The 72,089-nt window shown below is 34.8% G+C and overlaps 1 protein-coding gene across 2 annotated transcripts; it reads left to right on the top strand.

Moving 5' to 3' along the window:
- Window positions 1-26,615: 26,615 nt before the first annotated feature.
- On the top strand, window positions 26,616-56,636 carry LOC309660972 (transcriptional enhancer factor TEF-1-like). Of its 2 annotated transcripts, none has more exons than XM_082462194.1 (2): window positions 26,616-51,006; window positions 51,133-56,636. In XM_082462194.1, the coding sequence occupies exons 1-2, from the start codon at window positions 50,785-50,787 to the stop codon at window positions 52,081-52,083; spliced, it is 1,173 nt and encodes a 390-aa protein (XP_082318320.1). In that variant the 5' UTR covers window positions 26,616-50,784; the 3' UTR covers window positions 52,084-56,636. The 2 variants fall into 2 exon arrangements, with proteins under 2 accessions (XP_082318320.1, XP_082318319.1); XM_082462193.1 differs by having other exon boundaries at window positions 51,070-56,636.
- Window positions 56,637-72,089: the final 15,453 nt, after the last annotated feature.

Genomic DNA, 72,089 nt, shown 5'->3' with positions numbered 1-72,089 from the left:
GATAATGCTGGCCTCATAGAATGGGTTGGGAAATATTCCCTCTCTTTCTATCTTTTGAAAGAGATTGTAGAGAATTGGTATAAATTCATCCTTATATGTTTGGAAGATTAACTAGCAAACCCATCTGGGCCTGGTACTTTCTGTTTTGAAAGATTATTAGTTACTGACTCAATTTTTTAATAGAAATAGGCTTATTCAACCTATTTCTTCTAGTGTGACTTTTGCCCAATTGTGTTCTTTCAAGGAATTGGTCCCTTTACCTAGGTTAACGAATTTGTGGGGATAACAAATTTATCTGCTTTAATAATAATTTGAAGAATATATCTGTTTCTTTAATAAGAATTGTGACTTTGTCTAAATCTTATATTTCTGTTAATTTTTGCTTCATGTATTTTAATCTGTATTATTAGCCCATACAAGTTTAGAATTGTCTTAAGTTTATTTTGATTGGTCTTTTTAATATATAATAATCCTCCTTATTTATAGTAATTATGTCATCAAAGTTTGTCTCATGTTAATGTCTTAGCATGCTATGGTTGATATTTGCGCTCTCTCTCTCCGTACATATATACACATGCACACATATATATAAATGTATGTATTTTACTCTCACACTTTTAGCATCTTCCATTTATATAGGTGTTCCTTAATATTATGTAACCATTTTTGTTTGTTTTGATTTTATACATTGAAAATTTTCGGTTTTGAGTTATAACATTCCATATACATTTATCATAGTGACATAAATTTGGATTTAAACATACAGTGCTATTCTGTCATTCCTATTTGCCCCATTTATCTTTTATATTAATTTTTTATCCTCTTCTGTTTCTTTATCAATTTGTGGTTCTGGAAATTTTAGCATGAAGACTTGTGTTTTCATTCATAGTTAATATATGTGCCCTCTTTGAACACAAAGATCTCAGAGTATTTTAACACAAACTAAGATCTTTTTAAAGTTACATGATATTGTTTTCAAATATTTAAATTCTGACTTCTTTTACTACACTCCATGAAACACTTTTTATTGTTTTATAAAATCAGTGTTGGAGGGATTTAGCTATATACTTGTTACTTTTAGTCTTATTGTGGACTGAATGTCTGTGCCCCCCAAATTCATATGTTGAAATCCTAACCCTCAGTGTGATGGTATTAGCAGGGGAGGTCTTTGGGAAGTGATTAAATGATTAGAAAATAAATGATAAGAGTGGAAAGAAATCCAATATACAGAAGAAACTAAGTACCTTCTGGAAGACAAACTAATGTCATTGTGCACCTGATCTTCTTCTGGGACCCCTATAATAATGATAGTGAAAACTAGGGAAACTAAGAGATATACAATGAGATTTCTCAGAAAGGCTTTCTTTTCTCTTCCATGAAGTATTCCCATGTGTTGTCTGCTTCATGACTGGAGGTTCCCCATTACACCTACATATACCCTGAACTTGGTCTTGTTTTGCCCTGGGCACATAAGGACACATACTTTGATATTTAGGTCCATTTGAGAGCCAGAAGTAGGATATTCTTGTTTCAAAATATTTTAAAGTATGTATATGTTGCTCTAATGAAAATTTGTTTATATTCTAATATTAAATTTAAATCAAGTTATAATACAGAAACTCTTTTACCAAATTTTTTTCAGCTGACTAAAAAAAAAAGAAAATTTATCTGTTTTGAAAACCTATTTCTGTTTCCATGCACTTTTGCATTCATGACAATGGAGTGTAACCTGATGTGAAGATTATACTTTACGCTTAGAGCCCTCCGGTTAGTGATATGATTAAATTGTCACATTGGAAAAATCAAGCTGGCTGCAGTGTGACATTTATTGAAATAATACAGTAATAAGGGTAGTAGTTAAATACCTCTGTCTGAATAGTTATGGTAGACCAAAGGTTCTTAAACTTAAGAGTGTGACAGAATCACCTGAAGCCTTGGTAAATTCTTGGTTGCTGGGCCCCATCCTCAGAATCGTGATACAGTAGGTCCAAAATTAGAGTCTTGAAGTTTCATTTTTAACAAGTTCCCAAGTGCTGATGCTCATTGTGGTAGAATATAGTAATGTGTGTGAAATTAATCTTAACCTAACTGATGAATGTTTAAAAAAGTGACAGATCGTATGTACTATCAAGTAAATGCACTGTCAGGAGCAACCACAGGATGTTCTGATAAAGAATTACATAAAGCAGAATATCAAAGTAAACTTAATGTATCTACTGATGCAAATTGAGTAACTCCTGTTTGCTGAAAGTTTAACAGTAGCTTTAATTCCAGATAAATTGTACAGAAAATCCATTATGACTTTATAGTCACTTGTGGGCTACCTTTATACAAGCACCGTGATTTCTTTTATCAACAATAAGCCTAGCTAATTCTATACTTAGAATTAGCATGTTCCTTTGGGTCTTGATTTCTTGTTTCCCCAGTAAACTCCATAGAACATTGCATCAAAAGAGAGATTTTCTCACCTCCTCTCTTGCTATGTTCTCCCCTGCCCGTGTCTCTCCTGTCAGTTTCTGTTTATTTTCTCTGAATACCCTTTTCTTCTCTGCCTCAATACTAGAGATGGATGCAACACCTCTTGCATGCAACACTTCTAGTTACTTCTTGGAGATGTAGGAACAGTGCCCCAGTGTGCTGGCTTCAAAGAAATGAGGTGAGAAAAACCATAAGGCTTCACTAATCTGTCTCCAGGGAGGATATCAATCCATTCCTTAATTCTCCAAAGTGCAGGTTACATAGTTATCATGGACTTGGTGCTAAAGGCAGGAAGAGTACTACAAAGAGAAACTCTAATGAAAACCTGTAAGGTAAAGATATAAACCCTGAGTTCAGGGGCAAAATCTTCTGCAGAAATCCTTACTTCTAGTTCCCAGTTCAATTCTAGGCTAATGCACTACCTCAAGTTTTGTCTTCTTTATCCATTCTTTCCAGAAGAATGTCTCCAGTTTTCTGCCCATAGGTTCACCAGTCTGAATTTTCCATTTTAGATCTATGTGAGTCCTCTTTGACAGAAAAGTCTTGGGGACTGCATGGCAGTTGAGGAAAGAAAGGAAAAAATTAAAGTTGACTGTGGTATGTATGTAAGTGATGTATTTACTGTGAAAGTAGTGAAGTTTAAGCCTTTGGGTACCTTCTTTCATGTTCCACGGTTTGGGGAAGAATCCTAGCAATATGTCCATAAGTTTCTGTAACAAGTGCAAAAAATGTTTTAACCCTAATTGACTAAATCCACCACCACTCTCCACTCTATTTTTTTTTTTCTCTATCAGACTTCTTCTTAGGTATGGTGGTGTTGAAATAACAGGCCTTTTTTGGGTGGGCTAGCTTGGGGGAAATTGAGTAGAAGATATATTTAATTTAGATTCAGCTTAGTGCTACTTACACATATATTTATCACTGGCTGTATTCATGTGGAAAAACTTCTAGGAATTTCCCAATTCCCACTGTGCCAAGTCACCTAGCATTGTGCCAAGGGGTGCACAAGAGGTATGAACTTATGAAAGAGAAACAAGTTTGAGATAAACAGAGTCAGAAGATAGCCAGTGAAAAAGTCTTCCAATCATCAGAAAAATATGAATATGTATACAGTTCTCGCTAACGAATAACCAAATCTGAAGTTTTCACTTGTCAGGAATATACTTGGTATTGTAATGAATGAATTTAAAAATCAACATACATTGTTTTTGTCTTGTTTTGTTTTAAATAGAACCATGTGAAATTGAATTTGCTGTTTAGAATTTCTGTGTTTTTAGGGAACAAAATGGTAGCAGTACTATAGAAATAAAGACCACTCAAATGAGAGCAAGCATGGGCTGTTTATTCACATATTACAATAACAGGGCATCAGCCACCATTCTTGAGTTTGGCAGAGACTCAAAGGTAGTAGGAAAGCTTTATAGTGGAAAGACTTCGGGTATCTCCTTATTGTAGGCTACTGACATGGAGAAACCATAATCAGGCTAAATAAACGCAGGGCGTTCTATGTGATTGGTTAGGGGGTACACAGTTGGCTTTTTCCAGTTGGTCCCAATCTGGAAAAGGGATCAAAAATTAGGAGCTGTCAGTTATAAATCAGGAACCAGTTGTCTGGGGTCAAATAATATAGGGGTTATCATTTATCTTCCTGGACTGGTTGCTAGGGAGAGTAGTCTGACTTCCTGGTCTGGTTACGGTAAATAGTAAATTGGCTTCCTGGTCTGGTTACTGCAGATTATGGGTCAAAATTTTATTTATATAGATAGTCTATTGTCCTTTTGTATATTCAATCTCTCAGTACTATAAAGAATGTTTATGTCTGAGTCCAAAGTCCTGTTTTGCACATCCAAAAATGTTTGAATACATCTATATCTGATGCTTCTTGCCCTGATGACATCTACATTTCGGGATGGTGTTTACGGTATTCATCAACTTCTTTAAATTTATAAATTGTTGTGATTACTTTCTCTTTGCAAAAAATACTGTCTTTTATATCTAAATTTTATATTCATAATTTTGTATAATATTATTTCCTAAGAAGACAAACACCCAAATATAAAAGCCCCAACTCCAAATTTTTTGGGTCTATTTCTGTTCAAAGATTCTGGCTTGTACAATTGGGCCATTAGTGCTATTTATCTTTATGTGAATGACTGGGAGAGAAAGAATTTGGGGATCTGCATTCACAATTTTGATTTGAACACATTCATACCTTGATACTAATTAGGCTCTGAAATGGAGATGTCAGGTACTTTTTATTTTTTACCATAACAATCTGGATATCTATTATAACACATGGTCCTGAATTGGATCATATTAGAAAATAATGCAGGTAAAGGAGAGCCTTAGGATCAAGATTTGTCAACATTTAGAAGTTTGGTTGAGGAAAAGATTCATATAAAGAGAGAGAAATCATATCAAGTATCTTTTCTGACCACAACACTGTGAGACTAGATGTCAATTACAGGAAAAACACTAAAAAATACAAGCACATGGAGGCTAAACAATATGCTACTAAATAACCAAGAGATCACTGAAGAAATCAAAGAAGAAATCGAGAAATACCTAGAAACAAATGACAATGAAAACATGGTGACCCAAAACCTATGGGATGCAGCAAAACAGTTCTAAGAGAGAAGTATATAGCAATACAATCCTACCTCAAGAAACAGGAAATATCTCAAATAAATAACCTAGCCTTACACCTAAAGCAATTAGAGAAAAAAGAAGAAAAAAAACCCCAAAGTTAGCAGAAGGAAATCATAAAGATCAGATCAGAAATAAATGAAACAGAAATGAAATAAACAATAACAAAGATCAATAAAACTAAAAGCTGGTTCTTTGAAAAGATAAGCAAAATTGATAAACCATTAGCCAGACTCATCGAGAAAATAAGGGAGAAGACTCAAATCAACAGAATTAGAAATGAAAAAGGAGGCATAACAACTAACACTGCAGAAATACAAAGGATCATGAGAGCTTACTACAAGCAACTATATGCCAAAAAAATAGACAACCTGGAAGAAATGGACAAATTCTTAGAAAGGCACAACCTTCTGAGACTGAACCAGGAGGAAATAGAAAATATAAACAGATCAATCATAAGCACTGAAATTCAAACTGTGATTAAAAATCTTCCAACAAACAAAAACCCAGGACCAGATGGCTTCACAGGTGAATACTATCAAACATTTAGAGAAGAGCTAATACCTATTCTTCTCAAACTCTTCCAAAATATAGCAGAGGGAGGAACACTACTGAACTCATTCTACGAGGCCACCACCACCCTGATATCAAAACCAGACAAAGATGTCACAAAGAAAGAAAACTACAGGCCAATATTGCTGATGATTACAGATGCAAAAATCCTCAACAAAATACTAGCAAACGGAGTCCAACAGCACATTAACAGGGTCATACACTATGATCAAGTGGGGTTTAACCCAGGAATGCAAGGATTATTCAATATACACAAATCAATCAATGTGATACACTGTATTAACAAAATGAAGGATAAAAACCACGTGATAACCTCAATAGATGCAGAAAAAGTGTTCAAAAAAATTCAACAGCCATTTATGATAAAAACTCTCCAGAATGTGGGCATAGAGTGAACTTACCCCAACATAGTAAAGGCCATATATGACAAACCCACAGCCAGCACTGTTTTTAATGGTGATAAACTGAAACCATTCCCTCTAAGATCAGGAACAAGACAAGGTTGCCCACTGTCACCACTATTTTCAACATAGTTTTGGAAGTTTTAGGCATGGCAATCAGAGAAGAAAAATAAATAAAAGGAATCCAAATTAGAAAAGAAGAAGTAAAACTGTCACTGTTTGCAGATGACATGATACTATACATAGAGAATTCTAAAGATGCTACCAGAAAACTACTAGAGGTAATCAATGAATTTGGTAAAGTAGCAGGATGCGAAATTAATGCACAGAAATCTCTTGCATTCCTATACACTAACAACGAAAAATCCGAAAGAGAAATTAAGGAAACACTCTCATTTACTACTGCAACAAAAAGAATAAGATACCTAGGAATAAACTTACCTAAGGAGACAAAAGACCTGTATGCAGAAAACTATAAGACACTGATGAAAGAAATTAAAGACGATACAAACAGATGGAGAGATATACCATATTCTTGGATTGGAAGAATCAACGTTGGGAAAATGACTATACTACCCAAAGCAATCTACGGATTCAATGCAATCCCTATTAAATTACCAATGGCATTTTTTACAGAATTAGAACAAAAAAATCTTAAAATTTGTATGGAGACACAAAAGACCCCAAATAGTCAAAGCAGTCTTGAGGAAAAAAAACGGAACTGGAGGAATCAGACTCCCTGACTTTAGGCTATACTACAAAGCTACAGTAATCAAGACAATATGGTACTGATACAAGAACAGAAATATAGATCAATGGAACAGGATAGAAAGCCCAGAGATAAATCCACGCACATATGGTCACCTTTTCTTTGATAAAGGAGGCTAGAATATACAATGGAGAAAAGACAGCCTCTTCAATAAGTGGTGCTGGGAAAACCATACAGCTACATGTAGAAGAAGGAAATTAGAACACTCCCTAACACCATACACAAAAATAAACTCACAATGGATTAAAGACCTAAATGTAAGGCCAGAGACTATAAAATTCTTAGAGGAAAACATAGGCAGAACACTCTATGACATAAATCACAGCAAGATCCTTTTTGATCCACCTCCTAGAGTAATGGCAATAAAAACAAAGATAAACAAATGGGACCTAATGAAACTTAAAAACTTTTGCACAGCAAAGGAAAACATAAACAAGATTAAAAGACAACCCTCAGAATGGGAGATAATATTTGCAAATGAAGCAACTGACAAAGGATTAATCTCCAAAATTTACAAGCAGCTCATGCAGCTCAATATCAAAACAACAAACAACCCAATCTAAAAATGGGCAGAAGACATAAATAGACATTTCTCCAAAGAAGATATACAGATTGCCAACAAACACATGAAAGGATGCTCAGCATCATTAATCATTAGAGAAATGCAAATCAAAACTACAATGAGGTATCACCTCACACCAGTCAGAATGGCCATCATCAAAAAATCTACAAACAATAAATGCTGGAGAGGGTGTGGAGAAAAGAGAACCCTCTTGCACTGTTGGTGGGAATGTAAATTGATACAGCCACTATGGAGAACAGTATGGAGGTTCCTTAAAAAACTACAAATAGAACTATCATACGACCCAGCAATCCCACTACTGGGCATATACCCTGAGAAAACCATAATTGAAAAAGAGTCATGTACCACAATGTTCACTGCAGCACTATTTACAATAGCCAGGTCATGGAAGCAATCTAAGTGTCCATCGACAGATGAATGGATAACGAAGACGTGGCACATATATACAATGGAATATTACTCAGCCATAAAAAGAAATGAAATTGAGTTATTTGTAGTGAGGTGGATGGACCTAGAGTCTGTCATACAGAGTGAAGTAAGTCAGAAAGAGAAAAACAAATACCGTATGGTAACACATATATATGGAATCTAAGAAAAAAAAAAGTTTCTGATGAACCTATGGGCAGGACAGGAATAAAGACGCAGATGCATAGAATGGACTTGAGGACACAGAGAGGGGGAAGGGTAAGCTGGGACAAAGTGAGAGAGTGGCATGGACATATATACACTACCACATGTAAAATAGATAGCTAGTGGGAAGCAGCTGCATAGCACAGGGAGATCAGCTCTGTGCTTTGTGATCACTTAGAGGGGTGGGATAGGAAGGGCGGGAGGGAGACGCAAGAGGGAGGGGATATGGGGATATATGTATACATATAGCTGATTCACTTTGTTATACAGAAGAAATTAACACAACATTGTAAAACAATTATAACCCAATAAAGATGTTATAAAAAAAAATGATTAGGAGGAGAGACATCAGTGGCCCAAATTAGATGATAAGCTTCAAAAGCATGATGGTATTTTACCTAAGAGTAGAGGAAGGTTTGGAAGTGGCATTAAGTAACAAAGGTAATGCTGATTTCTTCCTCGCCTCAACACACTCCTGACCTGGTTACTATGATGGTGTGGGTGAATAAATACTCCCTGTTAAAGAGGGCCTTATAATGTAAGTAGCAGTTTTAGGGGATTTCTACGATTCAATTAGGAAATAACATGGAAACATTTTCATGCTACAAGCTTTTTTTAGTAATTTATTTGTAATAAAAAGGAAGTTTGAAAAGACTAATGGGGTGGCGCTTGGATGAAGGTGTAAGTGGAATAATTTAAGCTGTGAAAGGAAGCACAGATGGGACACTGTATTTTTGTTCAGTGCCTAAGGAGAAGAAACATGGATGGAATTAGCTGATGCTAGGTTTCCAAATAATAATGGTAGAAAGAAAGTAAACAAGTTATAAACTTCGCAAAACTTATACAAAGTTCTTGACTATGGTTTCTGACTCTTCTGAGGATATCAAACTGCAGACTCCCAGTATTAACCTCTTCTATTATTCTTAGAGTGAAGATAACTCAAACTTCCCCTTTTTGTAAGCCCACTAAAGACCTAGTGACCTCATGTGTCTTACTGAACTCATCTACCAGGGAATCATTTTCTATCCAGAGGCACCAAAATTCAATCCAGATTTCATGACAGTTCAAGGGTAACCTCCATCAGGAGGCTTTCCCTGACTTTGCCAGCCTAAGAACCATGACCCTCTATGCTTCGACAGCTATATGGGCCTACGTAATTTGTCCTCTGCTTCTACTTGTGCTGCTGTTCAGTCTGCTTTCAATACTGCAGCCACTTTAAAACAAAAGTCAGAAAGCCACAACTCTACTCAAAACTCCACGATGGCTCCCATTTCAATCCAAGCACATGCCAAAGGCCTTACAGTTGCCCTCAAGTTACACAATCTCATCTCCTATTTTCTTTTCCTTCCCCTTGTTCATTTTGCTACAGTTATCCTGACCTCCTTAGTTTTCAGTGTATTCTCCAGGTAGGATCATGCCTTAGGGACTTTGCACTGGCTTTTTCCTTGCCCTGGAATACTCTCTTCTGAGATATCTATGTAGCTAAGTACATCATATTCTTCAAGTCTTTGCTAAAACCACCCTTATCAAATGAATCTTCGAAACATAAATTAAACTGCCACCTTTGACACTCTTACTCTGCCCTGTTTTTTCCTATTGCCCTTATCCACTTCTCACATACAATATACTTATCTCTTTTATTATGTTAATGTTTTATTATGTTTTCCTTGCTCTAGTATGAGCCCCGCAAAGGCAGTTATTGATATATTTTTTGCCTTTTCTGTTCACTGATGTTTCTTAGAAGCCTTAAGTGTGGTAGTAGGCACTTAATAGTTGCTTGTGGGATGAATTACATCATTTTACTATCTGTTTACTTTTCTGTCTTCCCAAACAGACTTGGTCTAGGAGTAAGATTTCAGCCTTATTTACCTTACTCTTCAGCTAAGGGGCCAAAGATCAGGACACAAATGATGCCAAGAAGACTTGAAATTATGTGTAAAATATGTGACATACTTGCCATTCTGCATATTTGCAGGAGAGATTTTTGTACTGTGAAATATATTTAAAGTAATGCACTAATTTCAATCTTTCAGTAAAATTGAAATCTAGGACATTTTTAAAAACCTGAAAGTGCAATTTATCTCTTATTTAAGATAGAGATGTTACACAAGAAACAACACAATCGAATTGCCCAATTTACCTTCAATTATATGTGCAAGACAGCTTGTATTTGTCAAATTACCTGTACAAGTTTGTAATCCTACTTTACTTGTTTTCATTATTTTGTGTACATGCTCAAGAGTATAAAATAATGTGCATTAGAATCATTTTCAGAAAATCCTAATGCAGACACTTAATCACATACTTTCCAAGTAAACACTGGTCTTCTTTTCTTTTCTTCTTCTCTCTCCCTCCCATCCTTCCTTCCTTCCTTCCCTCCCTTTTTTCCTTCCTTCCTTCCTCCCCCTTCCCTCCCTCCCTCCCTTCCTCTCTTTCTTTCAATCCACACAAATATGGCTAACTGATTTTTGACAAAAAAGCAACAGAAATGTAAATTAAAAAGGATAGTCTTTTAAACAATCCTAGAACATCTAGACTTTCATTGGAAAAAAAAAAAATGGAACTCAACCTATATCTCAAACTTATACCTCAAACTTTATACAAAATTAATTCAACTAAGATTATAAATCTAAATGCAGAATACACAATTATAAAACTTTTAGCAGAAAACACACCAGAAAATCTTTGTGACATTTGGTTATACAAAGTGTTTTTAGATAGAACAGCTAAAGGATGTTATATGCAAAATAAAAATTGAGAAATTGCTCTGTGAAAAAATCTGAGAGAATTGAAATATTAAAACACATATTAGGAAGAAACATTTGCTAATCACATATCTTATAAATGACTTGTATCTAGAATATATAAAGAACTCACAAAACTCAACAATAAGAAGACAAAATAACCAAATAATTGTCAGACTTGCCAAAAACTTCATGAGAGAAGATACACAGATGGAAAATAAGTATATGAAAAGATGCTCAGAATCATTAGTTGTTAGGGAAATAAGTTACAATAAGTTACATGCTAAAATTCCACTTAACACCCATTTAGAATGAGGGTGAAAAACTGACTATACCAAGTGCTATGGGCTAGAAAAGAATTCAAAACGGGAAATCTCACATATAACTGGCCAACATACAAAATAATACAGCCACTGGGAAAAAACTATGGTAGTTTCTTATAAGGTTACATATGCACTTACTATGCATTTCAGTCACCTCACTCCTAGATATTTATCCAAGGGAAATAAAAATCTATGTTCACAGATACTTGTATCTATATAACAGTTTTAATTAAATCACCAAAAGCTGAAACCAACCCAAATGCTTCTCACCTGGGGAATGGATAAACAAATGGTGGGATGTCCGTAATGAAATGCTACTCAGCAATAGAAAGAACAAGCTATTGATACACAAAAATTATCCAGTCACATATTGCAGGTGTTCTTAAGAAAAGATAAGAATGATTTTCAAATATCTTCATGGGATCAAGGATATCATCTAAGAAAATACTGATCTGGAGATGGAATTGTATAACTTCAATTAATGAATATAAAGGGTTATAATATACTCAATACTATATAACTCTCTGGCAAGGTAATAATTCTTCTAATCCCTGATTTAAAAAAAAAAAAGAAACAGATAATACAATTTTCATAGTTCTCTAGAACACAGAGTACCATTTTCTATAAAATGGACCACAGGTGCTTAGTGGGAGATAACCAGTAAATTCATATTAATTTGGTAATCTATATAGATCTATGCTATTTCTCAACTTTAAAGCATTCATTAGAACTTCACTTTAAATCAGTCTCATATGTTTGGGTAGTTAAGTGGGTACCCCACTTAACAAATTTAATTCTGTCTATAACATTAAACAATAGCATAGCTAAACATGAAAACTAAGCACCCCATCCATGTCACATGTCAGAAGTGGCTGATACCCATGGCTAGTATCTGCAATTACCATTAAGAATATAATCAACAACCATAGTAGTAATGATATCCACCCTTAAAAGCCCTTAAACCACTTCCCTCTTAGACACAGACTTACTTGTATCCTCATCAATAGAAGGAAACATCCAGTATTTACTAGGTACAAGGTCCCATGCAAAAGGCATTGACATCATCCAATGTAATCTATATATCATCTTTGTGCAGTAAGTTTATTTTGTTTTTAAAATGTGGAAAATCAGGTTCAGAGAGTTTATCTTAATCAAATCCACATAGCTAGTAAGTGCTGGAACTTAAAATCTCCATGGCATTTTTGTTCATCTCTCAGAAACCAGCCCCCTCCAACTTGAATACCCTCACCAATATCTGCACAATGACTCAGCAGATTGATTTTTGTCAATTTCATGTAACCCAGCGGAGAAGGGCAGCAGAGAGTGGTGGGAGAAACTTCTGACAATCTAGGTATGACTTATAATGAGAAAATCATTTTAGCACTTTTTAGCCAAATTACACTGGTAAAATTTAGACACAGCCTATCTAATCTACGGAAAAAAAAAAAAAATATATATATATATATAAAAATACATACACACAATAAATATAATTTTTAAGATAGAACACTTAAACACTGTATTTTCAAGCCAACAATTCTTCAATTCATTGGATGAATTTCAATGAAAAGTTTGAGTAATTATGAGTAATTAACACTAAATCTTATTTAATTTTAGAGAGTGTTCTATTTTTTAAATCTTGTTTCACCACATATTGCTGATGTCTGTCTCTTTTTCATAGTGAGAGACTGAACTGGCTGCCAAGACAAAGGAGAGAGATTACAGAAAGAAAAGGAGTCTTTACAGTCTTATAAACAGCATTTATAAGCCTGAATTTTAACATTACAATGGAGTAATTACCTATTGGGAATGGAAAGGAGTATTAAAATATGTCAAGTGATAACTCTAAGTTATTACATCTCCTTTTAAGAGTTTATGTACTCTAGTTTAGCTAGTTTAATTTTTTATGTAACTATTCATGATTAAAGGTTAAATCAGCCTCTACTTGCAGACTTCATTTAAAGACCATTAAGGGCTTCCCTGGTGGCACAGTGGTTGAGAGTCTGCCTGCCAATGCAGGGGACATGGGTTTGAGCCCTGGTCTTGGAGGATCCCACATGCCGCGGAGCAACTGGGCCCGTGAGCCACAACTACTGAGCCTGCACGTCTGGAGCCTGTGCTCCGCAACAGGAGAGGCCGCGATAGTGAGAGGCCCGCGCACCGTGATGAGGAGTGGCCCCCGCTTGCCACAACTGGAGAAAGCCCTCGCACAGAAACGAAGAGTTAACACAGCCATAAATAAATAAATAAACAAATTTTTAAAAAGACCATTTAAGAAGGCTGTTTGGAATTGAGGCACAGTGAGACACCTAATATTGCTAGGTCCACCACATAATTGAGATATTTTCATTTACCAAGCTTACATTTAGCTCTTTTGTTAAGCAACACAAGTGACGGGAGATTCCAACATGGAAACTCTCCAGGGAATGTGAATAGATATTATTTGCTCCATGGGGGCAAGAGGAAGAATGTTCCAGCTCAAGGCTTGATTAGCAAGTGCAAGGTAATGATGAAATACTAAAGATATCTGAGCATTGAGATTTTCCTTTCAGGTGAACTGCAGAATTTCAACAGTTAACATGAAGATCTGAAGGCCTTCTTCGTGAAAAACTCTTTTGCAGTTACCAAGGAATTCCATTTGCAACACAGTCAAATGTTGCTAGTTTTACTTGAATTTGAAAATTCAACCAATAGTGCAGTTAGAACAGGCCATATAGTTTGCACATCGAGATTGCCATTACTTATTCTGAAATAAAATTCATATTTTATGGCAAGACAAGAAAAATTTAAACATAAAATTTTTTTCTCTGCCCTTTGGCCTCTTCTCTTCCCTCTACTGTGCACTGTGCATCAGCAATATGCATCAACCAAACCTCCCCATCTACGGAAACACCTGCTCAACCATAAAGAGCAACATTCTCCTAGCACCAACAAGACAACTCCTTAAAAGATAACATTCCTTCTTAATCTTATAAGGGCCCAGGATGGCCCATAACCCACTACTTGCCAGACTGTGTAAACTGTCAGTAATATGTCATCTAATGTACACTCCTCTGTCTCAAAAAACTTATATAACTGTGTTTTGACTTCTAATAGGTGGAACAGTTCTCAGAGCTTTCCAAGGTGCTATTCCTGGGGTTATAATCCTCAGTTTGGCTAGAGTAAAACTGTCTATTTCTCTCTTAGATCAACTGATTAATTTTTTGTCGACATTATCAACTGGCTGTCTTCATGAAAAACGCTTTTGCTGTCAATTGATTTATCTGAGGATATTCCTTTTACAATTACTGCTACCATTAATGGAACCTGTTCCCAATGTACTCTCGGAGGTTTGACCTTTGTAAAATGTAGGTTAGAAGGGATGTTCACAGCGACTTGATGCTACCTTTTTCCAAGAGAATCCATTTTCAGACAACTACTGCTTCTGCTATGGCTGTGGCAGCTTGACAGAGCACACAGTCCACTTTATTCGGTTCTGTTTTTGTTTTTAAATGTAGTGACTGATCCTGGCACCATAAAAAGGTTAGTTCCTCTTAGAAGACACCTCAGGCAGGTGGTAGTTAATCACCAATCACAATTTTCACAAACGTTCCTCACCTGTCTTCAACTATTACTTCCAAAACGTAAAGAACCCAAAATATGCTTGCCAACTTCAAATGGTAATTCTGATTTCCTAAATGAAACTAATGAAAACTACATGCTCTGCATGCTGGCACTGTTCATTGTCAACCACGGAAGGTGGTGCCATCAAAACCCTGGCCACATTCTCCAGCTGAGCCATCACTTCCGGGGGCCCCAGTGTATGCAGACAGGGTAGGGGGTGATTGGAGGAAAAGAACCAGATTCCGCTTTTTGACACACGAGAAGCCATTTTAGGCCTAAGCCATTTTGTGATCTAAGCCTGGCCACAATGCTTGCCCTTGCACAGGTCCCAGTAATAATCATCTTAAGAGAACAAACAACAACAACACAAAAACAATTTTATCAGGCCAGAGAAGTAACAACAGTAAAGACACTGTCAGTTGTAAAGGCTCCCAGTTCTGCTTTAACGGTAAAGATTAGCCTGAAACACTTTCTTGAGCTGTTTTGCAGAATTTAAACCCCCTCGAGCGCTCAACCACCGGATCAACCAGAACCTAAGGGATGATGGTGTAGGCTTTTTCTGACCCTCCTGACTTGAATCAACTAAAGCTTGGACTCTGTCAACTTTTCCCCAATTCTATGCTGAATTCTCTCTCAGCTCAAGCCCCTTCACGAACACGCATGTACCCTTACCTTAAAACCTCTCCAATTTTGCTGTTCGGGGAGACGCTGCTTCAGGAAAGATCCTGGGTGTTCTTACTTACTGCAAGTAATAAAGCTTTCCTTGTCCCGCTCTTTGCCTTGGTTGTGTCTTTTGGCTCCGACACGCTCTGACAGGTGAACCCAGTTCTGAGGTAATGCCGGATGCTCAGCTCGAGTCTCTCCCTCCCAAGCTGCACATGCGCGCCGCGCTGCATTGTGGGAGCTCACGCCGCAGCTCGCCAATCACTACAGGGAGCCCGGAGCCACAGGTGCGCTCCTTGAGGCCGGCACAGCTGCAGTGGAAGCTGCCGCGGCCACACGGCGCTGGCTTGGCCTGGCTGGGCCACCAGGTTCGGGGCTGCAGGGAAGGAGATAGCATGGACTGGCCGCCTCACTGGGCCGGGGGCGCCTTCTGTTCTGCGAGCGCCAGGTGAGGCCCGTCAGCCGGCCCAGACCATTGGCCCAGACCGCGACAGGTGTGTGCTATTTTAATCAATTTATTTCTAAGTAAATCAAATATTAGATAGATGAAATCTTTTGCTCTGGGGAATATGTGTTCATACTTGTATTCAAATTTGAGATATGCTTGATTCTAGCACCTCGGTTTCTTAATTCTACCGTAAGTCCCCTAATACGCACCTTCAATTTGCAAACTTTCAAAGATGCAAACGTGCGTTGGCATGTCCAATCATGTAAGTTAGTTCACGTGTCTGGCGTACATTGTCACATGCGTGCATCCTCTACAAGTGGCTATGCTTTTGTGTACTTTACAGTACTGGGTAGAGTACAGTAGTACAGTATCTTTTTTAAAAAAAATTAATTAATTTATTTTTGGCTGTGTTGGGTCTTCATTTTCTGTGCTAGGGCTTTCTCTAGTGGCGGCAAGCGGGGGCCACTCTTCATCGCAGTGCGCGGGATTTACTGTATTCTTCAAGTATAATCCAGCTCACCTGCAGACACTTTTTTAAAGAGTTTGAACATTTTCTTCAAATGCTTCTTTTACCTTTAGCCATGTTTTCCAAATGTGTAAGTTTCTGATTTCACAGAGAAGGTATTCTGAAGATTAGCTATGACTCCACACATAATTGTTAATTGGATGAATGAATCTCTTCCAGTCCCATCATTTTACTGATGAGGCAACTTGTGGCTATAAAAGAAATTCAAATTATATTCCACATTCACACAGTACATTATGGAAGCCAAATTTAGAATCTGAATTTCTTGCCTCAACTGGCTCTATTCCAGTTAACGTTATTAATGAACAACAACAAAAATACCACAAATATAAATATAATAAAGCATACTACTTAATTTATTTTAAAAAATAATGATTGTTTAAAGTAAGTGGAAACAGGCAAGTGGGTGACATATCTCTACTTTGACTCAGAAAAGTGCTTCACAGCTTAAGAGACTAGGAGAGACATAGAAAACAACATTACTAGGCTCAATGAGGTAACCTGACCAGGCTCTATTTGACCACCCCGAGCGCTGGGAGGGCCAGTGTCTCATCACACCTAGAACCAGGATGATACAGATTCAGCATGCTTTTTATACAGGCACACCCTTTATTAAAATATTAAAATTTTCCTACTTCCCTTGGTAAATAGCCAGTTCTCCAAATGCCCTGAGTGCCCTTCCTACCAAACAGGTGTCTCCAGTACAAAAGCTCTAGATTTCCCTTTCATACAGCAACAAAAGGTAAATCCTAGGCAACAGGTTGCCTGCAGGACTCCATTTGCTTGCTGGTCCTCTGCCTGTGGCCCAGCATTGTGTCCAGACACACTAATTAGACATTGCAGTCTCAGAAATTTTACTTTATTTTTTTTCTGGAAAGTTTTGATTAATTTCTTATTTGCTTTGAATTTCTATTAGACATTCCAGGATAATTAAATACTCCTTGAAGTTACTAGCTAACCATTGAGGATCTCTTAATAATATGGTAATACCATTATAAAATATGATGCATAAGATTTTTTAGTCAAGCGTTACAATAGAATTACTACATGTGCAAGCGCTGGTGGGAAGTACAATATGTTTTTTCAAACCACAGGCTATAGAACTAGACAGATACAGGTTTGAATATTACTTCTATACCTAGCTAACTCTATGGAGGATGAAAATCCTCCAAAATTCCATTGCTTTACTTATGAAACGGAGATTATAATCTTAACTACCCCTTTCCTCATCCCCACACCATGTCACCTAATGGATCCTATACCAGAGAATTACTATGTAACACCTAACATTTTAAATCTGAATAGAATCTTACCATGCATTTTTAAAATTCCTGATTAAGAATTTTTTTAACATTTAAAATTCCTCTCATTAGAAGTATAATATTACACTTATCTCTCTGGGAAAAATTTAGCTGATAGTGTTCTTTATGGAACATTTCAGAAGAAACTTCATCATCTTAAAAAAAAAATAAAAAACAAAAACCCAGAGCCCTCAGAATATGAGCTTGATATATTTAGAAGACAAAGTATGTCATTCTCCTTTAAATCAAAATTTAACTATAAAGACAATTTAAACTGTAACTGTAGTGAAATATGGTCAGTTATCTCATGTATATTTTTTCAATATTTGAAAGATTGTGCTACTAAAATGACATTTAGGAAGTGTATATATTTTTAAAAAGAATGTTATGTATTAAGGAACATCACCTAAACTTCAATGACATGCAAATGTTTCACTTATTTCCTTTTAAATATTAGCATATGTGGGAGTTCTGTTTGTTTATACACAGTTGTGATCATCCTACATAAAAGATTATATATCTTGTTTCCTTTAACAAACATTTCTCTTTACATCAGCAACAATTGTTTTACTAATTTATATTTCTTCCAAATGTCATTGTAGAATTCTTCATACTAATATTGGCATGTTAGAATTCTTTTATGGTTAGCACACAAAACTTAAACTTTTTTAAGCCAATATAAAGAAACTCATTAGCTTATGATCTTCATAATTAGGCATAAGTGGTATTTTCATTATCCTTTGTGGTGTTAGCCTCATTCACAGGTTCTCCCATTGATCCACCAACTTTTCACAGTTGGCATGTGACTAAAATGGCTGCCTGAGTACATACTATGAAAACATAACTCCAACTGCATGAACTTAAATATAAAACTAGAAAACATTTAGAGGAAAAATGAAACAAACCTAGGAATCTAGGGGTAGGTAAAGAGTTCTTAGACTTGATTTCAAAAGCATGATTCATAAAGGAATAATTGTGATAAACTGTGCTTCATCAAAATTAAAAGGTCTGCTCTGTGGAAAACTGTTAAAATTGTGAAAACACAAGCTAGACACTGGGAGAAAATATTTGCAAACCACTATCCAACAAAGGATTAGTATCTAGAAAATATAAAACTCTCAACTCAACAGTAAACAGAATGAAAGAAAGAAAAAAAAGGAAGGGAAGGAAAAAAGGAAGCAAGAAAAAAGGAAGGAGGAATCCAAATAGAAAATAGGCAGAAGACGTTTCACTGAAAAGAATATAGATGGCAAATAACCACAAGAAAAGATGTTCAAGATCATTAGCTAACAGGGAGACATAAAGTAAAATCAAAATGAGATAATACCAGGTACCTTTCAGAAAGGCTAATATATAAGATAGTGACAATATTAAATCCTGGCAAGATGCAGAGTAACTTGATTATTCACACATTGCTGGTGAAAATGTAAAATGGTACAGCCACTCTGAAAAACAGTTTGGCAGTTTCTTATAAAACTAAATATGCAACTACCATAATACGAACCAGCAATTGTAATTTTGGGCATTAATGCCAGAGAAATAAAAAATGCTGTTCACCCAGAAACTTTGCATATGAATATATACAGTAGCTTTAGTTTTAATGGCCATAAACTATAACCTCAGATGTTCTTCAATAGGTGAACGCTTACACAAACTATGGTACATGTATAACATGGAGTACTACTCAGCAATAGAAATGAATGGACTACTGATACACTCAACAACTTGGATGAATCTTCACAGAATTCTGCCAAGTGGGAAAGCCAATATCAAAAGGTTATAAACTTTATGATTCAATATATATAGCACTCTTAGGTTGACAAAATTATAGAAGTGGAGAACATATTAGTTAATGGTTGCCAGGGGTTAGGGTTAGTGTCATATGGCTAGGGTAAGAGGGAAGTTGGCATGATTATAAAAGGACAACATCAAAAAACTTTGTAATGGAACCGATCAGTAATTTAACTCTGTCAATGTGAATTTCATAGTTATGATATGCTGTGATCTTTTTTTAAAAATTAATTAATTTATTTTTGGGTGCATTGGATCTTTGTTTCTGCACACAGGCTTTCTCTAGTTGCTGCGAGCAGGGGCTACTCTTCATTGCGGTGCGTGGGCTTCTCATTACGGTGGCTTCTCATGTTGTAAAGCATGGGCTCTAGGCACACGGGCTTCAGTACATGTGGCACGCAGGCTCAGTAGTTGTGGCACATGAGCTTAGTTGCTCTGCGGCATGTGAGATCTTCCTGGACCAGGGCTCGAAACTGTGTCCCCTGCATTGGCAGGCAGATTCTTAAGATGTCTTCCTTCTGAAAGATGAGCCATTGGGGGAACTTAGGTAAAAGTGGTGTAGTGTTATGGACTGAATGTCTGTGCCCACCCCCTCAGGTTCATATGTTGAAACCCTAACCCCCATGTGATGGTGTTCGGAGGTGAGGCTTTGGGGAGGTAATTACGATTAGATGAGGTCATGAGGGTGGAGCCCTCATGAATGGGATTAGTGCCTTTATAGGAGTCACAAGAGAGCTTGCTTCCTCTCTCTGCTCTCTGCCATGTGAGGATAAAACCAGAAGGTGGCAGTCTGCAACCTGGCAGAGGATTCTCACCAGAACTCCACTGTGCTGGCACCCTCATCTTGGACCTCAGCTTCTAGAACTGTGAGAAATAAATTTCTTTTGTTTATAAGCACCCAGTATATGATATTTTGTTATCGCTAAGACACATAGGATCTCGATTATTTCTTATAAATTCATGAGTCCACAATTATCTCATTAAAAAGTTTAATTAAAAATGCCTGTGTATCAGACCTCATATCCTTAAACTATAATAACATTCAGTACTTTCTAGTGGAAAAGGAAAATGACTTTTCCTTCTTTTGAATCTCTAGTGATTATCTTTCAGAGCTACATTGTCTCTAGATGTCTTCTTAGTTAATTTTTGAGCCAATTACTGGTTCAAGACTAATGCAATATGCTGATTAGTTTAAGCCAATCAAGGTCCACTCCTTGAGAGAGAGTGGGGCCATTTCCTCATAAACCGTACGGATAAAAAGGGAGAGATGTTTTGAGGAGAATGAATTTTGAAAGTAAACACAAATAGCAAGTGACTGCTGCTGCCCTAATGCATTTATCTAGCATCCTATATTTAAACTTGTAGATGTTTTCTATTATTTCCCTATTATAAATAGTGTTAGTATAAATACTATCATGTAGCTTTTTTTCTACTCTCAGGATTATATATTTTGGAAAGGGTCCTAGGATTGATAATACTATGCCAGATATTCCACATTAAATGAATTTTGATTGGTTGACTATTTCAATCCTCAAATATAATTGTACTGCAGATACCAAAACGAGCAAACCCTCAAGGAAAAAAGAAGAGCCATTTGCCCGCAGTGCAAGATTGTAATAGGTTAATTATAGGTTTCTAAGGGAACTAGTTGTAATGATGGAGTGATTGGTATCAAAACTGAGCCCATGTCTAGGATGCTTAGAGGTTAGACAGACTAAAGGAAGCATGTTTTGCAAAGAGAATATCTGGGCCAAGGTGAAGAGGTAAGTGAGAACATGGGGAAATGGAAGGTTGAGCTGCCTGGACTTCGATTTGGGAGTTATAGAATGAGAGATGGGGTTGAAGGATGGGGAAAAGGGAAACTGAAGTTGGATAAGTAATTGAACAGCAACATAAAAGTAAATGAAGTGTCCTGAAAACATATTAATCAGTTTGACTTTAAGTAAGGGTAAAGAGATGCTATTACAATAGTTTTAAACAGAGGAGTGACATGATCAAAATTGATCTGTGGCTGAATGAGGAGAATGTACCGAGGGGAATAAGACTGGAGGCTGAAGGACAAAATAGAAGGTAATTGTGGGAATTCAGGTAGCTATGATGTTAAACTAAGCTAGAGTGACAGCTGTGGGCAGTGGAGCAGAGTAGAGATTAGAGAGAAAGGCAGCATGAATTGCACTTAACTACTGTCTAGAAAAGGAGGCCTAGGGAAAAGGAATAAAAAAGGATGATTCTTAAATTTTTAAAATCTTCTCCAAAGCAATGTTGTCTTTTCATTATCATTATTTGAGACTTTTATTGTAAAAAGCATTTAAAAATCACAATCTCACTGTTGGCTTAATTTGCATTTCCTTGTTCTGCCACTGATAGAACATCAGAGAACATAGAGATAGAACATTTTCCAGTATGTAGAGACAGAACATTTTCCAGTATGTCTCTCAGTTGTTTTTTATAACACAAAATCCATTTCCTGCTTATCAGTGAATGTCTGAAAGGGGAAAGGATTATGTAATCATGTATCCTTAAAGATATTTTCTCTTAAATTGCCTATGACTCTTTTCTCAATACTATTATTTGCCTTAAAAATTTATATTTTCCTTTTGATCTAATTTTCCTTAGATAATCAAATTAATCTTTTATTTCAGGTATTTTTTTTTATCATATCTCACTAAAGAAAGTCCTACAAGGTTTAATTTGTATTAACTCCTTCATTTACACAATCAGAAAATATTTACTGAGTACCCATTATGTGCCTAGAACTGTGCTAGGCCTTTAGAAAGACTTTCTTTACTCCTAAATAAGAATTCTTATGCACAAAGTACTCCATCATTCCTCTGTCATAACAATATTAATAATCCTTTCATCTTGACATTTAGTCTGCTTAATTAAAATAATCACTTTATTTTTCTAACCACTACTCCAGGTAAATGAAAAGCTAGTAGTAAAATAGCTTTTACTCACTCATTAACTGTTGTAGAATTGAAGTTTGTATCTGAAACCCTGTGTGTTTATTTCAGTCTTTTAAATTGTTTTCAGTGTTGATGACCGAAATTTCTCCAACATAATGACTGCCATCAGTGATATCAAATTTTGATTTATCTTCCAGTGAAACAGAAAATAATTTTCAGTGAGACTTGTGTACCTGACATTTTTTTTGCCTTCATAAATATTTGAAAAACTAATTCTTGGTAAAATTCTTGGTTGAAAAATGTTAAACTCAAATTTCTGTGGAATTGCTCTAATTTGGTAGCACTTATGTTCTTTGGTTGCAGTATTAACAACCACCAAAAAAAGACTCAGATTCAGCTAAGTTAAATAAATAAACAAACAAAGGATTTATATAAAGGAGAGTGAAGTAGTTAAAGCTAAACATTCCACTCTGAGGAAACACAGATCAAGGCAACACTGAGATTGGCAGCAGGAATTCAGGGCATTCTAACCAGCCTTAAAATAATATAATTTAATGAACCCTAGCCTCTTCATTATAGATTAATATTCACAAGAATGAACATTATCTGAGTGTTAGGGGCTTGAGATATTTTGATTTAAGTTAGTCTCCGTCACCTACTACCTCTCCCTGTTGCCATAGAGATCGGGATATGTTCCCAGGCGAAGGGGTAATAGGCAAGCAAAAACAGTAGAAATGATCATACTTACCTTACTTGTCCAAAGTCATAGGCAAGTACTAACCTACTCCTTTTTCTATATATACAGTTCCTAAAATGTTCCTGTTTTACATAATGTGTCTGCTTCACATACAACTGAAAATTATCTTATTCCATTTACAGTAGGAGAAAACCAGAAGTGATTTTTGGCTGTTGCTTCTAAAGATGATAACTGTGTTCTCTGGGTTATGTCTGTGTCTTCTGTTGTTCTGTCATCATAGCATCTCAGTGTTCTGCGCTTTATGGACTAAATTAACCAATGCACTCTATATTTGAGAGTGGACGGAAGCAAGAAAAAGAAAGGAAATATATATAATAGAGTAAGCAGTTCTGCAATTGATCATGAGAAATAAATTTATCCCTGATATTTTTTTCTAATATCTATTTCATATAATTTTATCTTTGGCCAGAATTGTCTCAGCTCATATTTCTTTATTTTTTATCTTGTGAGTTGAACTACACTATCTGTTCCTTGATATTTGAGCCTCCAGGGGTCCTGTTATTCTATCATATTGTCTTATTTAATATTTATTACGAAGCATGTTAGTATGTGAAAACAATCCAGGCTATTCCTTGGATTTCACCCATGTTTCTGTAGCAATATCTCCCCTTCTCCTTGATTACCACGTCAGTCATTCTAACAAAATATGTAACCCTGCTCCATCACTAGGAGCATCAAGAAGGTAGGCTTGTAGAAATATTGCCTCGTTGGATTAAAAACAAACCTGGTACACTATAAGCAATCATTCTATAGTGCAGAAAACTAGATTTTGAGATGTAATATTAGGTGTAAGAATGAGAAGTACCAAAACCTTCTTCTGCCCTTTATTTTCTGGATTCATCTGTTCATAGATTTAGCACTGTGGCTAAAGAAAGGAGAGCAACATGTATTTGTCATGGGTTTAGATTATAAACACCGTCATTGTGCAGAAAAGCCAACTTCGTCGGGTGTTGTCTCTTTCCTGGAGCTAGAGTTGAATCTGCATTAAATTTTTAATAAAGCCAGTTGCTTCTGTCATTGGGGCAGCAAAATTAATGGTTATCAATGCATTGTTTGTTTTACTTCAAGAAAATTTCTTAATTGGATACAGTGCATGTGGAATAGTATGTTAATTTTTGAGGCATTTAGGTAGTCCAAGGTTGGTGGTCCCTGACCAAGCACAATTAGTCTGAAAAGAAAATCCACATCTAAATAAATTTTTGTCTATTGAAGAAAAATCTTCACCACAGCTCTCACCCAGGGAAAAGTGCTAATGTAAATATCTTGAAGCCACCATGTAGCTGGCTCTTCACCTAAAGTATGGAGCTGTACTGAGGAATAATATTTAATTATTTTTGCTAGTAATTGCACTTTTATGAGTGTGGCTAGGTCACCGTGAGAAGAGGAAAACTAACTTTTTAAAGTTTCTTCCGACCACCATGCACATTTTAATTGTGAGCTCATTATGCAAGTTCTGGGCTACCTGGGAAAGAATTTAGCTGACATCTAAAAAGTCTATTATATTGTAAACCTGATTATTAGGATATTTTTTCTACAGTAGGGACAAATATATTCTCATGTTCTGGGCCCATTCCCAGAGTACCAACTACAGGCTTCTTGCAAAAAAATTTCTTGTGATAAATTATTTACTTATTTAAATTATTTGACTTCTTATTTAGTAATAACATACATTTATAAAACTACACAAACCATCTGGGCACAGCTCAATGCATTTTCACAAAGCTGGACACATCTGCATCAGCAGCACTGAGATCAAGAAATAAAATATTACGCCTACTTCAGAACCCCCCAGCACGCTTTCTACTATTCTGTATAAACACAAGAGTAATAACTCTCTGATTCCTATTACCATAGATTTGTTTTGCATGGTTTTGAACTTTATATAAATAGAATCAAATAGTGGTTTCCCTTTTGTGCCTGACTTGTTTAGCTCAACATTATGTTTGTGAGATTCATCCATATTGTGTTCAGTGACCAATTATTTAATCATTTTCTCTTCAAGTTTTTTAGATCCTTTCTAAAATTCCTGCTGTGTTCATCTACTCTTTTCCCTAATTCAGTTATCATTTTTATTACTAATGCTTTGAACTCATTATATGGTAAATTATTTTTTCTATTTCATTAGTCATTTTTTCAGGTTTTTTCCTTATTCTTTCAATTGAAACAAATTCCTCTGCCTTCCTATTTGGCTTAATTTTCTCTGTCTCTATGAAATCAGTTGAAACTGTTACCTATTCCAGTCTTGAAGTGGTGTCCTTGTGTGAGAGCATCCCTGTTTAATCTATGTTTGCTCAAAGACTGATGGGAGAGCTGGATCTGACAGTATCAGGAGTCACATCTTTCCCCAGGGTGTGCTGGCAGCTATCACCTAGGTAGGAGGTGGGACTGGAGGTGGAGGGGCTAAAGCCAGAGCCAGGTGTGAGCAAGGGCTTTTCCTCTGCTCATTGACCAACACTATTGGGAGTATATCCCAAGTTGCTGGAGCAGAAGATTTGAGGGTTAGGTCTAAGCTGGCTCTGTTCCCTGTAAATGTGTGCTCTCCCCCCTCCCAGTATTAACACCCTCACACCCAGAGTAGAAGAGTCCTGGAGCAAGAGGGGCTGCATTGGGCACTCAGTGTGTATCATGGTGTAGGCTGTGGCAGTCCCAGCCCTAGTCAGACACCACCCCATTCAGATACTGTTTCGGGTCTGAGCTGGCTCTGTCCCTAACAACTGAGCCTTCCCATTGGCTGTGGCAGCCTTTACCCTAGGGTGGAGCTGTGTTACAGAGCAAGTGGAGCCAGAGAGGGCACTCAGCTTAGGCAGGAGCACATGCCAGGGAGATCACGGTAAACTAGCCAGAGTCCCGTGCAGTTTCAATCTGCTTCTGCCTTGTTTCAGGGGTAGGCGAGTGTGTGCACACTCTTCATGAGAGGAATCTAATTTTCTTATAGCCCTCATGTTAGTTCCACTGGTTTATTCTCTTAAGATAGTTTTCCATTTATACCAAGGAAAGGAATTGAGACTTGTAAAATTTGTTCAATCTGTTTGAATAGTGTAGTAAATGCTCTACAGACTTATGTAAAAATCACTTATGTAAAACCACTGGTTTAACTTCTAGGAACAGATAGTATCATTCTTTCCCCCAAGTACAAGTAGAAAAACATTGACAAATATACCAAACAGCATGTGTTTTAAGCATGAAAAAAGAAAGCAAGTCAGGACTTGAGGAACCAGGGTCCCAAAGAGTAAGGAAATAGACTGAGATGAGCCCAACAACCTGTGGCAATTTCCCTCAAGGTATTTGCAAATTAAATGTGCCATCGACTGAGTGACTAAAAAGTTGAGCAGAAAGTAGCATACAAGGGACTGAGAAACTTAGTTGAGCTTTCAGCAGCTTCATAGGGCTGAGGCAAATTTAGTGTTCATAACTACTGAGGTAGCTAGCACTTCAGAGGCCATGATTCTTGAAAGAAAGAAAGTGCACTGAAGTGATTCCAACCTTTTGTACTACCTTTAACTTCAAAACATTATCCAATTCATAAGCATCCAAGAAGGTAAGAATCAGAAAGGAAAGAACACCAAGATGGCACATGGGCCTGGTTAGATGAAAATCAGAGGTCAACCCAAGGAAGAAAAGTCATATTAAAAATCCCAAGTAGAGCCTCAGAGAAACATAGTAGGAACAATCACAAATTAGAAATAGAACAAGTTTCAAAACAACTTTATTTTAGACTGAAATAGGAGCTATGTCCCTATTCTAATTGCTTACCATGAGAAATAGTAAATACCCTCTGAAAGATGACAATTCATCTGAGCCTCAAATTAACTACACAGTTTTTCATACACAGTATTCACCATACAATAAAAACATTTTCAGGAGTGGTAGGAGATGTGACCAAATTCACAAAATATAAGAGAAAAAATAGACTTGCAAGTAATCTAGGTATGGGAATTATCAGACACTTATTTTAAAATTATTGTGGTTAACATATAAAGAAAATAGAGTCAACATGTAATGTTTCTTGACAGAACTTAAAAGAAGAATCAAATGGTGCATTTAATTCTAGGAAAGAGTATTACCTGCAATTAAAAGTTGAAGAAAAGGCTTAAGAGCAGATTAGAAGCAGCAGAAAAGAGGATTATAGTATTAGAATATATAATGATGGAAATTTTTCAGGTGGAGATATGGATAGAAAATAAGAAACAGAAGTTGAATATGAAAAACAGATAGTATTAATATTTATTTGGAAACCCAGAAGGACAGAAGCCAGAATGTGGGACAGTGGCAATGTGAGTAGAGAAACTAGCCCAAATTGAAAATGATGAAAGACGTTAAGCCACAGATTCAGAAAGATCAATAAACCCCCAGTTAGAAGAAATACAAAGAAAAATGTCTAGACACATTGTTTTAAAACTGCAAAAAACCCAAAGACAGGGAAACTATCTTAAAAACAGCCAGATTACAAAAAAGACATTATCTTTAACAGAGCAACAATAAGAGTAAAAGGTATGAGTTCAGCAGAAATGATGGAAGAAAAAAAACAAAACAAAATAGATACCTTTAAAGAGATAGTGTTAGGGTGCTAATGAATTTACGTTACCTGCGAAGTAATAGCTATACTAATTTATGTTAGACTCCTCTAATTCAAAGCTTTTTGTTAAATTTTCTGGAACAACCACTAAAAGAATAACACTAACAAGCTAAAAGAGAATACAGATTGATAAAATACTTTAATAAAACAAAAGATGTCAATAAAAGAGAGAAAAGGGACATAGAATGAGTGGTGCAAATAGCAAAACAATAGTAAGGTGGTAAATTCAAATCCATACTTAAATGTATCATTATTTACATTAAATGTAAAACTAGTGCTCAGTTGTGATATAGTAGGAATAAAAACTCCAATTAAATAACTTTCAAAATGTATTTCACAAAAAAGTCTAACTATATGCTGCTTACAAAGTAATATAAAATATGAATACAAAAAGACTAAAATTAAAAGGATAGAAAAAATATTCCATACAAACATTAACCAAAAGGAAGGTGGTTTAGCTATAGTAATACCAGATCAGTACCACATAAGGCAAAAAGCATTAAAGATAAGCAGAAACATTTTCTAATGGTAAAGGATCAACAACAAGAAGTCTACATTTTTATGTATATTTAATATAGCCTTAAAATGAGGCAAAATCTGACAAAGCAAAAATAGACAAATCAAAACCATAATAAAAGTTTTAAATCAGCTTGTGTAGTAACTTACAAAAGAGAAAAAAATAGATAAGGATAAATAAATTAATGGTTGACAGATTACAAACTATGAGTCAAATCTGGACAGCCATCTGTGTTTATATGATCCACAAATTCAGAATGGTATTTGTATTTTTAAAGGATTAAAAACAATTAAAAGGGTAATAGTATTTTGTGAAAAATAAAAATCATGAAAATCAAATAGCAGTGTCCATAAATAAGGTTTTATTAGAACAGTCAGCTTATTTATTTACATACTATCTATGCCTGCTTTCACACTACAATGCCAGACTTGAATTGTTACGGCAAAGACCATATGTGGTACTCTCATCACTTCAAACATCCGTGTGGAGCATTTCAATTGCAGTGATAGAGTTGTAATTAATTTTTTCTTCTTGGCACTCAAAGCCTTATTGAGGGAACACTAACCTCAAATGCATATTTTCTCTATTTTCCCCAAATCTATAAAGTAAATTGCAGTAATTTTTATATTGAAATCTTACAGAATATGCCCTTTGATTATTGTGGAATTGAACTAGAAAATAAATGCAAAATGACAATTTTTAAAAGTTTATCAATTCAGCTATGCATTTCTAAATAACTCTTAGATCAGAGAAGTAACCTATCAATTAGTAAATGTGGCTAAACTATGCCTTAAAGGAAATGTATACCCTTAAATACATATAAGAAGAAAGTGTAAAAACCCACATATCTGAGCATCTAGCTGAATAAGTTAAAGTACAAATGATAAATGAAACTGAAAAATCAGAAGAAAAAATAATAAATATATAACCAGAAACGTATAAAATAGAAGATAAGTATACAACAGAAATAATAAATATAGTAGTCTCCCCTTATCCATGGTTTCACTTTCTGGAGTTGCAGTTACCTGTGGTCAACCTCAGTCTGGAAATATTAAGTAGAAAATTCCAGAAATAAATCACTTGTAAGTTTTAAATTGTGTGCCATTTTGAATAGTGTGATGCAATTGCGCTAAGGCCCGCTCCATCCCAGTTGGGATGTGAGTCATCCCTTTGTCCAGCATATCCTGCCCATTAGCCACCATGTAGCCTTCTTGGTTAAAACATTGACTGTCACAGTATGCAGTGCTTGTGTTCAAGTAATGTTTATTTTACTTAATAATGGCCCCCAAATGCACAAATAGTGATGCTGGCAATTTGGATATGACAAAGAGAAACTATAGAGTGCTTTCCTTTGAGTGAAAACGTGAAAGTTCTTGACTTAACAAAGGAAAAAAAACATATGCTGAGATTGCTAAGATCTTTGGTAAGAAAGAATCTTCTATTTGAAATTGTGAAGAAGGAAAAAGAAATTTGTGCTAGTTTTGCTGTTGATCTTCAAACTGCAAAATTTATAGCAACAATGTGTGTGGTAAGTGCTTAGTTAAGATGGAAAATGTATTTGTACTACAAGATATTTTGAAAGAAGGAGAGGGACCACGTTCATATAATTTTTATTGTGACATATTATAATTGTTCTATTTTATTTTTAGTTGTTAATCTCTTACTGTGCCTAATTTATAAATTAAACTTTATCATAGGTATGTATGTATAGGAAAAAATATATATAAGGTTTGGTACTATCTGAGGTTTCAGGCATTTCCTGGGGGTCTTAGAACATTTTCCCCATGGATAATGGGGGACCATTGTACTACTAAAATTTGTTCTTTTAAAAGACTGAAAAAATTGATAAGCTGCTGAAAAGAGTGATTAAATACTATGAAAGAAAGAGAAGCATTGCTATAACTACTACAATCATTAAAAATTATGAGCAGATATTTTATATAACTTTATACCAATAAATTTGAAAATTTAGATAAAACTGACCATTCCTAGAAAAACAGGACTAACAAAGAAAAAAATAATATGGTTGATCCAATAACTATTCAAGAAATTGAAGCTGTTAAAAAAAAATCTCATAAAGAAAACTCAAGACCCATATAGTTTTACTCATGATTTCAAGCAAACATTTAAGAAACAATAACATCAATCACATAAACCCTTCCATAGAAGAGAAAAAAAAAAGGAAATACTTTCAATGCATTTTATCAAACCCACACAATCTAGAGAGCAAACCTGATATTAAAATAAATGATATTTATGTACAGAGGTACACAAATAATTTAAAAGGTAGAAAGACAAATTTATCAATATATAAAAGATAATATACCATGCCAAAGTTGAGTTTTATCCAGAAATATAAGTTTAATTATATACAGCATTGTAATTCATTACATGATTAAAAAATAATGTTCTTTTTAATGGATGCTTTAAAAGGATTTGATAAAATATTAAATCCACCTGTAATTTAAAATAACATAGAGAAGAAATATTAAAATGTGATGAGGGCTTCCCTGGTGGCGCAGTGGTTGAGAATCTGCCTGCCAATGCAGGGGACACGGGTTCGAGCCCTGGTCTGGGAGGATCCCATATGCTGCGGAGCAACTAGGCCAGTGAGCCACAATTACTGAGCCTGCGCGTCTGGAGCCTGTGCTCCGCAACAAGAGAGGCCGCGGTAATGAGAGGCCCGCGCACCGCGATGAAGAGTGGCCCCCACTTGCCGCAGCTAGAGAAAGCCCTCGCACAGAAACGAAGACCCAACACAGCCATAAATAATAAATAAATAAATAAAATAAAATTTAAAAAAAAGACAAAACTGTAGTTCCCAGAGGCTCTCATTAAAAAAAAAAAAAAAAAGTGATAAATGTTATACAAATCTACAACAAATAACTAATTTGATCATGAAATATCCAAAAATTTTCATGTGAGAACAAGATAAAAATGACAATACTTATTTCTATTCAAAAATCTACTGAAGGTATGTGACATTGTGATTTATAATAAGAAATATATGTTTGATCTTCATCCCAGTTCTTGGCACAGAGCTCCTAAAACCTTTGGAATCTAATCTCCTAAGTAAGGAGATCAATAAAGCTGTCTTTTGTTATGTTAACGAGGTGACTCTTGGACCCCACCTAAATATGGAGGCTGTGTCAGGAGATTAGAGGATTGGTACTTTCAGTCCCAGCCCCCCACCTCCAGGGAAGGGAGAGGGACTGAAGTTTGAATCAGTCACCAATGGCCAGTGTTTCAATCAATCATGCCTATGTAATGAAGTCTTAAAAAACCAAAAGGATGGAGGTTCAGACAGCATCCCAGTTGGTGAACACCTGGAGATTTGGGGACTCACTCAGAGAGGGCATGGAAGTTCCATGCCTTTTCCCCAACTCTTCACCAATGCATCTCTTGCATCTGGCTATTCCTGAGTTATATCCTTTTATATAGCTAGCATATTAGTTGAACTCAAAGAGAGGGTCCTCGGAACCTCAGATCCATAGCCTGATCTACAGTGGGTCAGAAGCACAGGTGATAACCTGGGTTTGCTACTGGCTTTTGAAGTAGGGAGCCGGAGGGAGAGCAGATAACCTTTGGAATCTGAGGCTATCTTCAGGGAGGTAATATCAACTGAATTGAACTGTAGGACACCCAGCTGGTATCTATGAATTGCTTGGTGGTGTGGGGAAATCACCCCCTACACACACTGGAATTGGTGGTCGGAACCTTTAAGCTACAAGACAATAAAGAGAAAAAAAAAAAGACACAATGTTCAGAAAGGAAAGAATAGCATTTTTAGTATTTACTTTGATAGTTGTACACAAAGAAAACCAAAAAGATTCTACAGGTGAAATATCAGAATTAGTAAACATTTTTTGTAAGGTAACTAGATATAAAATCAATATAAAATTAATTATATGTCTGTATACTAACAACATATGATTAAAAGTTGCAGTGGAAATTGATGGTATTTACAATATCATATTTAAAGCCTGAAATATCTGTGAATAGGAAAAACAAAAGATGTGCAAGTCTGTGATCCATCCCCCTCCCCCCAAAAAAAGAAACCATAAAGCATTTCTGGGAGAAATTGAAGACTTAAATAAATGAAGGTTAATACCATATTCATGGAAGGATTCTTATTGAAATATATCAGTTTCCACTATTTGATCTGTAGAATCAATGCGATCCCAATTAAAATCTCAGCTTTCTTGGAGCAGAACAACCAGCTGTTGTCAAAATTCGCATTCACATAAGTGCAAAAGGTGAAAGGAATAAAGACATTCAAGACGAAAAAGAGGAGGAACAGGAAAAAGGAGAAGGGGAAGGGAAGGGGGAAGTAAAGAAAGGGAAGAAGGAGAAGGAGAAGTGAGAGAAGGAGAAGGAGAAGTGAGAGAAGGAGAAGGAAATTTGAGACATACACTACCACATATAAAATATTTTTTTAAAAAACTATTGTAATTAAATCAGAGTGTCATTGGTATAGGCTTTGAAAAATAGAAAAGTGATAAAAAATTTAGAATTCAGAGACAGGCCCCCTCCAATAGGTAGATGCTTGATCTAAGACAAAGGTGAAACTTTAGAGAAGTGGAGAAAAGATGGCCAACTGAGTAAATGACTGTATATCCACACAGGGGCACCAAAAGTATCTGGGCACAGAATAAGATCCAGATTTTTTTTTTTTTAATCTACCTTATGAAAGGCTGAAATACAGAACATTAGGATTTCTGAACAGCACCGTTATTTATATTTTGGAATGGATAATTATTTTTTGTGAGATGGCCCTGTGCACTGTAGGACATTTAGCATTATCCCTGAATCCACATTAGATACAAAGAGTACAAACCGCCAGTTGTGACAGTCAAAAATGTCTCCAGATATTGCCAAATGTACCTGAGTTTGGGTGTGTGTGTGTTGAGAACCACTGTTCTAGAAAATAAGATATGGGGACTTAATCCTGACTTAGGGTAGGCAAAGATTTCTTATACTATTATAGGAAAAAAAAATAATGGAAAAGATGAAATTATAGTATATTACATTAAAAAAATTGGTCATCAAAAAACCCCATTGTCAGTGACTAAGCAAGCTACAAAATCAGATACTCCAATGTATATATAATTTCTATTTCCAAGACATACAGGATTGAATAAAGAATTTCTACAAATCACTGTTATCATACAATGCTGGTGAGAGTATAAATTAATAAAATGACTATGGAAATCTGTTTGGCAATATCTATTAAAGCTGACCGTTATAACTTAGCAGTTTTACTTGTGCATGGGTATATACACAACAGAATGCTTACAAATGGGCACCAAAATTCATGTGCAAGAATTTTTATAGGAGCATTATTCATAATAAACTAGGAAAAGTAGAAACACCCTTCAATGATAAAATGGCTAAATAAATAGCTGTATATTTATATAATGGAATACACTTCAGCAATTAAGATAAATTTTGATAAATTCAATAAGTCTCACAAATACGATGTTAATCAAAAGAGCCTAACATAAAATAACACAGTATAATTCTATTTATATCACTTTATATCAATTTATATCAAGTGTACAGTACTATAATGGAGCAGGAGTGTAAATTCTGGAAAGCTGGACATGTTTTCTATTTTGATACATATGTAGTGATTACATAAATATGTTCAGTTTGTATACATTCACTGAGCTGTATACTTAAGATTTGTTTCATTATTTATGTGTATATTGAATAAGCAAATTCATTAAAAATGGCCATGAAACACCATGCAGACTTTAAGATCAAAGGAGGTATTTTACAGAAAGGTCATCAAGAAATTTTCAGCCTGAAAAAATAGTCATAGATAAATACATAGTAAAACCTATTTTGTATAATAATAATTTTTGTATGTACACATATAAATATGAGTAAATGTCGTGGTAATGACTGAAAAATGCATAATAATGTTAACAGTATTTCTGGGGAAGTGAGTGCAAATACAAAAAGGTGAAAGAAGACTTTCAAGTCTTTTATAATTTATTTTTTATGCTTTTGATTATTTAAATGTATTTAATCCTTTATGAAAGTGTTTTAATTTATTGTATATTGAAAAGGGGCTGGGGTAAATATTCAACAAAACCAAAATTATCACATTGTTATGGCAGGAGATTTGCCATTGTTTGTGAATTAAAGTGCTGAGAGGACATGATACAGAGACAATTGTTATGTAGATAAATCTCTAAAAAGATATTGTGAAAAGTATAATTTAATGCCTAGAGTAATGTCTCAGTGGCACTGAATATCCACTGATTATAAAATAATTATCATCATCTCACTTACAGCTCATCTGAATACTGGATAAAAGCAACATTCTTGTTTACCTGTTTTCAAAACCTGTTAGAAATGTCGCTTCTATTGTACATGCTGCCATTCTTATAACCTTAAAACTTTATTAAACTGATGAAAATGGAAAAAATAGAGCCTACAAGATTCTTTTAAAACCTCATTTTCCTTTTACTAATATTTCTCTAAATTTCACTATTGAAATGGATAGAATCAATGTTCTCGACTTCTGCTAACTGTTCAATTGCATCACAAAGTGTAATATAGAGATAGGTTTTACAAGCAAAATTATGTTCTAAACTCAAATTTCCTGGTTAACTCCTTTTGATTTTAAATTTCAACTTCATTCCCATGGTTCTGACCATAAGAATTATAGTCATACCTTAAATAATAAATAATATAACTCATCAAATTGTTATTACATTACTTTTTCCAAATTCATGGCTACAGAACTATTTCAGGATTTAGTATTCTTAATTATTTTTATTGATAACATATACTAGGTCTAAGTGTTCTAAAGCAATATAGTATTTTTTTTAAAATAATATTTTAATCCACTGATTACTGTAATTTGATTAGGCAATTGATAAAGTGAACTCTTTTCACTTATACCAAGCACTTTTTTCTTTAGGTTAAAAGTGATATATGAAAAGAAATTTTATTAGTTAGGATTAAAAGCATATGTTTCTTAAAGTAGTTGCTATTTGCCTTGGTATTTGATTGGCTTATTTGGGGTCAACCATGTGTCTCTGGATTATTTTAAGTTTACAATATAAAACATCATTTAAAAATTTTAGTAATATTGTGCATTGCTAAATGCAGAATACTGCATAAAAAATTTAAATCAGTCTAACCGACTACATATTATTTCTTTCATTAGAAACTTGCTGAGTATCTAATACGTAATTCATTTGTAAAGCACCTCATTAAAAAATATATTAAAATTATGTCTATGTCAATGTTTTACTTGTGGTTAAAATATAAATGCTAAGAATGCTTTTTATATAACTGTATTACCATGAACTTGGCTTTATTTTATAAAATATGTTATAGAGCTCTGCAGGTCGATTCAAATGCTTTAGTTAAATGGTCACAGGTTATGAGTCAATACGTGAACTTAATTTTATGGTACATTTTTCATATCCATTGTCAAATATGTTATTCATAAATATATTAGGGGCAGTTTGAAGCAATTATGAATGATTTTAAATAATTTTCTGAAAAAAAAAGTCAATCTAGTCTTCCATTATGTATAACTTTTTTCTTTCTGTTTTCCTTTCTATTTAATTTATGCTTAGATTGAAATGCATAAGTTTGGTCATAAAACCATTTTATCATTAAATATTCAAACATCTTAAAGATGTTTAAATAGCATGGAATAATTTAATAGTAAAGAAAGCATATAAGAATATTTTTCTTTAATGCTAAACAGAAGAGTAAACACAAGAGATATTAACAAGAGATACATATTATGCAAGAGGTTATCTACTGTAAAATAGGAAACAATTTGATGTAATACAGACTTGTAATATAACTACATGGCTATAGGATAGCTCTCAATTCACAGTGCTAATAAGCTAAAATAGAGCTATTACATGAAACTCAATGTAATGCTGAATTATTGTAATATGTATTTTGTAATATGCCCATATTTCTTGGGTTTATTATTTTTGTGGGAGAAAACTGGTACACAAATGCTTAAATCCATCAATCCATTGGGGTTTTATATATTTTAGAATTTTGAATAAACATTATTTTGAGTCATTCATATATACTAACAGAACAGTGGCAGTCTAAGGTAATATAGTTAAAATCTTTCCATGTGAAATACTAAGTGATTCCTGAATTCCTTAATTTAAAAAGATATGGAATATACTTTTCCAAATGGTCATTATTACTAACCTCAAATTAGAAATTTAGATGATTTAACCAAATTCAAGAAGTATTGTCCCACTACAAATACATGTGTGTGTTATATAAATATGCCCATGTGTTTGTATAGCATCTATAAAAATAAAGTAGTAAAAATATGAAATTTTTCAAGAACAAAGCACATGCATAAAGATGAAAACTGCTCATTAGAATAGAAATAATTAAATTAATACATAATTATACGAATTTTAAAGAGAACTACTTAAGTGATTAAAATTTGTATTTTCACATACAATCTATATGCATGAGATATAGGGCAAAATTAGAGTTTGTGCATTGAAAGAAATATTTAATTATTTAATTACAATTGTAACTACAAAGTAGACTTAGTATTATTAACTGGTTTCAGTGTTCACTACCAAATATTTTATTTGAATAACCACAATTTTGAGTCCCTTGTGGGATCCTATATTAGTTATCTATTGCTGAGTAGCAAAGTATTCCAAAATTTAATAGCTTAAAGCAGCAAACATTTATTATCTCACACTGTGTGTGAACAAGGAATCTGGGTGCAGCATAGCTAAATACATCTCACTTGAGAACTCTCATGATGTTGTAGTCAAGTTTTTGGCCAGAGCTGCAGCCATTGGATGATTGACAAGAGCAGAAGAATTAGCTCCCAAAGTCACTCACATGGTTGTTGGCATGTATTTGTTCCTTGCAGGCTTTTGAACTTAGGACCTCTGTTCTTCACTATGCCACCTGGGCCTCTCTATAGTCAGAGATCTGCTCAGAAAATGACAGTTTGTTTTCCTTAGCATGAAGGATCCAAGAGAGATTTAGAGAACTCTCAATATAGAAGCCACAGTCTTTCTTAGCCTAATCTTGGTAATGATATAACATCATATCTGCAGGATTTTTTTCACTAGACGTGTGGAAGTCCTGTGTACACTTGATAGGAGGAGATTACACAAGGGCAGGAGGCAAGGATCATTGGGACTTTCTTAGAGACTATCTACTATAGAATCGCATTTGTCTCTCAAGCTCTAAGATTTTTCTAAAAGTTAGAAAAACTACAGATTTCTCTTGGTCTTAAATAGCTGAATGTGTGATTTAGTTGCCTTCAAACAATAAGAGAAATTTAGGTACAAAAATTTTGATGTCATCAATTTCCCAAGAAAACTCTTCGGAGTAGTCACTATAATATTTCTCTCCACTCTGGGAGAGATTCTAAAATTTGTACTTTTCAGCACTCTATCAATCCTAATTATTATTATCTCAACACAATTTTGATTTTTGCCAGTCCAGCATTTCTTTTTTTTTTTTTTAATTAATAGCTACTCTATTTATTTATTTATTTATTTATTTATTTTTTAGCTGTGTTGGGTCTTCGTTTCGTGCGAGGGCTTTCTCTAGTTGCGGCAAGCGGGGGCCACTCTTCATCGCGGTGCGCGGGCCTCTCACTATCGCGGCCCCTCCCCCCCCGTTGCGGGGCACAGGCTCCAGACGCGCAGGCTCAGCAGTTGTGGCTCACGGGCCCAGTTGCTCCGCGGCATGTGGGATCCTCCCAGAACCAGGGCCCGAACCCGTGTCCCCTGCGCTAGCAGGCGGACTCCCAACCACTGCGCCACCAGGGAAGCCCTCCACCATTTCTTATAATCTTTATGGCCTTTTGGCCTACTTTCACTATACTCTACCATTTGAAGTGACAAAATCTCTTATCTTTTTCTGGACTTAAGGTCATACTCTGTCTTATAGAGTGAAGTATGTATAAATTCTTTAACTATCATTTTTGGCATGTCAGTCTTATGTTTCGCAAAAATACTTTCCAGATTCTGATCACTGTCAGGATAGTTTGTACTGATGTAGTTTGACATATTCTTTTTCCTGTTGTTTATAGATAATTAGTATTTTAGAGTGCTATTTCAGGCAATATTTTTTTTTTTTTTTTTTTTTTTTAATTTATGGCTGTGTTGGGTCTTCATTTCTGTGCGAGGGCTTTCTCTAGTTGTGGCAAGCGGGGGCCACTCCTCATCGCGGTGCGCGGGCCTCTCACTATCGCGGCCTCTCCTGCTGTGGAGCACAGGCTCCAGACGCGCAGGCTCAGTAATTGTGGCTCACGGGCCTAGTTGCTCCGCGGCATGTGGGATCCTCCCAGACCAGGGCTCGAACCCGTGTCCCCTGCACTGGCAGGCAGACTCTCAACCACTGCGCCACCAGGGAAGCCCTCAGGCAATATTTTTAACAATAACTATTTCTTTATTCTTTGTAAAAATTATTTCTTCCATCAGAAAAGGAAATGTAAATTAGTGTTTTGTGTTTATTTGTGTGTGTGCTATAAGGATTGGGAAATTCTGAATTCATTTATTTACACTCCCTATGTCTCTGTATTAATGTGATTTGGCTATTCACATTTAATTTGTTAACTTGTCAGTATTATATATTTGACCTCTAACGAGTTATTAGCCTCTTAGTATTTTAATTAGTAATAACATCAGCTCTGCCTTAATAAGTACATAAAGAACTTCATTTCACATAAAAACATATATTTTCTAATGAAATAAAACAAAAGGATATTAATGAAAAGAAAGCTCTATATTTGTATATCCTCTCATCTTAATTCATGGTGTTGTTTCTCTTCACCACTAGTGTCAAAACATTATAGTGACATCCCTGACATATCCATTGCCCCCTGAGGTCAACTGTGCACAAGGCTAATCTCACATCAGACACAGGAGAAGCTGCAGCAGAAAAGGTTTAAGATAAATATCTAAGAAAAACATAATTGATTGTTGCACTATAGGAAGAGTTTTTAAATCTTAAAAATGTGTATAAGCATATGGGTCTTAACACAAATTGAACATTATGCCTTCTCATTATGTTTAGTTTGTTTCATTAAACCTGCTAATGACCTATGTTAAAAATGAGGTTTCAGAATGCTATTCCATTTTGAATAATTTTTAAAGAGAGATTCAATAGCATTCTGGCTTGTTACCTGGCCAAAGAAACACCAGCCATGAGTACACTGTCAGGAAAAACAGCTGAAGTAGGGGAACCACTGGGGTGCAAACATGCTCCCATTAACCTCCCAGAGGGGAAATAAACCTAAGTCTGAAAAAGTGACAGAATTGTCAAGATAAAGCCATATCAGTGAAAAATTATGTAACTTAAGTCATAGTTGTTTTTGGTAGCTGGAATATGCAGGTAACCTACAAAAAATTAACCATGCCAAAGTATTTTATGTCACTCCAAATATTTTACTCATGTTCTACTTAGATCTGTAGGTAAAAAATATCTTCCCCACAATTTTATTGTGGCAAATAAATAGAAAAGTATATTAAAGGTGTTTTTTTGCAAAATGTAACATTCAAAAATATTATTTTTAATATTGTTTTAATTTGTACCAAACAACGTTTTTCTACACTTTATGTCTGCAACTTATAATTTCTTAATGATTGTAGTGGAGGTAAAAGCACTGAAATTTCATGAATTGTTAACTTGGTGCCAGACACTAAGGCAGGTACCATTTTTTGATAACATCTTCAGAAAAACTTTATATCACGGCTGTCTTAGCTCATTTTCCAAAGAAAGAAATCGAGGCTCACAGAGAGTATGCAAGCTGACAGGATGAAGTATGTAATAAGTGACTGGGTTGATATTTAAATTTCTACTTAGATCTAATGGGGATTATGGAGGTTATGGACTACTTATATAAATAGAAGCTACGACCACTTTTACAGAAGTGGTCAAATGGAAGTATTGACCATTTCTGTAAACTTCCGGCAAACGTGCTTATACCTATTATACGATTTCCAACGCTGCAGTGAAAAATCTGTTATTTATTTTTCTTTGTTTTGGAAGTGTTATGAAAAGCCTCTATTGTCCAACATATAATTATTTAGTATATGATAACTTCATTATTAGTACAAAGGACAAACAGTGCAGTAGGTCACGGAAGCCGAGGGAGTTTACGGAGAGGTTGGGGATGATGGCAAGGGGGTGGCTGGGAAGAGGACTTAAGTTCATCAGGCTGGTGGTTTTAAGAGTCATCATAAACATACAAAAATGTTATTTAAGCAATATTGCAGTTGCCTTCAATGGTCATGTGAATTTGGAATAACAAAGACTAAGAGGATAGTAATGCACTGTGTCCTTTCAATTGTCAGTGATTACAATTTTCGCAAACTGGTTCAGTTACCATGGTTTCCTTTTCTAGATATTGATTCTAAAAGTTCAAAATTATTTAAGTATAAATGACATATCCATTTACTGAATTCTCAAAAGTTGAAAAACCGTGTCATATACTATTTGCTTTATGTTTGGACCATAACTTGGTGGTATGATTTTTTTTTTTGTCCTCCAGTGGAATTCCAGTTGACTTTCTTTTCCTTTGTTGAGAAAAGAAACATATGTTTTCTTCACCATATTATGAAAATCTTCCAGAATTTGACTTTAGTATATCTAGTCAATGCAATTTATTTTATTGTACATTTAGAAAAATAGAATTCTCTGTCCATTATATTCTTGTTCTAATTTGGAAAGATTACTTTAAGGATTGTTTCAAAGCTATCATCCTGGGATTTCATTTCATTGTGTTCCAGTTCAGGTGCTCTATCTTTTGTGATCCACATATTCTGTTTTCCAGTTTTCTTGCTTTATGAAAAGCATCCTATAGAAGTTCATTACTTAAGCCTTACACGTCTGAAGATACCTTGATTTGTTCTCATTTATTTGACTGTTATTTTGACTGGGTATTGACTTTTAAGTTTAAAATAATTTTCTTTTAGATCTTTAGTTCATTTTTTCCCCTAATGTTTGGTTTGTCTTATATCAGGTCTGATGCCACTCCAATACTTATTTATTTTGTGATATATATATATTTTTCCCATCTCTGAGAGATGTGAGGATTTTCTTAGTTGCAGGTATTCAGAAATTTCAACAATATGTAGAAAATACTAGTGGTGTTTAATTCATCCTGATAGATACCAGCCTGTCTTTTGTTATAAAGGTTCAAGTCTTTCTGTAAGTTGGAAAATATTCCTTCATTGTTTGTTTATTTTTCTAGTCTGCATTTTATCATTTCTTTCTTTATGGAACTCCTTTTAGCTATATATCAGATATTATAGCTTGTTCTCTATTTTATATATTTTCTGATGTGCCATCTGCTTTCCATTTTGCTCAGCATTCTTGGAGATATACATAATCTCTCAGGCTTTCTCCTGCTATTTTTACTACTGTTTATTCTTTTTCAATTGTTATATATTTATGAAACATTATGACTTATTATTCAACTGATAAATAAGATTCAAAATGAACTCTTGAAATACCTCATTGGAAACAAAAATAATTTTCTTCCAAGTGTACCTATAAATGTCTTTGCCAATTTTAGATTAGATTTCACAGATGATCAATGGTATAATCTAATTTTAAATGTTGTTCAATATTTCAGAAATAATTTATATATTAGAATTTTCGTACCACACTACAAAGAAAAATTGTATGTGAGATTTATTTGCCAATGAAGAAGGAATCTTGTGGCAAAAGTATTTCAGAAATGTTATATCATTTCATACCCTTTATAGATATTCACAGTTGAGATTATAATATAAAATGTGAAAAATAGTTCAGCAAAGAATCCATTTGTTGTGGTTAAATATTTTGCAAAAATTATTTGATGCTGGGTTATTTTTCAATACTTAATATTTTTGATCTACTGGATAGAACAGTTTGAATAATGTTCCCCCAAAATAAAAGTTGTAAAAGGGAATACAAAACCAAGTAAAATTGTTTTGCACACATGTATGTGATATTGTAAAAGGGAATAATAAAATAGAAGCATTTTGGAATAAAAGGGTTTATTTTTTAAAGTGTTTGTTAAGCTTCATCATACTTTCTAGAAGCATTTAGAAAAGTAATTTTACCCCATGTTTTAAGAGTTAAAACTTTGTTTCCTTTCTTGGTAATAGGATATATTTAACATATCTCAGAATAAGCAATAAGATATGACCTTATTTGACAGAGATATTAAATATTGAGTCACTTGGTCTCACTGAAGACAGTGAAAGAGAGCTCAGGTCTGTAATTCTCAGAAAGACAAGCATAGGTGTGACTTATGAGACAGAGTTAAGGATGAAGGGAAGCCATCTCTTTTGAAAGAGTTGGTTTTGTAAGTTCAAATATATGTATATTTATGCTAGCTATCAGCAAGCATAGTGTGTAGCATTCACTCTTCTTCATGAAATAGCGTACCACAGTCATTCACTATCAATAGGCAATAATCTGTTTAGAATCAAAGATATGATCAAGTTTAGTCATACGTGTTGAGTTTTGAATAATGCAAACAAGTTACCCTAATTGCCTCATAAATTCTTTCAGTGAACATGCAACAAAGTAATCAGAGTAATGTGAATTTGCATATTTGAAGACCGTATTTGCCCTTCAGAAAAAAATGTATGTTAGCATGTTGGATTGTACATTTTTACCTAATTTCTTCTGATGGGATTTTGAATTTTATGTAAGTGTTTGCACCTGTATATTTTATGAGCTAAATGTAGACTGGTAGTTTATAAAGCTAAAGTTGATGCAGTTGTTTATTATTATTATTGCCAAATTTACATCTTTGTTTATAAATCTGATTGTATATGACATTAGCTCAACAATTCAAATGATTTTTACTCTTTTACATATGTTGTGAAAAAAACAAAAGCAAAATATTTGAAATATTTATTTTTATTATTTGTTATTCACATTTCAATTGAAAGCATCAGTGTACAGAAGAAAAAAGCATCATAGGATATAAGTAGAACACTTTTGCCTCTGGGTTTTTTATCCACTCACCTCCTTCCTTAATACAGCATTTAATTTTCTCAAGCCACTCCTCTCTCTTTCTCTTTCTAATAGCTCTGAATTTTCTGAATTTGGAACACGTACAGTTGATGACATCTAATAATTGTTTTTGCTGGGCAACCATTATGAAATACTTGAAATTGCCTACACATATATGAAATTAGTCATAATATTTTCATACTTTTTTCACTTCAGGTAACTTACATGCAATTTTTATGACATAATTTTAGATTTAATTGCTCTTTAAATGTCTTATGGACGATGACTGGGCATTCAAACAAATAATTATTAGGTACACATAAAGTTATGGGAAAAAGTAGCACAATATAATTTGATATATTAGTGAAGAAAATACATGCCCATGGATAATGAGTACAATTCCATATTTACTTGCAAAAGAACAACGTGGTTTATGGGACTTAAAAAGGAATATACCAAGAAGTAGTTGAAAGCATTGTCTGTTTTGTTACTGACATATCTCTAAAGGGATTGGACAGAACATACCAGGCAATAAAATCGAAGGCAAAAAGATTGACAAATTCCCTGAAAACTTTTCAAAGAAATTTTTGAAGCAACATTAGGCTGGTGTGAGATATCTTGAGAGTGTATCGTTAGGCACTGTGTCATTGCTTAACTGGCAGTAGTATCATTGTGTGTGTGTGTGATCTTATATGCAAGAGAGATGCATTTTTCAGTTGAAGTTGTCTTAGAGTTGATCAAGTGTGGTAGTCATTATGCATTGCATTTCTAAGAGCCTCCATTTATTGGTTCCATCTTGTGAATATTTGTGGTATATACATTTGTAAATCCAACATAATTTCAATATTTTCTCTTTAATGTCTACTTAACTTTGTCCCTCACATCATGAATTACTTCAAGTGAAATACCATGTCTAGTCATACTTTGTAAAGAAAATAATTTTAACCATGTACATAGGCATAAAAGAATTAGGTTATATATAATAGAAATTTAATATCTAATGTTTTGACTTTGTTAGCCTAACATTTGTTAAGTAGAGCCCCCTCATTCCCCCCCCCCCACCCCAGGTGTCAGACGGTGAGCCACGTTTAACACAAGAACACAAGGCAATGGAGATAGAGAAGCTTGTTACTCACATCTCCTGGAGGAAGTACACTGGCGAAGTCAGGGCAAGACTCAGGCAGAGAGAGTGACAGGGGCACATGCCTTTATTAGGGTCCGAGGGTGGAATGCTTTGAGGTTCCCAGGCTGAGGTTGGATTGGTTAATTCAAACAAAAAGGACTGGTGTTTAGTAAGCTTGGTGGGGGGGCAGGCATTAATCTGAGGGGTGCACAAAGAAGGTCCTGGGCCTTGGGGGAAGAATGCTTATCACAAGGGCAGTGGAGAGATAGTTTAAGGGACCCCCACAAGCAGTTTGGCTACACAAAGTGGATGACAAGGCCACAATATTATGGAGTAGTTTAGCTGCATTCTCAACATCTCTCTTCTATTTTATTTGCAGAAATGTAAGCTTGAAAAAGAGCTATATATTGAAATATTTTTTTAACCTATGTCTAAATCGTAGCAGTCAGTTCAATTTAATAACCAATGAACATGGCCTAGTTTTTAAACAGATATAAAAAGTTTTCATTTTTGTATCTTTTTATCATTTGAAAATAATTTTTATCAGTATTAAATTGAGCAAGCCATCAGCAATGACTAGGGGAAAGGAATAACAACAGTAAAAGGAGAGGACACTCAGGCAAGTTTTAGAAAAACATAATAAATGATAGATCCAATAATGTATAGAGAAAACTGTGCTTTTTTGAGTTTATGAAATACTTATCATATTTAATTAAAGTGTAAAAATAGTTGTCACTGTTTATAGAGCCCTGTCTCAGATGTTTAACAAATATAGGAATTGAATAATAAATGCATTTTCTGTTGGGTAACTGAAATAATGGCTTGATTTAGGCTGAGAATGCTTGGGTCTTAGCTTTTTTCAGTCATATTTCATTTTACCTTTCCTACTACCCTGAGATCTCAACTCTACTGTTGAAAAAATAAGTAAAACACTGCTGACCACACAAATCTATTGTCAAGATCAAAATAGGGCACATATGCAAAGGGGTTTTGTGAACTATACCAAATGACAAGAGAGAAGTGGACCTGTGACAACAATGAAGATAGTAATACAGTTGCTGTTGCTGCCACCAGGCTGAATGGTGTATTGCCAGCATTACTCATTAGTACATTCATTCATTTAATACATATATGTTGATCTCTTGGTATTGTGCTAAGTACTGGTAACATTATGTTGAACAAAGGAGACACAATCTTTGCTTTCATGGTGCTGAACCTTTAAGATGATGGCAATGGCTAAATGGGAGGAGGGAGATGGTATCAGAAGGCATAAAACAGATCAACCTTAGAACTCCAGGTGAAATATGGCAGGAAGGGGAAACGTATGTGGAATGCTCTGAAATGGGACTGAATGAGGGCAGTGTGGCTGGAGGATAAGGAGGAAGAATAAGCAGGCAAGGTTCAGATATACTTAAGGGCTAGCCTAAGCAGTTAGGATTTTTATCCATTGGACAGTAGAAAGCTACTGAAGGATTTTAAGCAGAAGATTCATATTATGTAATTTGCATTTAAAAAAATAATTCACATGACTTACTGATTTTAATAGGATGTTTGTCACTACCAGTCTGAACTGGATTTTTCCAATACAGAATAAAAAAGTTTTGGTGTCAGTAAAGGGCAATTGAAAAGAACAGCCGTGCCAGTGAAGTAAGGATTTAAATGGAAAACAAAACAAACAAAACAAAAACAAAAATGACAGCCAAAGCTTATTTTAAAAATGTGTCCAATTCTATAAATGGAACATATCTATATGCCTTGCCCTAATTTTAAATGACAATGAGTATATCTAGTGGACAAGATTAGGAAAAGCAATTAGAACTCCTTTCTTCCTTATTTTAATATATGTATATTTATTTATTCTTATTTATCACAAATAAGTTTAAATTTTATTGCCTTCTCTTTTTAAATGACTAAGTTCAACTGTCATGTTATAATATCCTAAAGATGCCTTAGACTGTGTTTTATGGGGTGATTTATAAAAGGCCCAGGGCTATCTCAGGCTTTTGAAAATATTCTGAAATGTTTATTAATGGCCTCATAAACTATGCTCATCCTGTTTTGCTGATGAATACTTGGCAGTTGGAAAAAAGGGACTCAGTTCATTACCACATGAGATCACAAGATATTCTGTAAGGATATACCTTACTAATTTCTGATATATATAAAACTATGAGTTTTTAAATTATCAGCAAAGATTAATGTACAAAGAGTGCACTAAAAATCACTTCAGTCTGGGACTGAGAAGCCATTATTTTCATATCCACAGGTTAAGATAATTGTTAAAGGCAATCAGTGGCTATTTTCAAATACATTTTCAGCATTTGTTTATTTAGAAAGTGAAAATCAAATTTCTATAACCATCCTCTTCTTTCAATAAACTGAAAAGCTGTTTCTTTAAATTTTGCTCAAAAAAGTCTATAGATATGTATAAATAGAAATAATACTTTGATACTTTATTTTTGTCCTATTGTTGGTTGCCTGGATAGCTACATCACAGATAGGCAATTAATTAAGCAAAATAAATAATTTAGTTCATTTTCAATATTTTCAGCGGGTAGGCAATGTACTGTGGATGCAACATTAAGCAAAATTATAGTGGGTTCCTCCCATATCACTGTCAGGTCTGTACCAAACGGAGAAGCAGCTTTGGAGAAGAGTTTTGAAAAGCTTTTCAATTAACTATAAAGTACTACCCAAATTATAGATATAATTCGAATCTCAGGAGACTCAGAAACACCATAAAAATAGTGATATGTTAATTAGAGTTCTTATAAGTGGTTTCTATTTTCAGTGACTAACTTCTACTTTGCGGATTTTGGACATACATAGTAAAATAGGGGAAAATGTAGGAGAAACAGTAAATAACCAATATTGCTTTATCTTGGATAGCTAATATCTATCCAATTATCATAATACATATTCTAAATTTAGCATTATCATAATTAAAATATATTCTAAATTTTCTGAGCAAACACTTCCAAGAATCCTACCACGTATTTGCAAATTATTAGTCTATCTATTAGTATACTGGAATTGTTTTTTAAATATTCAGCATGTAATACCTCAAACTATTAGCTTGAAAATTAAACTTATTCATAATGCTTATAAGCACAGGCTTTTAGTACTTAACAAAAAGTTAAGAAAGCTGTAAAGTTTCCAAATTGGAAAAACATAAATGGTTCAAGAGTCCTTTTGTCCATTTAGACATCTAAAATTCATGAAGCAGACACAACTAGCTCAGATTTTTAAAAAAATCTAATCTCTTCAATTACATCTAGTTTTGCTCATTAAAGTAATCTAGAAATCATTTTACTTGTCTACCTAAAGATCAAGGGACATAATTATGAAAGGAACCTTCACTTTATTTCTATTGGAAAAGAATGTCTTAAATTAGATGAAATAGATATCTTTTTCAAGTAAAGTATAATATGAAAAATAGTATGTTATGCATGACAAAAACCCCCAAAATTTAAAATTTAAAGACTAAAAGATAAATAAAACTGGATAATTGAGCCAAAAATAAAGAACCAGAGACTATTTCATGGCTGTTTCCCCAGTGAAGAAAATTAGTGCTCCGAAGATGTAACTGAGTACAATAATTTCTTGTCAGGCTATCAGAAATATGTTTTCAAAGCATTTTATTTTGTGTCTACACTGAGGCTCTTTCATTCATATTTGACCCTTTCCTCTTATTTATTCTTCCCTTTTTCTCCCTTTGTGCAATGCACTTTAGAGAATGTGTGTGTTAACTCAAATTGATTGACTTGGTGAAACTGTACTGGGCCATATTTTATGGATTTTGTTTGTTTTTTAATATTATTGAAGTATAGTTGATTTACAATGTGTTAATTTCTGCTATATAGCAAAATGATTCAGTTATAAATATATATACATTTTTCATATTCTTTTCCATTTTGGTTTATCACAGGATATTGAATATAATTTCCTGTGTTATACAGGAGGACCTTGTTGTTTATCCATTGATATAATAGTTTGCATCTGCTAACCCCAAATTCCCACTCATACCCTCCCCCAGCCCACCTACCCCTTGGCAACCACAAGTCTGTTCTCTATGTCTGTGAGTCTGTTTCTGTTTCATAGATAAGTTCATTTGTGTCATATTTTAGACTCCACATATAAGTGATATCATACGGTATTTGTCTTTCTCTTTCTGACTTACTTCACTTAGTATGATAATCTCTAGATCCATCCATGTTGCTGGAAATGGCATTATTTCATTCTTTTTATGGCTGAGTAATATTCCATTGTATATATACCAGGTCTTTTTTATGCAGTCATCTGTCAGTGGGCATTTAGGTTGTTTCCATGTCTTGGCTATTGTAAACAGTTGGGTCATATTTTATGGAAGGTAGTGGAATGACTGATCTAGGAAAGATACACAGAAATCCCTGCAGGGGAAGGAGACTGGTGCAAGGAAAACACTGAAAGCAATATTGTTGGAGAACAGAAGGAGGGAGAACAAGATGAAGTGGGGACTATCGGCTAGGGCCAGAACATGCAGGGCCTGGACACTACTCTATGAGCAATGAACAATGCCTTTTAAGTATAGCATTTAGGGTGACAGGATCAAAATTGTGATTTATAAGGTCTCGTTCTTGGGGAAACATCTTTTGGAGACTATGAAGCTATCCTTGGAAAAGGAGGCAATAGTAGAAATTAGAAGCATAGAGGGCTATTTCTGAAGACTCGTAGAGAGATATCAATGATTTGAATGGGGAGATAGAGAGAAGTTGGTATATTTTAGACATATTGGACGTTATAACACCAGGATTTTTCAATGGGACAGAGCTTGTTGCAAAGGAGGCTATGATTCTAAGCTTTCTGACAGTGGCCGTCCGTGGATAGTAATAACTATGAGGACTCTCAAATTTGTGTTTCCAAGTCAAAGCACTGTTCATAACTTCCAACTCCTGTATGTAACGGGTTACTCAACATCTGTAGTTAGCTGTCTCACAGTTATATTGAATTCATTTAATATATACTGAACTCGTGGCCTTTAACCCATTATTATTCCCCCCCCTCTTTTTTGGTGAGGATTAAATGATATTTATTTATTTTGTACTTAACATAGAGTGAATATGCCTTCCCCTTGATTTACTATGACCAAGTACAGTTGTCTCTCTGTATCCCTGGGGATTTGTTCCAGGAGCCCGCTCAGATACCAAAATTCAAGGATGCTCAAGTCTCTTATATAGAATGTCGTAGTATTTGCATATAACGCACACACATCATCCTGTATACTTTTTTAAAATTTAAAGTATAGTTTATGTACAATAGTATACATTACAGATGTACAATACAGTGATCCACAATTTTTAAAGATTATATTTATTGCTCTTACAAAATATTGGCTACATTCCCTTCATTGTACAATATATCCTTGTAGCTAATTTTATACACAGTAGTTTGCACCTTTTAATCCCCTACCTCTATCTTGTCCCTCTCAGCTTCCCTCTCCCCGCAGACTCACAGATATAGAGAATAAACCACTAGTTTGTTCTCTATATCTGTGAGTCTGCTTTTTTGTTATATTCACTAGTTTGTTTTATTTCTTAGATTCCACATATAAATGATAGCATACCTAAATATAAGAACAGAAACCATAAAACTCCTAGAGGAAAACATAGGCAGAACACTCTTCGACATAAATTATAACAATATTATTTCCTTCTTAGTGATCCCTGTTTTAGTACAATATTCCCTCTCCAAACTGCACCTGTCTTGACTGCCTTCACTTATATGAGAATGGGGAGAAGATCAAATTCTTTTTTTTTCTTTTTGCTATTAAAATCCTCAAGGAGGCCGGAGCCGAGCCAAGCCTCTGCAGCTGCCGCCGCGGCCCCGCCGCCCACCGCGGGCGCCCACCAAGCACTTTGCAGACTCGCTTCCACCCTGCGGGCCAGTCCGCGCGGCGGGGCCCGGGCTCAGGGCGGCCGCGTCCGGGGACAGGCCATGCAGTGAAGGCCCCCGACCCCGTCCACCTTTGCCTGGAGCCGCGGGCAGCAGCCCAGCACGTCCAGCCGGCCCTGGGGCAGGAGCGGCGCTGGGGGCGGGGGAGGGTGGCCCAGCCCGGGGACCGGGAGCCGGGCTCCGAGCTGAAGGCGGGGGAAGCGGCGCCGAAGTTTTCCTGGGACTCACCGGGCGCTGCGGCAGCACTGTTGCTGTTGCTGCCGCCGCCGCCGCTGCTTCGTTGCACATTCAAGTGGAAAATTTTCAGGAGTCAGCAGAAACATTGTGTCCACAAAAGACTGAGTCGCAGTAACCACCAAACCCTGTAGGAGACTCTCCCTGGAAAACTTCCCTTCGGTTTATTTACTTGAAAAGGCTCCAGGCTTCGGCTTGGAAAATTCAACCGCCAAAATTGAGCCGAGCAGCTGGAGCGGCAGTGAGAGCCCTGCCGAAAACATGGAAAGGATGAGTGACTCTGCAGGTAAGCCCATTGACAATGATGCAGAAGGGGTCTGGAGCCCCGACATCGAGCAGAGCTTTCAGGAAGCCTTGGCTATCTATCCACCATGCGGGAGGAGGAAAATCATCTTACCAGATGAAGGCAAGATGTATGGTAGGAATGAATTGATAGCCAGATACATCAGACTCAGGACTGGGAAGACGAGGACCAGAAAACAGGTGTCTAGTCATATACACGTCTTAGCAAGAAAGAAAGTTTGAGAAATTCAAGCCGCCGTTAAGGTGTCTAGTCACATTCAGGTTCTTGCCAGAAGGAAATCTTGTGATTTTCATTCCAAGCTAAAGGATCAGACTGCAAAGGATAAGGCCCTGCAGCACATGGCCGCCATGTCGTCAGCCCAGATCGAACCAGCCACTGCCATTCACAGCCATCTGGGGCTGCCAGGGATTCCACGCCCAACCTTCCCAGGGGCGCCGGGGTTCTGGCCGGGAATGATACAGACAGGACAGCTTGGATCCTCACAAGACGTCAAGCCCTTCGTGCAGCAGGCCTACCCCATCCAGCCAGCGGTCACAGCCCCCATTCCAGGGTTTGAGCCTGCGTCAGCCCCAGCTCCCTCGGTCCCGGCCTGGCAGGGCCGCTCCATTGGCACAACCAAACTCCGCCTGGTGGAGTTCTCAGCTTTCCTCGAACGGCGGCGAGACCCAGACTGGTACAACAAACACCTCTTCGTGCACACTGGGCATGCCAACCATTATTACAGTGACCCATTGCTCGAATCAGTGGACATTCGTCAGATTTATGACAAATTTCCTGAAAAGAAAGCTGGCTTAAAGGAATTGTTTGGAAAGGGCCCTCAAAATGCCTTCTTCCTCATAAAATTCTGGGCTGATTTAAACTGCAGTATTCAAGATGATGTCGGGGCTTTTTATGGCGTGACCAGTCAGTATGAGAGTTCTGAGAATATGACAGTCACCTGTTCCACCAAAGTTTGCTCCTTTGGGAAGCAAGCAGTAGAAAAAGTAGAGACGGAATATGCAAGGTTTGAGAATGGCCGATTTGTATACCGAATAAACCGGTCCCCGACGTGTGAATATATGATCAGTTTCATCCACAAGCTCAAACACTTACCAGAGAAATATATGATGAACAGTGTTTTGGAAAACTTCACAATTTTGTTGGTGGTAACAAACAGGGATACACAAGAAACTCTCCTGTGCATGGCCTGTGTATTTGAAGTTTCAAATAGTGAACATGGAGCACAGCATCATATTTACAGGCTTGTAAAGGACTAACCATGGTTATTTATAAATATAGATATCTGTATATATACACACACATATGTGCGCGCACACACACACATGTGCGCACACACACACACTCTCTCCATGATCGAACGACTGACTGTAAACCTCACCATGCAAGGGTGCTGCCCTGGCCCTGAGGTCACCCCAACTTTTCTAAATCCTGTTTGAGTGAAGTCATTTTTTCATGTGTTCGTACTCATTGTAGCTGTGAAGTTCTGGTACCGTTGTAAAAAGAGAAATCGAGTTGTTTCTGTGTGTTATTCAGATCCACAGCCCACAGTTCCTCAGAAAGTTGAACCTTAAGAACCCAAGTCTCTGTTTGCAGAGACCTGTTTCTCGTTGTGGTAGAAAAAAAAATTAAGACAGAGCATTTACCATTGGACATTTACAGCCTTTATACAAATGTATTTAGTGTTTTTTTTTTTTTAACATAAAATTCTTGTTTTAAGATACAAGTAAAATTAATCTTTAGATATAGATGTAAATTAGTACACAAAACTAAGAATCTTTAGACTTTGTAACAAATTAGGGTGGAAGTTATGAAAGAACATAATTCACTAAATTATTTTTTAAATGAAACTTTTCCTTCTTTTTGAAACCAACTTTAAAATATAGCCTTAAAAAATGCTTGGTAGAAATATCCTAATGAGACAAATTTGTACTTTTTTCTTCAAGGTTAAAACTAATCTCCTAATCCATTAAACTCTTGAAACAGCTGTTACAGAGGAAGAAAACTTCACCCCTTATCCTTAACATATATAGTATATTTAAAAAATATAAAATTGTATTGTAAAAAAATAAATAAATAAAATCCTCAAGGACACTTAGCATCAGGTACATTTCTTGGATGGGGCAACAGGGAGTGGGAGCCCACCTAGGACATGCGCATGATTCATAGGAGTGAACATAAGATGCTGAAATTTATTATCCTTTTGTGGACACTATCAAATTTCAATTTTTTTTTTCTGTAAAGTTGCTAAGGGATCACTGAAAGATGCTCATTGTATGATATTTTTTCATGTGTGATTATATTGAGTCTTTTCAGTTAGTTAATAATTTTGGTCCTTTCAACTGGTTAATAATTTTACTAAAAAAGAATTTCAAGTAGATCCTTTTTGCCCTACAAAAATATCCCAAAACAACAAATTACTCACAGTGTAGGTCTGGGTTTGATTTGTCCCATCATCTTTGTACAAAGATTGATTTTAATATGTAAACAGTGGGAAACCACAAATGAGACTTTACTGACTCAATTGATAAATGCCATAACCTACTTTCCACTGTTTCTGCACTAATGATAACTGTGGTGGATGGTGTTTGGTAAATATAGAATTAATACCCAGTGAGTTCAGTATATAAAGTTAAGTATCAATGTACAGTTAACAAGAATTAGATGTTAGAAAATAGGAAGGTTTTTATTGTTAAAAGATGTTTACTAGCACACAGTTTCCCTAATGGGCTTATGGAGATAACGGGATAAGTGAAGTTTCAAAGCCCCTGCTGAACTTACAATTTCCTGTAAAATAGGCATTAATGCATAAAGATAAAAGGTATCTTTATTTTGAAGAACCAGTTGAAAGTCCTTTTGTCTTTTGGGATTTTAAATAAATTGTTTTGAATTTGAGAGACTTTAAAAGAGGGCATAGACTTGAATATGCTTTCTTCAGGAAGTATGTGCTCTAAAACGTTGAGAAACATTAATGTAGACAGCAAAACTATACAGAAACAGAAACAGGACAGTTTTTCAGAAGACAAGGTTTGGGGGTGAATGTGAGTTTAAGGCTGTTTCCACTCATCACTTTAGTCACACAATCATTCAAGTCAGACAACCAGTTTGACTGGCTTTTTGACCTTATTAGCATGATGCTTGACCAAATTGATTCAAGAGTTCAGTTGAAATGGCAGGATCACAAACAGCCTTAGGCTCTGCAAATCTATCTATAATTTCAAGTCAGTTGGACAGCATTTACTGTGCACAGAGGGTACGTATATTGCAATAATTATTTTAAACCTTTTCTCCTCTCCTAAACCTGCTAGACCTGCTCCTCCCCGTTTCCTCTCAAGAGATCACCTTGCTTCCTACTTCAGAGAGAAAATATACAAAAATTGTATAAATGCATGCCACTTGCACAAATCGTAACTGACAGTTACGGTCTCTTTTGATGAGTACCCCTGACTTTCAGAGACCTCAATATGCTTATACCCTGATAAGTTTATTTTTTATTGTTACTATTGTTATTGCTTTCATCTGAAACATGAAATGTGGATTTTACTCAGCAGAACATTCTTTTGAGGAAAAATATTCCAATATTTCCAAGATCATTCCACTAGAATAAAATTTTTCTTCTCTGAATCCAGTTCTCTTCTGGACTATATGTCTTTATAATAGTTAAACATTTATCGAGTATTTTTTAAGTCTCCGACATAGTGATTGCATGACTATAGAATGATATTACTAATTCTGTTTATTCTAATTTTTTGAACTAAAATAGAAAGGTAGGAAAAGACAAAAAATTTAAAAAGAAAAATCATTTTGTAATTTCCTTATGCTAGATTTCTTAGTAGATAATTTAGCACCTATGTGAGGAATAAGGTTAAAAATGTAATAGGCACTCTCATGGATAAAACTTCTAAAATGCTAAATCCTAACCTTAAGATTCTTGTTTCAATACAGAATAGGCTACAATTCCCAGTTGCTTTATGGAATAAATTGGTAGCTAATTCCACATTTGTGTGATTTCAGCATAATTTGGATTCATTCAGGGAAATACTTTTTCTCTATTCTTGATAGAAAGTAATATGCAATGAAACCTATTTGAATATAACATATTAGATAGTGTAATAGGATGGTTACAATCTATAATCTGAAAAATAAAATTGTAGCTGCAGTCATAGCGTCTTTGTTCTGGGAAAAGCCTGCTAGTTCTTGAATAAAGGGAACAATGGTGTTCATCAGATTATCCTAACAACACAAAATGCAATGACCTGTTCTATGAAATTCTCTCTATAGAATTCACTCAGCCAATCAAAGACATATTTGTTTTGCATTTGAAAATGTTCATACTTTAATAGGAATGTCTCATGAATGGCATGAAAAGTAAATACTCATAAAAATGTTTACTGTCTGCATATTTGAATAAATCATACTATTCAATTAATGGAGGAAAAATAGGTCTGTCAACTTTGATTTAATCTCCTCCCTGTGTTTTTCAGAAGAAGAAAAGTCAATAAAAACAGTAGAATTACTCACTAAATACTGAATTAAATAAAAAACTTCAACCATAAACCAAAGCAAAATTTAAAAATATAAACAATATAGTAAATTTGAACTAAATAACAACCAGTTTTATTCTATGCTTCACATCTTAAAAAAAGTTAGTGAGGTTTATTTACTAATATGGGAAAGGAAAAAAAATGCCTTTTGCCTCTGTCCCTCAAACCCAGACAGTTCTCTTTATTCTTGGCCACTGACAAAAGTATGGTGGTGTTACCAGTAGCTTTCTGCCAGGAATACACTAACAGGCCCAGAACTAATACTTGGGGCCATGATATTTAGCTCTACCTCTGCTCATAACTCTCTGGGAATTAATTTACTTTTCTCTCCCACTTTCTCATTTGCAAATGAAGAATAAAATGTCCAACTATCTGATTTGAAGGTACAATAAAATATATATGAAAATATTTTTTTATAAAATGAAAACCATCAAAATCACGTAAGATAATCATAACAATTTGCTCTTTAAACTGAAATACAAAACACATGCTCTTGAAACATACCTTGAAATTGGGTAGAACATGACTATTTCCACCTGCTTTATGTTACTGTTCAATATTGTTTCAGAACTATTCACCCAACAAATGCACAAGTAATGCCACTACACGTAGAACTGAAGCATTTTCCCCTTGTGCATTAATTAACATTAGTTTCCTCCATACAAAGGGCATTCCAAGTCAATGTTCCCTAATATTATCATCTAAGGACCATACTCATTTCTTTCACAATATATGCACTTTCTTATAACTTTAGTAAAAGGAAATAAAGATTTCTGTCAAAGGAAGGCATTAGTTTATAATTAAACGTAACATCCTAGGAGTCAGAGACACCCAAGTTAGAATAATGTCTCTACCTCTTACTAATTTTAAACAATGAAGCAGTTAACTTCTGCAAGGCTCAGTTAAGCTATAAAATGTTGATAATAATACCTACGATGCAAGGTTGTGAAGATTAAGTACAAAAATGTATATAAAATTTTGACGCAAGGACCAACAAGTGTTAAGCATATAAAACTGGCATCTATTAGTAATATGACCTGGTTTCATATTTCACATCTACTATCCAGCTGAGTAAACTTAGGTAATTTATCTAATCATTCATGTATAAAATGAAAAATTGATTGGGTAAGTGCATGATAGCCATTTCTAGCTTCATGAATCCAAGAACCCCCGTCTAACTCGGGATACCATTTTATAGTACCACCTTCTCCAATTAGAGGAGGGGTTCTGTCTCCATTTAATATATGAAGGAGACTCCCTGGCAGGGTTAATCACTTCCCTCAATTCATCTAGAACAGGGGTCTGAAAACTTTTTCTGTAAAGAGACATAATATTTTAGGCTTTGTGAGTCATAAGGTCTCTGTTTCAGCTACTCAGCTGTGCTGTTGTAATGCAAAACCAGCAACAGACATTATGTACACCAGTGTTTAACAATACTTTATGTATGGACACTAATTTAAATTTTGTGTAATTTTAATGTGACACTAAGTATTTTTTTTTAAATTTTTCTTCAACCACTTAAAAATATAAAAAACCTTTTTAGATCATTGGCCATACAAAACAAGTGGCAGGCTGGCTTTGGTCCATGCATTAAATGGTTAGTTGGGACTAAACCCCAGGTTTTAAAAGACAAAGTTCTCTGCCAATAAGAACATTCCAAATTAATTGACTTTATTAAAAAATTTCTTTATCACAGAATATTTATATCTGGGGTCCATATTTCTTGAATTATATTATCACTGCCTAGATAGCAGATAAAAGACTAAAAAGTAGTTGCAAAAATTATATTCTTCACTAAAGTTATAAAACAAACCAATAATTCTTTCTTTTGAGGGGCAGCACTATTTTCAGAATGGCAAAGAAAAATAAGTGAAAAAATTTTATTGCCTTTCCATGTACATATATTTGGCTTAGTTTGATGGTGATTGTGGGGTCATATGCCAGAACTGCAGCAGGACCAAAATATTTGTAGACCTTGGGAAACAAGCACAAACCACTGTTTGTGTAAGATTCACGAAAAGAAAAACAAACTTCCTGATGACAGTGGTTAGCAAATTGTTTTCAGAAATGAAGAAAAAGCTAGTAATGTAATTTTTTCAAAAGGAAAGGCAAAATTCAGTCCTAATTAGTGACTGGGCTATAAGACACATGGTAATCTTTTGTGCCAGTGGCTTACTTACCTTGACATGTCTAATTTATTAAGGAAAGCTTTAGAAGGTATTTACAAATTAATGGATCACTTTCTTTTGTCACTTTTTTGAGGTGGTTGTATGTTTGTTGCCATTTTTTTCTTATGTTCGTAGGGAGTTAAGAAGAACCCACACTAGGAGGGACGTCCTTTATTCTGCATTGAAACGGTATTGATATAATCCACAAAGCAAGACAGTAACCAGAAAGAGTTCGAATTTAGCCCCTTCCTTTGTATTCTTTTTACACTTAGACCAATTATATGTTCTCATACCTGTGATGGAATATCGAATCAAATTCAAGACATTGTATAGTAATGTTAGAAATATCTTCACACAAATTTTGTCACACTGAAACCTATAGTTTGCTCCAGTCACTGGCTAAACTTGACCTTGATTGTACTAGACTATGTGCCGTTTTTAATTATTCCTCAGGGAAATATCCTTAGTTTGACAGTTGTTGTCAGGGAACATTGGCATAACTTTCTGACATGTTAGTTGTTGGCTGCTTCTACCCGACATGGAAATTTGACATACAAAATAATTAAAATTCAGGCAAAATAATTGCTTAAAGGACTTCTTTAACCTAAAAGTGAATGATTTTTCCCTGATTCCTTTTGTGTATTCCATGCTTTTGTCCTTTGTATTTAACATTACTGGTATTAATTACACTGTTCGTAAATGAACCATTTCAGAAAATTGGCCACTTTCTTATTGCATTTGGATGATACTTATGTAATTGTACACAATGATTCTTGGAACACAGACCCTGATTTTCATCTGATTCTTGCTCTTGAGAGACAATAAAAGAGGAAAAGGGAACAAGCCCTAGTCCTCAATCCTAAAATCCTTACCCACTTTTTATTTGACAAAACTTAGAGCCTGTCTTGGAAGTGAAATGCTATATGGAGTAATGAAATGGTGAAGTGATGCCGAAGTGTCAGAGGACCTTGCAGGAGCTTCTGAAAGGCTAATGTGTTCCCACAGGGATTAAGGGGCCAGCACCTGGACCCAAGAAACCTAGATTCAAATCCTGGCACTACCAATCCATGCAATTTTATAAATGTTATTTAAGATCTCTAATTACTCACCTAAGAAACAACTGATCACCTAATCCATAGAAATTTTATGAGAATTATATATGTGATCATATATAATAGTATTTTGAAAGTTATAAGACAAAAAAAAAACCCTCCTCTTGCTGCTTCTTGGGATTTAACCAATAGAGACAATTTAAAACTAGAAAATAAAGTAAATGGCATTCAAAATATTAAATGGCCAAGTGTATATCTTATGAAATCATAAATGCAACAACTGTTCCTTACATATAAAGCCTAAGCCTCCAGTTCTCTCCCCAAACTGGTTTTGATCCCGGCCAGTGGTCTACACATCTGACCTTGTGGATGCTAGACTAAAGATCCTCTACAGTCTGGGCAGAGAGAGAAAGATTAGCAGTGGGTGGAAGGGTAGAGACAGGCAGGAGATGACAGATACTTGAAGACTGATAAAAAAGAAAAAGCCAGTAATGAGAGCCAACTGTGTCTGTGTGGAGGAAAGAGCAAAGCACCAGGAAACTGACACCTTCCAGAAGATATGGCTCAATATCAGTCCCTGTGTTAGCTGAAATGTGCTTCCAACCTCGGGAAATAGAATGTCCTAGAGGAAAGATATACTGAGTTCCTTTTTTCTATGGTTTGAGGTAGGTAAACAGTGGAAGAAAAAAAAGTATTCCTCAACTACAGGGAACAAATTTAATTCATTAGTGAATTTTCATCCATTCCTTTTGGAGAGATTTGCCTTCTTGGTTCTGTAAATCTTTATGGAAAACTACTATCCTAGAATTTCTTTTCCTTTGTGATTCTATACTACCCGGCATTGCTAGAATAGAAAATAAATTATAAGAGAAGAAGGGGATCCAATATACATAAATATCTAAGTACTTTCCTGGAGGGAAACAAATAGAATTCTCCACCAGATCACTGGAATCAAAGTTATTGGTGGGCAGGTTGGCTCTGAGCATAAAAGTGCAACAAGAATCCTGATGCCAAGTTACCTGAAGGCAGTGGGAGTCTAGGCTGCTGAACTAATCTCAAGACAAGGAGTATAGTTTCTTTGGAGAATAGCTACCATCTTCCTTGCATAAGATTGATGCCAGAAGACCTAGTGCATAGCTTGATTTCTAAGAATAAAGACTGAGAATAGGTAAATAGAGAATGGAGGCCAACACAAAGAAACTTAATTGTGTTTGCCCTACAAAGAGTTAAGACCTCTTTGCTGTGGAGATTGATGGCAGTTTGTGCTAGATCTCAGACCAGAATGACATTATTACAAAGAGGATCAGCAATGGGTGTTGTTTGTGGAGGGCTAGAGTTCAACAGGGACACCACGTGACACCAAGGAGCAAAGGCAATAGAGGAGAGATCAGTGATTTTTATTCCTTAGGCAAATTGGTTCCAGTTTAAGTGTGGAAGTCATTCGGATCACCATTATGGATTCCATAACCCTCCAGAGTTTTGGAAAATCTGAAAAGCATACCAAGAATTAGATACTTGGATTCATCCCAATTTGACATGTGAAAGATTTATTATGTTTTATTTGAAAAATAAGAGATCTGTGGAACTTGTGCTCTGATTTTGCGTAGTAGGCCATTCTTTACATAGCTTGACATATGTTAAGGACTTAAGATCTACTAATCCATAAGTGTTATGTATAAAAAGAATCATTTTGGGGGGAAAGATTTTTAGTTGTGGATCTCATGGAGAAAACAATAACTAGAGTATGAAAGTGGGATCCAAGGATTACTTAAAACAACAACAGTTAAAAACCTCATATTCTCAGGTTGGGACTAGGGTAATGTGAGGGAGACAGTTGCCTCAGGGTGGAAAATTCAAGGGGGCACAAAGTAAGTACGTAATCAATGTAAATAATAGATAATGCAGTATTTAAAAAAATAAAAGTAATTCAAAACTCATGATAAAAAAATAGCAAAAATTTACATAAAGACAGAATTTGACCCTGCACTTGCATAACTGTGCCTCACTCATCTCATCTAATCCCGGTGCTTGTTCCAATAAAACTGTATTTACAAAAAGAGATAACCAGCCCACGAGCCACAGATTGCTGGTGATTTTTTTAAAGATATTGTATGAAAATATTACATATTTTGATTACTGAGTTTTCCTGTCCTCTTAAATATTGTGTCCCAAGGCAAAAACCTCTTTGAACTTAACTTCATTCCTGCTTGGAAAATATCAGATATTTAAAATAAATATGAATAATTAAAGAAACATAAAACAAGAGAGAGCCAAAGAAACCAAAGACATAAAATCATAAACTAGAAGAATGAAAAAAAAAGAGATAAAATGTGATAAGAATTCAAAGGCAAACTAAGTGAAAAAAAAGAATGAAGATCATGCAAAATAAAATTTCCCAAGGAAGGCTATGACTATTTTAAAGGGAAAAAGTAGATCAATTATATCCTCAGTCAAAATAAATATAATTGGACATTCTCTCTGCATCTGTGTCAGAGCAGGTACCTCTGAGTTCAGAAGCTTTTCCAGCATGGAGTCATCAGTATCAGAAATACTTGGGGGCTGGGGAGTGAGGGGTAAAAAAGGAAGTCACCTCCTTCTTCATCTTTTCCTGAGGTTCTTCATTCAAAGTGGATATTTCCTCTTCAAAAATAGTAGCTTGACAGTTGAAGAGATGAGTCTCCCATTCCTACCTCTCTCAAATGTTCAAAAATTAAAATTCAAAATTGTGTAAAACTCAGCTAATGCTGACACTTTCCCCTAGCCCTGCTAAAAGGAAAATAAAAACAGATTGAGATGATTGACGTGGAATTGTTTAAGACTTTACTCCTAAGTCTTGTCTTTGGTATTACCTTGAAACAGCTAATACCAAGCACTTTATAACAAGATCACCATAATTTAAATCCCTGCTTGAAGACTTCTAGTATGTGATTTGAAGAGGTTATTTATTTATTTATTATTATTTTTTATTAGTGGCCATCTATTGTTTTTTTTTTATTTTATATTGGACTATAGTTGATTTACAATGTTGTATTAGTTTCAGTTGTAGAGCAAAGTGATTCAGTTATACATATACATGTATCTGTTCTTTTTCAAATTCTTTTCCCATTTCAGTTGTTACATAATACTGAGCAGAGTTCCCTGTGCTATACAGTAGGTCCTTGTTGGTTATCCATTTTAAATATAGTAGTGTGTATATGTTAATCTTTAAACTCCCTTTTTTCCAGTTTACTCATCTCTAAAATGGGGATAATAATAGTACTTATATAAAGTTATAATTAATATTAAATTAATTAAAGCATGTAGAGCTTTTGCCTGTCACATAAGTAATTTCATAAATCACATTATGCTTATAATAAATCATTATGTTATTATCAACAAGACTCTTAAAATAGGAAATAAAATAATCATAATTGCAAAAATATATATACTTTTTGTAGTGTAAGAATGTTTTTGCAAATCACCAAGCAGTGGGCTAGGAATGGCTAAGTAGTCAAACCTTGAACAACTGTATCCAGAGATGCTTAATAAAGATATATTTCTTTCTGATAGGAAGTCCATTTTGTAGCTTGTAAACAATTTGGATTTATTCTTTTTGCCCAAAGGAATGAAGCATAAAACACAAAGCCATTAAAGCAGTGTTGGCAGAAGACAGAACACAGAAGTATTAGAATTGATAGAGAAAAAGAGGAAAAAAAATGTATTGAAGGCAGGCATTATACATGGCAGTTTTCTTTTCCTTCAACCCAGAGTAAGAAAATATTCTACATTGTAACTAAACACAGACACACAAAAATCAACAGGTTTCCTTAAATAACACCTTTATTGCTTGTTTGCTCTGCTCTTCTCCTCTATACTTCTCTTCTTCTATTCATCTTCTTTGCTACTCTAAAAGAAATTGTTTCTCTAAACTGAACTAAAAACAAATGCATGAAGACATTCTATGCAGTTGCAATAGTACCAACAGCACTGTTTAAAGAAAGCAAACATGGCAGAAGATGTTATAATGGCATTTATGAAAGAAGAAAGAAAGGAAGGAAGGAAAAGAAGGAAGGAAGGGAGAAAAAAAGAAAGAGAAAGAAAGAAAAGAAAGAAAGAAGGAAAGAAAGAAGGAAAGAAAGAAAGGAAAGAAAGAAAGAGAAAGAAAGAAGGAAAGAAAGAAGGAAAGAAAGAAAGGAAAGAAAGAAAAGAAAAAAAGAAAAAGAAAAGAAAGAAAAAGAAAGAGGAAAAAAGGAAGGAAGGAAGGGGTGAGGAAGGAGGGATGGAGGGAGGAAGGAAGGAAAGAAGGAAAGGGGAAGGGGGGAGAGGAGAGGAGGAAAGAAATCACCAGAATTTGAGCAATGTAAGAAGAAAAATACAAATTGGAGTAAAGCAGTGGTATTTCCTAGATTCTAACATGATGTGATGTATGATGTCTTTGCCAATTCCATAGGTAGGTGAAATTTAAAACTAATATCCAAATAGATATCTACATGAGTTATATTGTGTTTTATGTAATTATATTTAACTTCTACCTGGAGATTTTCATTCCATATTAAGTATTGAATAATTCATGTCATAAAGCCATGTGTGAAAGACGAATGTCATTATCAATGACACCTTGACAAATCATTAAACACAAATTACCAGGGGGTGTCAGAAGACTATATCAGGCAAGACTCTGATGCCGAGTCGAAAGACAAGTAGGTTTCTTTTATACTGCTGGTTCTCAAACTTTAACAAGCACCAAAATCACCTGCAGGGTTTGTTAAAACAGATCACTAGGCTCTACCCCTAGAGTTTCTGGTTTAGTAGGTCTGGAACGGGGTTTACTTGCTTTGCATTTCTGACAAGTTCTCCATTATTCTGATGCTGCTCTTTCCAGGACCAAACTTTGAGAACCACTGTCTTAAACAATGATTTATTCACAACAAGCAACCTGTGAAATTTCAATGTGCATGCTCACGTTCGCTTTTTACATTGTTGCTATGAGTTAGGTACTATTTTTACTTATAAATGAGAACAGAGAGACACAGTGCTATGACTTAAACAAAACAATACAGCTAATAAATGAAAAATCTTAACTGAAACCCTGATTTCCTGAAACCAAATTGTATAATCTTTCTACTATTTTAAATTGCATAGAAGGGGGAGTGGTTATCAGCTTAGAGCACTGAAGAGGGAAGAGAGAAAATCTTATATGGTGAATTATCTAGGAAATCAAAAAGAAACTAATTATAGGCTTGATAAACAGCATGAAGAACACAATTGAAATTGAATGGAATTGAATTTGTAATTATCAGTTTTGCACTGTTTTTCAACTTCTTTGAGCAATAAATTAAATGTCACCATGGGCTACTGCTCCTTCCAACAGATCTATGCCCTTTTGGATTAGAATCAGAATCTCAAATTACTAGCAGAACCTTTATACGTATCCATTGTATCTATCACTGATGGATACATAAAAATTAACTATATATGGTCTTTTGGTATTTAAATCAGAAAATAATACTATTGTAGTATAAAGACATTATTTTAAATACTGCCATTTTGAAAAACATCATGACAGAGATTTAAAAAGAAATGTGGCACTTTACATGCCTTAAGTTTTAACATCTATTTCTCAATATGTATCAAAATTAATAAAAATTAAATTTTGTTGGCATGCACAGTTATAAAATGATAAAAATAATTCTGGTTTTGGCTTTTAGTCAAATTAATTCAGATTCTTCATCAGCTGGCAGCGCAATTTAGAAAGGCTGGATTATACATAGTTCTGATTATGTTACTACAAAGGTTGCACTCTTAATCAATTTAAATGAAGAAGTTACGGCCAGAGATATTTTCTAAATTGTTCTGCCATTTAGTGAGTAGACATAGCCAATCTCCTGTGAAAATCTGCAAAACCAAAACAGTGGGCATCTGTTCTTCTGGAATAGACTGAAATGCCACTATCACAGCATTAGGAACACACAATTCAGTATTAGGCAAACGGATTTTGGCACTCTCCAAGGGATTTTATTACTATAAACACCAGATGTTCCATTCATTGCACTGTTTCACCCATCAGGACTTTGAGAACAGTATCATATTCAAACTTTCTTGTTCCTTTAAGTGAATAATTTTATAGCAGCTACAGAAATATTTTTCATTTCCTTTATAGGGGGTAAAGGGGAAGGGAGTTGCCTCTGCTGGTTATAGCTATAAACATCTATCACTAGGGACAGATTGTCAGTGTTTCTGACTACATCTCAAAAGAGAATATGGGACCTAGGTTTTTAAAGTTAACAACCATTTGCTTTCATATTCCTTTTTTTGATGGCTTGAGTTGGAAGTCAAATATTTTTAAAAAGCTAAAGCCAGGTGTTTTACAATGCTTTTTAATCACCCTGAAGTGATTAATTCATGAAATCTTGTTATTTCTTGTGTGATGAACTGAATAGGAATAATTAGATGTCTTCGTGTATATGATTATAACCATTAAATATTTTATGAGATATTAATTCTTCTTCCCCGGATTACAAGATATATTTTATAAAAGAAAGTGGAAATACCATTATTTAGAGAAAGTTAATTTCCTTGTGTATTTTATAATTTGAGTACATATAAAAATGATCTTTAAAATTCTCAATCAGAGATGATATTTAATCTCTTAGAAATTAAAAAGTGTTTCTGGTTAGATATAAACATCTGGGATCCAAAGACACGCAATGAACTTGAAGTCATTCTCTAATGTTCTTATTTCCTACAAAGCTGTTTTGGCATTTGGAGAATAATCTGAGCAGAAAAGAAAAGCATAGGAATTCAATCAAGTCAATGATTAGTATTCATCCTGGTCATTACAGAAGTAGTTCTAGACCTTCTGAATGTGAATTCCTATATATATATATATATATATGTATGAGACACCTATTCTGAAATAACTCGGGTATCTAGTTTGTTGTAGAGGAATCATGCTTACTGCAGAAAATCTTAAGTAGGACTCTTCTGACTTGTATCAAGGAAAAAAGGAATACATTAAGGAGCCTTCTCTAAATATTCACAGAACACACTAGCTTGATAAAATCCTTATAAGACATGTTGTTTAGCAACCTTTTAAAAGTTGTTTGATCTAACATCTCCCAAACTCATTTCCTAAAAATTACATTTTAAGCAAAATCTCCTGATGCCCTGATTATTAACAAACACTTTAGGAAATACTACCTTAAAATATAATTTCTGTAAGTATTTCAGGGCCTTCTTGTGTATTTGGGAATAACACTGCTATATTTTTAGTGGGATTATTTACGTTTTTCTAAATGTATAGCTAGTTGCTTGGTTAAAAATACAAGTCAAATGGTAATCCAAATAAAATCCAAAGGAAACAGATGAAATAATACATACAATATCTTTAACTTGATATATTGAATATGAATAATATTGAATACTGATTGAATGATATAATTTAATTTACCTAATATATCCAAAATATCAGTTAAATGTGAAATCTATGTAAAGTGATATTAATGAAATACTTAAAATTGTTTTTCTCACACGAGGTCTTAGAAATCTGGTGTGTATCTTTACACCCACAGAATATCAATATGGAATAGTCACATTTCAAGGTTTTGATAGCCACTTTTGGCTAGTGACTACCAAATTGGGCAGCCTAGCACTGCTTCCTGAAACTATTTTATTTACACACTTTTAAATTTTAATTTCACAACTTCTCACACAGTCACACTTATTTGTTTCAATAAGTAGAAAGCTGGTGACTTCAAAAGTCTGTCTAGAATTTGATATACACATTTTAAATTTTTAATTAAATTTATTGTGATATAATTGTATCTACAAAAATGCACCATGCAAAGAGTACAGTTCTATGAAATCTGACCAACATTTACAGGCATGTAACCCAAACCACAATGAATATAAAAATTTTCCATCACCCTAAAATTTTTGTTTGTGTATCCTTTCAGTCACCTCCCTCCCAGAGGTTTGTGGAGGTTCACCATATGCATGTGCAGATTAATATTCAGCCAAGAAAAAAAGAGGACCACTAAATGAATTTTTTCCAAGCTCCCTTCTTTCTGATAATCTACCTTGCAAATTTCATCAGCCTCAGTCTCCAAAACTCCAACTGTGTCTCTTCAATTCAACAAAACTCTCAGGTTCTGCTTTGCTTCTCCTTTCTTGCACTGTAATCCAGAACTTGCCTCCCGTTCAGATAGAAAGGCAGAGCAATTGTAGGGCTCACCTCATTCTCTCATGAACCATAATCCTATAATTTACATCACTGCAATTAGTGAAAACATGGTTTCATAGATATGTCCAGATTTCTAGTTGTTTGCATGGTGAGACAAGCTACATACTAGTTATTGCTTTATAGGATTTGCAATAAGCACTGATTAGGAGAATATATAAAGTAAATAATATTTATTTCTAGATATTTTTGCTCTGTTTCAGAAATAGGATTAATGTGGGATGGAATTGAGACAACAAGCATGAACATGAGAGAAAGGATTTTTCTGAAAGGCGAGGGAGTTGTGCAGTTAGTACATATCTAAGAGGTGGTCAGTTAAGTATTTTAAAATAACATGATAGGAATTAAGAAACAAGTGGCTTATGCACAGGCATTTAACCACTTTTTTTCCCAACATCCCACTAAAAATATGGTACAAGAATATAAAAAGCACAAGAGTTTATAGGAGAGAAGGTAAAAGCAAAGATTTCAACGATTTTTTGAATTACACGAAGCAGTAGAATCAATTTAATGAGTAAGGAAGTATTTAGCATAAATACATTTTGAGAAGAATAGCTGCAAACAACCAAGTTCATTTACCCTGTTGAATCTCTCAGAAGCTTGGTACTTGGAGGGACCATTTCAAAGATGACAAAATCATTGAGGTAAATTTTATGTTAATTTGTCAGTTTTTGTTATAGAAAAGATATTCAAATGTATTTGGGAAACTTCTTTCAAAATTAATACTTTATTCTAAAAGTTATTTGCAAAATTCTCATTTGTGTGAAGCACTTGATTTTATATATTGCTAAAGCTGGTCCACATATTTTCATTTCTCCCCAACTTGAGCATATATAAACTCAGAGATAACGCACGTAATTATTGCGGTTTTGAGAGATTTGTGGGTGAGTACTAAAATGTTTTCTTGTTATTTTCTTTAATAGTGCCAAATTAATATTTACTTATTTTCTTTTTATACCATGTGCAAATTCATTTCTTAGAGGAAAACAAGGTATTGTAGTATATGAATAACGGAATTATATTTACAGTCAACTAGAAATATGAATATCACTTTATGATTGTTTTAGCTTCATCTTAATAGATGGTACGATTACCTCTAGGTAAATAATTTATCTTTGACTGAACATCTATCAAATGACATAGAACCGGATAGCATTGTAAATTTGGAAAAGAAGAAGCAGGTGAATATAATAAAACATGAATACTGTGGTTTGCTCAGAAGTGTAGCAATATAAGATAACTACAAGCATAAAATTTAGGATTTCTTTCACTTAGGTCATATATTTCTACAAACTATCAATGAGAAATTACCTTCTGAAGGACTTTATAATTAAAGTATACACTTAGAAGACAGTTTGAAAATATATTTCTGTTGTGCTAATATAGTACTAGTAAAATTGCACTTACTGAACAATGTAAGTAAAATTACAAGTAATAAAAATATAAGTAACAAATATTTTATGACTTGAAGATAATCATGTTTAACATACATACAGCTAGAATTGTTAACATATACCAACTCAAAGAGAAGTGTCATGGATATCAGCATAAATTCACAATCTATAGAACTCGGAGAAATCATATAACAATTCCTAACTTACTATGAATTATTGTAATTCTAAACAGCCATTCAACTAATTAATTCGTAACGTCTCAGAGGCCTCCTCCTGCCTGGGTGTTCGTAAAAACATAATACTCCCAAAATAATCTATAAAGGGAGTGACACTGAGAATAAATTGCTGATATTGTTACTATGTCATTAACCAGTTAGGAGATATTAAAATCCTGGTAATTTCTTTATATTTGCCAGATTTTATAAATCTTTCTGTGGAAATATTTTGGAATCATTATATCTTGAAAGGATAAGTAGAAAGGCAATATAAATTCTAAGGCCAGATTGATGAGATTTGAATCCCAGGTATACAATTTACTAGCTCTGTAATTTTAAGAAATTGTCTCAATATTTCTGTGCCTCAGTTTCTTAATCTATAAAACAAGAATTATAATAGTGCCCTTCTTGGGAAATTATTGGAGAATTAAATAACAAAAAAAAAAAATAGAAAACACTTAAAATGTTGCCTGTTTTTTTTTTAATTAGGAATTATTATTTTACAGTTATTGAAAGCAATCTGATTAATGATCAACATCTTCATAAAATTGTCTCATATACTTTCTAGTGTGCAGAGCCTCACTTTCAGATCTATATGTATAGCTTTATTGTTAAATGGTATATAACAAAACTATGATAAATATTCATTATTTTCCCAAGCCAAATGTTGCAATACATAGCAAAAAGACAAGAAATTGAAAAATGTAAGACATCACTTTCTTTGGCAATGGTGCTGTGAAAGAATACCAGCGACAAAGGATTCTTTCTCCTACTTCCCATGGAGGGGTGGTTCTGTTTCCCCTCCTTTTGAAATTGGACTGGTCTGGGACTGCTTTGACTAATATGGCAGAAGTAGCATTATGCTAGTCTCAGAATTAGTCTCTAAGAACCACCACATATATTATAAATAGTCAACCATTCTGCAGAGGAGATCATGAGAGAGACCCTAAGATGCATGGAGAAAGGAAGAACCCTAGTTATGCTCAGCCTTCTAGCCTTCCCACCAAGGCACCAGGCATGTGAGTGAAGCTCAGCTGGGCCTTTCAGACCAGTCCAGATGCCAGCTGAATACCACTGACTCTAGACAATGCAACATTGAAAAGAAGAATCACCTGGCTGAAATCTGCCCAAATGCCTGACCCTCCAAAACATGAAATATAATACAATGGTGGCCCTTTTAAAGCACTAAGCTTTGGTGTAGTTGGTTAAACAATAACAAATAATCAAAATAAGTTTTGTGTCGTCTTGTTTTAGTAGCCTGATTGATCCAGGTAGTAGGATCCAGATATATATTAGACAAACTAAAGTACAAATTAAGACAAGAATTTATAATCTACGAAAAGATGATCCCAGTTGGACTGAATGCTGTGAAAGGTAGTAAAATACATAATAATAATAATAATAAATAATAAATTCAATTTAAGATTGAGGTAATCTTAAAATTCTAGTACCTTAAAAAATATCACGGAGTATATAAAAATGAGAAAATTGTATTTCTTTTTAATTTACCTCTAAATAAGTATCATTTTAATACTGTATATTATCTCATAAGCAGTGTAAGGTGTTCAGGTAATCTTTATAAAATTTAAATCAGTTAAGACCTGTAATGAAAATATGAACAAATAACCTTACAATCTAAATATAATATAAAATATGTGTGTCCTACATGCTCATAATAGTGATAATATATTTCTTAAAAATTCTATTTTCTTTGTCCATGGAATAATCATAAAAATAGATATCTTGGAACAAATATAAATACATATTTTTCAAATGTATCAAATATTTTATAATTATCAAAGTCACATTATTATGAATTTTAAAAACTTTTTAAAGTGTTTATGTTATACAGAGGAAATGATCAATATATTTCTAAAGGTCTACAGTTAACTCAATTTTTTTGGTGATTAGTAGCATAAAATATCCAGAAGGAATTTTGTCATTAAAAATGTACACCTGCTTATTTCATATCTTTTTTACATCTTTATTGGAGTATAATTGCTTTACAGTGTTGTGTTAGTTGCTGCTGTATGACAGAGTGAATCAGTTATATGCATACATATATCCCCATATCTCCTCCCTCTTGCGTCTCCCTCCCACCCTCCGTTTCCCACCCCTCTAGGTGGTAACAGAGCACTGAGCCGATCTCCCTGTGTTATACAGCTGCTTCCCACTAGCTAGCTATTTTACATTTGGTAATGTATATATGTCCATGCCACTCTCTTACTTCGGCCCAGCTTACCCTTCCCCTTCCCCGTTTCCTCAAGTCCATTCTCTACATCTGTGTCTTTATTCCTGTCCTGCCCCTAGTTTCTTCATAACCACTTTTTTTTTTTTTTTAGATTCCATATATATGTGTTAGCATTCTGTATTTGTTTTTCTCTTTCTGACTTACTTCACTCTGTATGACAGACTCTAGGTCCATCCATCTCACTACAAATAACTCAATTTCGTTTCTTTTTATGGCTGAGTAATATTCCACTGTATATATGTGCCACGTCTTCTTTATCCATTCATCTGTCGATGGACACTTAGGTTGCTTCCACGTCCTGGCTATTGTAAATAGAGCTGCAATGAACATTGTGGTACATGACTCTTTTTGAATTATGGTTTTCTCAGGGTATATGCCCAGTAGTGGGATTGCTGGGTCGTATGGTAGTTCCATATTTAGTTTTTTAAGGAACCTCCATACTTTTCTCCATAGTGGCTGTATCAATTTACATTCCCACCAACAGGGCAAGAGGCTTCCCATTTCTCCACACCCTCTCCAGTATTTATTGTTTGTAGATTTTTTGATGATGGCCATTCTGACCAGTGTGAGGTGATACCTCATTGTGGTTTTGATTTGCATTTCTGTAATGATTAGTGATGTTGAACATTCTTTCATGTGTTTGTTGCCAATCTGTATATCTTCATTGGAGAAATGACAATTTAGGTCTTCTGCCCATTTTTGGATTGGGTTTTTTGGTTTTTTTTGATACTGAGCTGCATGAGCTGCTTGTATATTTTGGAGATTAATCCTTTGTCAGTTGCTTCATTCGCAAATATTTTCTCCCATTCTGAGGGATGTCTTTTCATCTTGTGTATGGTTTTCTTTGCTGTGCAAAAGCTTTAAAGTTTCATTAGGTCCCATTTGTTTATTTTTGTTTTTATTTCCATTTCTCTAGGAGGTGGGTCAAAAAGGATCTTGCTATGATTTATGTCATAGAGTGCTCTGCCTATGTTTTGCTCTAAGAGTTTTACAGTGTCTGGCCTCACATTTAGGTCTTTAATCCATTTTGAGTTTATTTTTGTGTATGGTGTTAGGGAGTGTTCTAATTTCATTCTTTTACACATAGTTGTCTAGTTTTCCCAGCACTACTTATTGAAGAGGCTGTCTTTTCTCCATTGCTTACTCTTGCCTCCTTTGTCAAAGATAAGGTGACCATATGGGTGTGGGTTTATCTCTGGGATTTCTATCCTGTTCCATTGATCTATATTTCTGTTTTTGTGCCAGTACCATACTGCCTTCATTACTGTAGCTTTGTAGTATAGTCAGAAGTCACGGAGCCTGATTCCTTCAGCTCCGTTGTTCTTTCTCATGCATGCTTTGGCTATTTGGGGTCTTCTGTGTTTCCATACAAATTGTAAAATTTTTGTCCTAGTTCTGTGAAAAATGCCCTTGGTAGTTTGAT

Source organism: Balaenoptera physalus (genome assembly GCF_965194825.1).
Source record: "Balaenoptera physalus genome assembly, chromosome: 5".
NCBI lineage: Eukaryota > Metazoa > Chordata > Mammalia > Artiodactyla > Balaenopteridae > Balaenoptera > Balaenoptera physalus.
Note: the sequence above shows the minus strand (reverse complement) of the source record. Positions and strands in the feature narration are given on the sequence as shown.

Excerpts from the sequence above, each read along its gene's own strand:
- LOC309660972 (XM_082462193.1), top strand. The coding sequence starts at position 50,785 with ATGGAAAGGATGAGTGACTCTGCAGGTAAGCCCATTGACAATGATGCA. Across the intron at positions 51,007-51,069 it reads AGACGAGGACCAGAAAACAG|GTGTCTAGTCACATTCAGGT; the intron begins GTGTCTAGTCAT and ends GCCGCCGTTAAG.